This window comes from Orcinus orca, chromosome 6 (genome assembly GCF_937001465.1).
Source record: "Orcinus orca chromosome 6, mOrcOrc1.1, whole genome shotgun sequence".
Classification (NCBI taxonomy): Eukaryota; Metazoa; Chordata; class Mammalia; order Artiodactyla; family Delphinidae; genus Orcinus; species Orcinus orca.
The window spans coordinates 81,579,299-81,651,387 of NC_064564.1; the positions used below are offsets into that span (position 1 = coordinate 81,579,299).

Below are 72,089 nucleotides of genomic sequence, written 5' to 3' on the forward strand. Positions count from 1 at the left end.
AAGAGGAGTGAGTGTTATGGAAGAAACCCCAGTAAGACCATACTCAATTTCTTCAGTTTCCTACTTTAATAGTTCACCTTAGAAGACATAAATAACCTCATAATTATCTCATTTAATATCTATGACTTGGAAATAAGAACTATAATTCCTGGTTTACAGATTTAAAGATTAGACTGGAAGAGAGTATAAGAAGGTCAACTATCCAATAAGTGTCAGAGAGAAAGAGACTTGATTGTAAACACAGGGTTCCTTCTGTTGTTCCAAGGACTCTTTCTGATGCTCACACCTGTTGATCTAATTTTCTTTCCCACATGACTTTAACACTAAGAGTGTATCACTGGGACTTCCCTGGTGGCACACTGGTTAAAAAAATCCGCCTGCCAATGCAGGGGACACGGGTTCGAGCCCTGGTCTGGGAAGATCCCACATGCCGCAGAGCAACTAAGCCCGTGCACCACGACTACTGAGCCTGCGCTCTATAGTCCGCGAGCCACAACTACTGAGCCCATGCACCACAGCTACTTAAGTCCCATGTCTAGAACCCGTGCTCTGCGACAAGAGAAGCCACCGCAATGAGAAGCCCACGCACCACAACGCAGAGCAGCCCCCGCTCCCCGCAACTAGAGAAAGCCCGCGCGCAGCAACGAAGACCCAACGCAGCCAAAGATAAGTAAATAAATATATAAATAATGTTTTAAAAAAGAGAGAGATTATCAGTGGCATTCATTAGAGCTTTATAGACAAAGTAGAAATACATGGGTAAGGATACAGATAGTATAATTTACAGATGATTCTACAGCCCCCTTCAAAGATTACTGATTAAGAGGAATCAACTGCAATCAATCAATGACAAACAAGAGGGCCCCCTCTGCCAAAGTCCTGATTCATACTTACCAGCTGTTTGTGAGGAACACACAAAATGTATGCTCACTGAGTTTCTTGGTTAACAAAACAGTGCTGATGGTTGATAGATTAGTGGCACAACCAGAGCAGACATGGCATTCAAATTTCCTGCCCATCAGGACAGGAATAAGGACACAGAGGTAGAGAATGGACTTGAGGACACGGGGAGGGGGAAGGGGAAGCTGGGACGAAGTGAGAGAGTGGCATGGACATATATACACTACCGAATGTAAAATAGATAGCTAGTGGGAAGCAGCCACATAGCACAGGGAGATCAGCTCGGTGCTTTGTGACCACCTAGAGGGGTGGGATAGGGAGGGTGGGAGGGAAAAGCAAGAGGGAGGGGTTATGGGGATATATGTATATGTATAGCTGATTCACTTTGTTATAAAACAGAAACTAACATACCATTGTAAAGCAATTATACTCCAATAAAGATGTTAAAAAAAATAAAGTCTATACAAAAAAAAAAAATTTCCTGCCCATGTACTGTGCTCTTACCGACTGGGAACTGGCCCTAGGGCTATTCGAGTCCCTTTGCCCTACCCACTGCTGGTTGGAGCAAGGGGAGACAGCTGATTCAGGCCGGGTCAATCCACTTCTGTCCTCACAACTTGGAACTGGGATAGAGACCATAGTTAGTAGGCTGAGTATCTTGGTCTCGAAGTAACACAGACCCAGGGGCTGAAGGTAGAGTTTGAAGATGACCAGGATGGGTCTTACGACAGCAAAATGGAAGATATATTCTATAGAAAAAGGAAAATGTGAAGCAAACTTCAGGGAAGGGTAAGCAAGAGGTCATAGGATACCAGACCAAGGGAGATGGGAAGGCCTTGGTCACTGAAGGTTACACTTCTAGCTCCAGTCTCTCATCAGCCTTAGCTGTGATTTCTGCCCTTGAATTCTATGAAACATCCCTGTTCCCTGATCATATATCTTCCCTCACCTAAACTGAGTGGGGAAGTTCTGTTCCTTATGAACAACCAACCAAAGCTTTATTCAAATTCATGAATATTTTTAAATCCTGCTCCCTTTGTAGGAGGAAACAAGATGTAAGAGCTCAAGAGCCTATACTCTTCAGAACAGCATCCTGGGCACAGACTTCTCAACCTCTGTGTCCTGGCTGCTTCTCAGAGGAATTAGTCTTTATCTAGAAGATTAAATGATTCCTACCACTGGGATACTGTCCTTACCAAGTGACTCTTTCATACAAAGTGCTGTTGGAGCCCTTACAAGGACTGAGAGTCAAGAATGTATTAAGTTTGCTGTAGATTGTGTGATTGTTTTTGTGCATGCTTGGTTAAAAATGTGTTTATACTTCTGTCTGAGTGTCTCACTGTAATGAGTTTGGGGGGGGGGGATGAACTATAACAGACACTTACCTCTTATCACACAAGGTTGTATCAACCACAGGAAACACGGTAATTGTGAATAACTGAGTGGGCTTGGTTAAGTGTGAAACTCTGGAGGTATCAGAAAAATGAGAGGGGATCGGAAGGGTGAAGACTTCTTCTTTTGTGTTGCCTCAGGGGACAGACCTGTAACTACTTGATAGCAGCTAATTTTATCTCCAAATAGCAGAAATTCTTTGAAATGAACAGAGCAGTCTAGAAACAAAATGGCCTCCAAGTGAATTCTTCCCATCCCTGCAAACACAGAAGCTAAAAATCTTCTCATCAGACAGATGGCAAAGGAGATCCTTGCAAGAATAAGATCTGTAAATTGTCCCACTCTCGCAACTTAGGAAACACTAAATTATCTTAGAAATCCACCCCCACTCTTCTTACTTTTGACTGCCTTTCATTACGCACCATTAAGTAATACTTCATTTAACCAACACAACAATCTTCTGAGGTAGATATTATTATTACTCCCATCTTATGTGTAAGGAGTATAAGGCTTCCATATCTTAAGTAACTCTATCCAGGATCATCCAACTACCAAGTAGCAGAACCAAAACTTCAACCCAGATCCCTACCCACTGTTCATTCAACCACTTACTACCTTGCTGTATAATGGGTTACCTTACACCAGCAGCACTGTAGCTTATTAGAAATGCAGGTTCTCAGGTCTCACTCCAGACTTTCTAAATGAGAATCTGCAGTTTAACAAAATCCCTGGTGATCTGTATGCACAGGAAAATTTCAGAGACCCTATCTTATAAAAATCTATGTTTTAATTATCCCAAAAGCACTACTGCCCATTAAACCTGCTCCATGGTCCATTCTATCCCTGGGCTTAGTCTAAACCTTGGGCAATATACATGATTCATCTTCTCATGTATCAGTCATGGTTTTCATTTTCTGTATTTCCTGCTGCTTTGACATCTTGAGGTCTTGCTGACACAGGAAGGGACTACCCCTCCCAAGGTTGGCTAATTCCTAGAGCAGCGAACATGTGCCCAAGAGCATGCTCTTCAAAAGCAAACCAGCCAACCCAGAACCCCTACCTCCACTACCATCTCCTTTATCGGACCCTCACAGTGCTCTCATATGCCAAGCCACTCTCCACCTGTCCTAATCACCCCAGTGCCAGGTATCAGACAAGTAGGAGAAGCCCTTACACCCCAGGGCCTGTTGAGATTATTCAAACTAGCTAATCCTAAACCCGTCTTCTCTGCCTTGCCTTGCTTTTCCCACAGAAATCACCAAAAAGGCTCTTGCCCACGTTTTCCCCTCACTCTCTCTGCCTTCCGATTGACTCAGTTGCTTTCCCATGCCACCCTGTGAGGCATAACATGCCTTCTGTTTCCAGGGATCTGTGAGTACAAACATTTCTTCCTTCATGACAACATTTTCCATGTCTGCATGCCTTACCATGCCTGATTAAAACAAATCCTGAACACATTTTAAAGCAGTTAATATAGGCATACCTCAGAGATAATGCAGGTTTGGTTCCAAACCACCGCAATTAAGCAAATATCACAACAGAGTCGCACAAAGTTTTTGATTTCCCAATGCATACAAAAGCTATGTTTACACTATGCTGTAGTCTATTAAGTGTGCAATAGCATTTTGTCTTAAAAAGGGTACATACCTTAAATAAAAAATACTTTATCGGGCTTCCCTGGTGGCGCAGTGGTTGGGAGTCCGCCTGCTGATGCAGGGGACACGGGTTTGTGCCCCGGTCCGGGAAGATCCCACATGCCGCGGAGCGGCTGGGCCCGTGAGCCATGGCCGCTGATCCTGCGCGTCCGGAGCCTGTGCTCCACAACGGGAGAGGCCACAACAGTGAGAGGCCCGCGTACTGCAAAAAATAAAATAAAATAAAATAACTTTATTGCTAAAAAATCCTAACCATCATCTGAGCCTTCAGCGAGTCAATCTTGTTTGCAATAGCAACATCAAAAGTCACTGACTGATCACAGATCACCAAACAAGTACAGTAATAATGAAATCATCTGAAATATTGTGAGAATTACCAAAATGGGACACAAAGACACAGAGTGAGCAAATGCTGTTGGAAAAATGGGATTGGTGTCTATCACTCCCAAAAGTTTGCTCATCCCCCTTTGTAATCATTCCTTCTCCCGCCTGACCCCTTCAGAAACCACTGGTCTGCTTTCTGTCACTATAGATTAGGTGATTTTCTAGACTTTTGTATAAAAGAATCACAGAATATGTACCCTTTTTTTGTGGCAAAATAAGCATGACATAAAATTTACCATTTTAACCCTTTTTGAGTGTACATGCACATTGTTGTGCAAAGTGTGTACTCTTTTTTTGACTTCTTTCATTCAGCATAGTGTTTTGAGATTCATTCATGTGCAATAGTTCACTCCTTTAGTATCAACATACTTTCCATTGTATGGCTATCCCACGATTTGTTTATTCACCTACTGACGGACAGTTTGCTCCCAGTTTGAGGCCGTTTGTAAATAAAGCTGCTGTGAATATTCATGTACAAATCTTTGTAAAGACAACTTTCCATTTCTCCTGGGCAAGTGCCTAGGGGTGGAATGGCTGGGGTATGTTTAACTTTATAAGAAACTGCCTGTTTTTCAAAGTGGGTATAGCATCTTACATTCCCGCCTATGGTATATGAGCATTCCAGTTCCTACACATCCTTGCTAATACCTGGTATGGTCAGATATTTCTTCTAGCAACTCAAATAGTTGTATAGTGGCATCTCACTGTGGTTAAATCACTTAGAAATAGTTTGACGCTTTCAGGTCTTACTTTTAAGATTTGTTAGGTGGGAACTTACGGCTACCAAAGGGGAAAGGGAGGAAGGGATAAATTAGGAGTTTGGGATTAACATACACACACTACTATATATAAAATAGATAACCAACAAAGACCTACTGTATAGCACAAGGAGCTATACTCAATATTTTGTAATAACCTCTAAGGGAAAAGAATCTGAAAAAAATAGATATATATGTATGTATAACTGAATCACTTTGCTGTACACCTGAAACACAACATCATAAATCAACTATACTTCAATAGAAAAAAAATTTTTTTTAAGATTTGTTAGGTGGGACCAGGGTAGTAGTCAGTCTCGGGCTAATCATTCCCCAATACTGAGACTAAACCCTTCGGAAGGCTCTATTTAAAGTCTCGTATATCATGAAGTTTTTCAAGGTGGTTGGTGGGAACAGCACTGTTTCCAGCCTCCCACGAGGGAGAGTAAAACTAACACCTGTTATTCCATCTTGGCAGGAAGATGAAGACGCCAATCGGTTTTTTGACCTTCTTCTTTAGTGGTTCAGGTTAAATAGATTCAAACCTCACTTTGGAAAGTGAGAATTTGAGCCTTCAGTTTTCTTGAGTGTTTGACCAAAACAAAACAGATTATCTCATTTAACATGTTATTGCATACACAATGGATAGCTTCCGCTGTGTTTTGTTTGGCTGAGTTTCCATAAATAATTTCATAGGACCACAGCACAGGGTGATGGTTCTCTAGCTAATGATGATAAGTCATGTACATACAGTTTATTCTGGCCCATAACTTCCCAAGGTATGCTCTTTATGGTCTTACATATACAATGATTCCAATGTATTTGTATTTACAATTCAAACTTGGATAAAACTAGTGTGATAAAAAGTAAATTTTGAGTCAGGGTAAAAGCAAAGCACAGTGAAGGGCATATGCTTCTGGAGTCATTCAGGCCTGGATTTGAATCCTGGTTCTTCACTAACCAGTGTGTCAAGTTGAGCAACTTATTTAACCTCTCTGAGCTGCCAAGAAAGCAAGCTGCATTCAAACGAGGGAAACAGGTTCACAACTAGCTAACGAAGTGTGATGACAATGCAATGCATAGTTCCCATATAATGTATATAATGCATTTCCACACAGTGCATATAATATTGCAAGTAATTAAGATACAAAATATTACAATGTATTTTAATTATTATTTTTTAATTATTATATAGTAGAATGGCTTCTTATCATAGTCTACAATCTGCAAAAACACGGACGTACTAGAATTTCTAGCTTAGAAGTTCTAGATTTGTACGTTCAAATGTAAGGGTGAACCAAAGGCACTGCTGCAATTTCAATCCTCCTTTCTTTTAATTATGAACAAATAAAAGATTATTAGATAAAATGGTAAGATGAAATTATTTGTCATTACTACAAACTCTCTGTACTTGAATATCTGGAGCGTAAAATTCCTCAAGCCTTTTTGCCCCTAACGCGACTATCCTAACAGCTTCCTTTCTTGATTTTCGCATCTGTAGAACAGGAGCAATAGCAGTGCAGCATACCACCATTATATAGATCAAACAAGATACTTCTTATAAAGCACTTAGCATGGTACTCCAACATAGGCTCTAATTATTTTTTATACCCTGAACATTCAGGCAACAGCGCTTCGGATCAAGGCAAGTTAAGAGCTTAAAAGTTCTCTCAGTGGGATCATCTTAAGTTATAGACCAATTTAATTGCTTCAGATAAAATAGGAACCACGGATAGTATAGCACCTTAAAAGATGTATACCATGTTGTTAGCCTCTTAAAATTTCTGAGTGATATTTGCCTGTTTTAAGTGAAAATGTATTTGGGAGCCATTGTAAAAATAGTGGTTTAATTTTGCTTATTTTACTTCCTAACCAAAGTCTGAAAAAAAAAAGTATTAAAAGGATCAAAAATTGTCAAGAATTTTTATATTTTAAATTCTTCAGGTATAGTTGAAATCACTGTTCCCCAATCAGAATCTAAGTTTCCTGAAAGTAAGGACTATTTATTGTTAATTATTCTCCATTATTTCTAAGTAACAAATAATTAAATGTGTGGCGAATTGACCAGGTACCTTTTTTCCTCCATCTTAAAATATCAGATGTAAGCAGAAAAGAAAATCACTGATTACCTAAATAAACACACCTGTATTTAAAACTGGGTTTGAAGTCACAGAAATTATTATATTAGCAATTTGCTCTTTCTGCTTCAAACTAATTCCCATCCTTCTAAAAACATCTGAGTGAAATTAATATTAACCATTTTGATCCTATTCCACTTATCTACATCTTACTCATCCTTTGATGGACTGTCTATGTGGGAAGTTCCCTCTGTGTTCTCCGGTCCTTACTGCTATCTCCCTCACTTCCAGACTCCTAAAACACCTGTGGCCTGTTAGATAGTTTAAAAAAAAAAGTGTCTCCACTCTGGAGGTATTTCTGACACTTCAAAGTACCTACTGTGGGGACGGAAAAGCCCTAGAAGTAGAGTTTGAAACCCTGGGTTCAAACCCTGGTCTCCCTACCTAGAGGCTGTGGGCACTTGTTACTTACATCTCTTTAACATCTCTAAAACGTAATTTCCTCATAAGTAAAACAAGGACTGTATTTTAAAATTCTGTATCTTTGCACAGTGCTTGGAAAATGGTTTGTCAATTACTTCTTGATTTGACTGATTTATTGAGTGATTGATAAAATTCTCACCAATAGTAAAACTACTGCAGACCCCACAAAATTCCCCAGTACAAAGCAGATGGCCCATAAAGTTGTCTGTGTGGCTACTGTTCTAGCATATATCACCAAGATACAGAGTTTCCTGTCCTGATGCCTGTGGACTTCAAGAGCACTGTACATGCCCTGAGATGGTAGGGAAAATCACATGTGTGCACTCACATGTGCACTTGAGGGAGAGGAGAGAACACCAAGTGTTGAGAACCACCGTTCTTCTCAGACAATATGAAAGCAGAAGTGAGAGGGTGGAAAAGCAAATGGGAATAAGCAACTCAAGATGTTGGTGGAGTTGGTGAGGGTTGGAGGCAAGACCAATGGGCAAGGCAACTGCAGGTTGAGGGCCAGTCCAGCTCTGTCTGCACTAACTAATCCATGACTTCTCTTATTAGTCTAACTAGTCAACCTTGCCTTGTCCACAACATCCCCAGTTCCTACCACAGTGCCTGGAATACAATAGGCATGCAACAATTACCCATTAAAAAATTATTTTAGTTTTCTTACCTGGAACATGAAGGAGATTGAACAAAACTATCTTTAAGGTTCCTTCCAATTATAAGACTTAATTACATTTGAAGCTAATTATTTTATGGAAAAAAACCATTGGAAGTGCCTCCGCCAACTAGCGAGGGTCAAAATTCAGCACCCATTCAAGAGTGGCGTTTAATAAATCTGCTTCTCAGAAAGCTTTGTCCTCAGAAAGATGACTTTTATTATTTTTGTTTTTATTAAGTAAGCTACAAACATTTCCTTAAGATTCCTGCTTCCTTTTGGGACTTCCGGCAAAGGGCAGTTAACAGATACAGTACATTAATAAATCAGTATTATTTGAAGAGTTAGTCCTCTCACAGCCAGGCTTTTAACAGGTCCCAATTCAAATGGCATTTCTTTCGAGCACATTTCCTTTACCAGTAGTTGAAGTTTCAAAGAGCAACATCAAGGATCTAAATGCAGAAATACAGGAGACCTTCGGAAATATAATTATCATATTCTCCTATAGATAATTAACTGAAAAAAAAGTTACCTCTACTGAGATCTTCTGAGAAAATATCACTGAATCTTAAGTGCTTTGAAAGAATTAGGTGTTCAAGCTACCAAGTGGGCTGCCTGGACTTTGCGTAGCTATTCCAATAGTGGTGATGACATTGTACTGAATGAGCTTCCCAGGGCTGCCTCGTTATCCCTCTGCCCCATCCTCATACTCACATTAACTGCAAAATACTCTGTACAACACTGTTGCTCAGGACAACAGCCCACGGTCATGAAAGAGTTCTTTCTGGTGCATGCAAAGGGGAATTAAGCCTACAAACATTCCCTGGGTACTCCTCTGAAGAAATACAAGACAGTTGAGGCGACAAAAGCAAAACTAAACAAATGGGACTACATCCAACTAAGAAGCTTCTGCACAGCAAAGGAAACTATCAACAAAATGAAAAGGCAACCTATGGAATGGAAGAAAATATCTGCGAGTCATATATCTGGTTAATATGTAAAATAAATAAAGAAGACATACGACTCAACAGCAAAAAATGAACAAAAACAAATAAAAACAAATAATCCGACTGAAAAATGGGCAAAGAAACTGAATAGATATCTTTCGAAGGAAAACATACATATGGCCATGAAACGTGATCAAGGTATTACGTGAAAAGGTGCTCAACATCACTAATCATCAGGAAAATGCAAATCAAATTACAATGAGCTATCACCTTATACCTGTTAGAATGGCTATTATCAAAAGACAAGAAATAACAAGTGATGATGAGGGTATGGAGAAAAGAGAACACTTGTGCACTGTTGGTGGGAATGTAAATTGGTGCAGCCACTATGGAAAATCGTATGGAGGTTCTTCAAAAAATTAAAAATAGAACTACCATATGATCCAGAAATTCTATTTCTGGGTATTTATCAGAAGGAAAATGAAATCACTGTCTCAAAAAGATATCTGCACCCCCATGTTCATCACAGCATTAGTTACCATAGCCATATATGCAAACAACTTAAAGTGTCCATCAAGGGATAAACAAAGAAAACGTGATATATTATATTATATTAAAATATATATTATACACATATACATACATATAATGGAATATTATTCAGCCATAGAAAAGAATGAAATCCTGCCATTTGTGATATGGATGCCCTTTGAGGGCATTATGCTAAATGAGATAAGTCAGAGAAAGACAGATTCTGTATGATCTCACTTAATATGTGGAATCTAAAAAAAACGAACCCAATTACACAGAGGATTGGTGGTTGCCAGAGGTGAGGGGTGGAGGGGTGGGCAAAATGGGTGAAGGTGAGCAAAAGGTACAAACTTCCAGGTATAAGATAAATAAGTTCTGGGGATGTAATGTACAGCTTGGTGAATTTAGTTAATAATACTGTATTCTATATTTTTAAATTGCTGAGAGTAGATCTTAAAAGTTCTCATCACAAGGAAAAAAATTATAAGTCTGTGAGGTGACGAATGCTAACTAAACTGTGTTAATCATTTATATATATATTATATATATAATATTCACTATGTTGTACCCCTTAACTAATGCAATGTTATAAGCCAATCATATCTCAGTAAAACTTGGGGAGAAAAAGAAATAGAAGACAGTTGAAACTGACTCTAGTACTGAAATGCAGCACAAAGGGGTTGTGTGCAAACACTGTGCACATTTGCAGCACATTTGCAGCACATTGTGCAAACGTGCTACAAACATTGCAGCACAAAGGTGTTGGGTTTGACTAAATATAAAGGCATTTCTAATAGTTACAGCTGTTCAGAAATGAAATAGGATGCCTTAAGGGTCAGAAATGAAATAGGATGCCTTAAGGGTGGTCTACTCCTTGTAACCAAATTTGTTCAAGCAGGTCCACTGGGTCTGCTATAGATAGGATTCCTATGCAAAGTGGGGGCCTTTTTTCAGGTCTTCCGAAACTTTGGGTTTCTTCTTTCTCTGTCAGGCCTTTCTTTGAGCTGTTTGATTGTAATGACATGGAAATGTTAAACGCAAAGAGAGAATTTCACATAGTATTTATCCTCTAAAATTTAATGCCAATATATCTACATTTAGCCTGGCCTACTTTCATCCTCTATGAGACTCTTCCACAGTCTAAGCATCCCTGAGTGTCACAGCATGTGTTATTCCCTCCATGACTGGGCAGATGGAAGAGGCATCATAACATTAGTCCCATCAGTTCCCCCAAAAGAAAAATAAGTGTTACTTAGTCCTATTAAGGCATAACAAGCCCCGTTTGGGAATTTTTCCAAACTTTTCCCATACCTATTCTGTCTTCCTCTTAAGGAAAAAGGATAATGAGCAATATTTGTTGAGTACCAGGCAACAGGCTAACAACTTCACATACCTTTATTTCATTCATAATAATGACACCTTGAGGTAGCTTCAGTATGTCCATTTGACAAATAAAGTCTGAGACCCAAAGAGTGTAAGTCAAATGCATACGTCACAAGCAACGTCAGAATTCAGACCTAGATTTATATGGCCTGAAAAATGAGGCCTATTCCCCTATTCCATGATTTCTCTCCTCTGAAGATCTTCCCTCAACTCCAGACCAAAAGCTTATAACCCACTTCACACAAATGGTCACTCTACTATTAAAGCACTCTAAGCAATGGTGTTTTTAACCTTCCTTGAAAAAACATCCTTAAAAACCCTTAGTGCCAGCACTTAATGTTTTCACTGAACTTCCACATAAACTGCAGTATGTGGCCTGAAAGTACATAAAATGAAGGCTAAATCTTCTCAAAGACTACTCTTATTTTATCCCTTAAGATGCCAAATGCCTACGACTTGTCTTCAAAATGTCCCCCCAGACCTATCTAGAACTCTAGCAGGTAAAAGTGGGCTCATAAGCAGGAGAAAAAGACCTGTGTTTTAAATTAAAATGTGCATTTTATTCTAACCATGAAATTATTTTTTCAAATAGGCTTCACCAGAAATAAATCATTAGAGTGCAAGTAAGCTCAAGAAAAAGATCTTTTCCCCTGAAAACTCAAGTGAAAAGAATACGGTAGAGCTGGGCAGCAAATTGTTAGTGAGCATCTCAACTGCAGGAAACTTATCCACATCAATCAGCTCTTGGAGTCTGTGCCCTAAGAGAGAACTGACAGGAAATTACACAAGAAGTTATGAGGCTCAAGACACTGAAGTTCTTCTTGGGAAGAACATCATCTTTCATCTTCAGCTGACCCCATGAATAGAAGGGGTGGAATAAACCTGCGGAGGACAACCTGAGGAACTGAGGTAGGGTTTTGGTGCAGCAGGAGTGAGAGCAAGATATATTAAAAACACTGAACATCTGCATAGAATCTGCTGAAGTTAAAATGAATGCTTCTTGTTCAGCTAATATTTCAGGAGCGCCTACATGTCCCTCATGGGGGAAATGGTGCCCAGATCAATGATCTAGCATCAGAGCAGCTCGTGGTAGAACAGACTACAGAGCAAGATTCACCGTCAGACCAGACTCGCAGGTGATTTTGAACATCAGACCTCTGTTCTTATGTAGGCTGAAGCCTCACGAATTTAAAAGAACTAGTGCTGGGAATTGAGAACCAGAGAAAAAAAGGAATGGGGAATATGCAGTATTCAGTGATAATGTCTTGATGATAGTCAGAAGAGAGTTCTTGATATTCTCAAGGCACTGGAGGAAAAAAAATGAACCTCGGCCTCTAGCTCACACCATACCCAAAAGTTAATTTAAGAAACTACGATGTTTTTTAGAAGAAAACAGAATATTTTGTGAAAAATGAAAATTTTTCTTGGATAGGAGACCAACATACAAACCATGAAAGCACAGCCACAGACTCAAACTTAAGTGTATTCTCTCCAATGCAATGTCCAATTGAAGCTCTCCTCTTCTCCATGAAGTCTTTTTTTTGGGGGGGCGGGCAGGGACACACACACACACACACACACACACACACACACACACACACACACACACACACACACGGTGATACTTCCCTTCTCTCAACTCCTGTTGCAATTAAAGCCTGAATTAATTTAAAACTGTCACACAGTGCCATCATATGTATTGTATACAGCTATCTATTGGCTGCCAGCAGTGATGTACTGGTAAATATTTAGCAACCTGCACTCTAGAGGATAAAGCCCTGATATGTAACATTTGCCAATTTCTGTGGTGTAAATACTTCACCATGGCCTATTTCAAGCTATCAACATGAAATGACCAGATGTAGCACTGGGAAGAGGTCCATACAAGAGGAGTGCGTGTGAGCCAGAACAGGTTGGTTTTAGCACAGCCCTAGTTCCCTGTCTCCCTGTTGAGTCTATAAGCAATCCCTGGTGGTATAACTGCAGTTAACATGGTTCCTTACTTTCCTTATTGTGCAAAAGTGTGTTACACTCAAAAGAGTAACCTCCTTAGAGGAGAATTAATTCTAGAGCTCTATTTAAAGTTCAAGAAATTAAAATGGACATTTGTAGAATGTGTCTCCAACATCCATATCTTCTTCTAGAAAGAGCCTCTGTTTTATGTTTGGGCTCCATCCCGCTCTCATTTTCAGTCCACAGTCCTCAGATTAAGCTCCTTGCCCTGCTCCAGAGTAGATCATGTAACCAAGACCAGTCTGCACATCCTATCCTCTGGCCACAGTGATTGGTTCACAGGATTGTCATGTGATCCACTGGCAAAATAAGAAGCAGCCAGACCTTTGCTGAAAATACTGAGACATAATTGGGCATTTGTTCCCTGGGACTTGAGCCAAAGAGAATATAAGATCTGGAGCTGCTGTCATCTCCTTGCCACTGCATGGAGCCTGTAAATGATGCAAATCCAATAGAGAGAGAAAAACTAAATAATGATGACAATGTTTGCGTCCTGAATTCAGAAATGCCAAGAGCACAACTTCAGCCTTAGACCTTTCACTTATGTAAGCCAATAACTTTCCTTTTTCTGTAAGCCGATTTGTGTTAGGTTTTCTCTGACATACAGCAGAAAAATTCAAACAGACGCAGAAACATACCCTGATTAACAAGCTGACTATATTATTAACCCAACTGGAAATATTAGCAAAACTTTATAGCATGATAATACTTTTGAAAGCATCATTTTGGCAATTTCTTATAAAGTTAAATATACACTTGTTATATGTCCCAGTTTTGGTAGGCAGGATGATGCCCCACCCCTACCCCACTCCAAAGACATCCACATCCAAATCCCCAGAACCTGTGAGTACATTACCTTATCTGGTAAAAGAGGACTTGGAAGGAAACTTGAAGCTGTGATTAAGTTAAGGATCTTGAGATGGGGAGATTATCCACATGGGCCCACTGTAATTATAAGGGAGGCAAGGACAGAGTCACAGAAGGAGATGTGACCACAGAAGCAGAGGTCAGAATGATGCAGGACCACTGGCTAAGGAAGATGGTTGGCTTCTAGAAGCTGGAACAGGCAAGGAAGTGGATTCTTCCCTAGAGCCTCTGGAAGAAACACAGCCCTGCCAACCCAGTCTAGACTTCTGACCTCCAGAACCATAAGAGAATAAATCTATATCATTATGTTGTTTTAAGAGACTAAATTTGTAATAATTAGTTACAGCAAGAGGAATCTAATAACCTAGCAATCCCACTTCCAGATATTTTACTGAAGAAAAATGAAAACTGATACAGAAAAACCTGTATTCAAACGTTTATGGCAGGTTTAATCATGATTGCAAACACTGAAAACATCCTGAATGTTCTTCAACTGGCAAATGAATAAATTAACTGGATAGTGTGGAACTCAATGGAATACTACCCATCAAAAAATAATGAGAGGAATAAATTGGGAGATTGGGATTGACATATACACACTACCATATATAAAACAGATAACTAATAAGGACCTACTGTAGAGCACAGGTAATTCTGCTAAATACTCTGTAATGACCTATATGGGAAAAGAATCTAAAAATGAGTGGATATTTGTATATGTATAACTGATTCACTTTGCTGTACAGCAGAAACTAACACAACATTGTAAATCAACTATACTCCAATAAAAAAATTTTTAAAAATGAACTACTGATGTATGCAACAAATGGGTGAAGCATGAATGTATTATGTTAAGTGAAGGAAGCTAAAATCAAAATGGTACATACTTTACAATTATGTTTGTATGACATTTTGGAAAAGGCAATACTACAGGGAGAGAAAAGAGATCAGCGGTATGGGGGGAGAAAGGGTTAATTACCAAGAAAAGAGCACAAAAGAATTTTAGGGGTGAAGAAACAGTTCTGTATCTATTTCATGGTGATACTTTTACAACTCTGCATTCGTTAAAACTCATAGATCTATATCATCAAAAAAAGTGAACTTTATTGGACGCCAAGTTACAAAAATAAATAAATTGGTTGGCAGTTCAAACAGAAGCATCTGTATGAGAGCAAGTGTGAGATGCTGGCATGAAAACATCTGCTTAGAGGAGCTGCTTTTTCTGTGTCAGTCACATTCAGTCAGGTTTTCACATCTAACCTCCCTTCTTTCCCTTCAGCCATCATTTCTACAATAACTAAACAACAGTATAAAAAATGTGCTAAACTAAAAATTCAGAGTATCCAGAGGCAAGTCCCTGAAGGACCCAATGTCTCTAGAAACTCAGTCAACAACAGTTCACTATTCCTTTCAAAACACAATGCTTAACCAAACTCTGACCCTATGTTGTTGCCTGGGTTTCCGTTCCTATTATTCCCTTATTCATTTTTAAAAAGCAGGCATTTCCACAGTTACATTGGGTTTAAAACCAAAAATATATATATATGTATCTTTTTTGGTTTTAAAGTTTCACATCTTTCACCCTATATGCATCACCAGAGAAAAACACTGGCTCTATCTTTAAAAAGAGAAATAGGGAGAAAAGAAGAGCAGTCTGATAAAAATGAATACAGTAAGAAGTGGGGGGCAGCAGGTGGCATATTTCTAGGAAAAGTTGATAGATGCATGGAGAGCTATGGGTGACCTCTGGCAGGGGAGGGCATACTTCCTCCTTCATGGCCCAACTTCATCTCATCTTATTCTATAAGAGTACAGTGCCTCATTTCCTTCATGGTACTGGGTCATAAGTAGACAAAAACAGAGGAAGAAAGAAAAACAAGGGGGAGCAGAGCCATTTTTCCTGGATCTCAGAATTGGAGCTCAGCATGTCTATAACACCTTAGTGGGAATGGAAGGAGATGCAACAAGCCTGTTGTTTTTTCATGAGTTCCCACGTTCTAGTGCCTGGAAACGTTTCCATATTACTCCTGTCACAAGCCAAGGAAGTAAAGGCACTGCCTGTCTTTATTCTAATGCCACATGATAAAGAACCTGAAGTCCATCAGATCCTTAGGGAATCCCAAAATGCTCTAGGAGTGATCCAAATTTGGGCCATCTCAAGGTAAATGGGAGTTAAGGTTATGTCTCTACCATTTCAGTAATTCTTGTCTCAAAAATCCAAAACAGGGTTCGTTGCTCGAAATAGGTGATCTTGAAATCTCCAAACAGAACTCATTTCCCACTTACATATTTCTATAAACAAGATATTCCTTCTTCTTCCTCCCTATCATTCTCTGTCCTTTCTCTCTAGGAAAACAAACTCTCAAACAAAAAACTGATCTCCTCCCAGAATCTCTTTACTAATTAATACCTACCATAGCTACTTTACGCAACACCTACACAGTTTTATAGACAACTCATTTTTATGGTGACCTGGGAGATGGGAGGTCATAGAACTGAAATTTCTAAATTAATTTTTCATTAAACAATTAGAAAAATCATTTCTGCGCTATACTAAGGGAAAAAGGACCCCAAAGGAATACACAAATTATATCAAATCTTATTCTTTTAAGCAGAAATAAAATAATGTTATTTTAACTTCTTGAGAAGAAAACGCCAGGGAGGAAAAACTGTGGCACTACTCCCTTATGTTCACTGACTGGGGACCTGTGAATTAGACTAAGAAAGAGAGATTCAGCCATAAAAAGAAACAAAATTGAGTTATCTGTAGTGAGGTGGATGGACCTAGAGTCTGTCATACAGAGTGAAGTAAATCAGAAAGAGAAAAACAAATACCACATGTTAACACATATATATGGAATCTAAAAAACAAACCAAAAAAATGGGCATGAAGAACCTAGGGGCAAGACGGGAATAAAGACGCAGACCTACCAGAGAATGGACTTGAGGATACAGGGAGGGGGAAGGGTAAGCTGGGACAAAGCGAGAGAGTGGCATGGACATATATACACTACCAAATGTAAAACAGATAGCTAGTGGGAAGCAGTCACATAGCACAGGGAGATCAGCTCGGTGCTTTGTGACCAGCTAGAGGGGTGGGATAGGGAGGGTGGGAGGGAGGGAGACGCAAGAGGGAAGAGATATGGAGATACGTGTATATGTATAACTGGTTCACTTTGTTATAAAGCAGAAACTAACACACCACGGTAAAGCAATTATACTCCAATAAAGATGTTTAAAAAAAATGGAAAGTAAATACATTTTCAGACCAACAAAATGAGAGAGAGAAATTGGAAATATACAAACCACCTAATGGGAATATCAGTTACTATGGGAAAGTGCATATCAAATAGAAACTAAGCAGATTATAGGTGTCCTAATTTCACATCTGAAATGGAGGTATAAAAATTTAAACAAAGAGTCTTCGGATTGTGAATTAACTGGAGAAAAGTTACGTTCTATGAATACATCTGATTTGTCAAAAGCAGCCACTGACTTGCCTGTTACATATTCTGAAATTTTAAGTCATATAGAAATTCCAACTGACGGTTTTAAGAAACATGCAACACTGATGCTTTGTAATATAAAATCTGCATTGTGTTTGGATCTTCTAAAATTGATTCACAAAGTTTGCTTAGTGGAATCGTATCCAAATTTGGGAACAGCCTTGAAAAAAATTTTTAGCTATACTAGTTATGGTGGCATCCTGCAATAGAAGTCTCAGTAAGTTGCATTTAAAAATTACTTAAGAATGTCACTTGGTCAAGAGAAATTGTCAAACATTCAATCTATCAATAGAAAATGAACTAAGCAAAGAAGCACGTTTTGAAAATATTATTCATGAGTGTGCTTCCATTAAAGCCAGGGAAATAAAATTATAATTCTGGTTTGAGTATAAGTAAAACATGGAAACATTAAAAAAAAAAAAGAAAACAGAGATTAACAAGAGAAAAGGCACACAATTTTTATTAATGTACTATATGTACAGGAGTCCCCAGAAAAGAAGTGAAACTCAAAGTCGCTAAACTCATAAGCTTATATACCATTCTAACAAAGGAAAGGGGGTTTGGGCTTCAAAGGATGATATATCGTGGGAAAGTGGCTAGAAAATACATTGGGGAAACTAATGGAAGGTAGGGTTATTTTAGTGGTTTGTTTATGCATACTCATCTCAGTGCTGACTACCTGCCTCTGTGGTGAGAGTCACGCTTCTTTTCTCGGTACAGGGGAAGATCACTTTCGCAAAGGGAAATTTATGTCCTGCTTTTAGGCAGAAAAGGGGAGGGCAGAGAACTCTTCCTGCATCTGTTGATTCTCAATTGTCTTCAGCACAATCAGGCACAGCCTGATTCCCTTCAAAAATCTTTCTAAAGTATGCTTTACCCATAGAAAATATAATTTAATTTTTTCCTAAAAACAAGGTCATCACTAGGAACACCAATTAATATGACAATATAGATTAGCTCTGACTACTTCTTCATTTTCATAGAAACAGTGTTGGAAAACAAAGAATACAGGATTCAGAGCCGTACAGACCTGAGTGGCATTCTGGAACTCCTTGTGGCTTTGTGACCCTGAACATGTTTCTTAACTCCTCTGAGGCTATAGTGTGTTAATCTGAAAAGCAGAGCAATATGTTTTCTTCCCAGAAATGCTCATTAAGACTATAAAGACAGTGCTTATATCATTAAAAAAAAAAAAAAGATAACTAGAAGACATGATATAGTGATTGATTAGGTCTTGCTCACATGATCCATTCCTGTGTTGGGCCTATTAAAACATTTAAAAGACTATCAATAAAAACAGAAAGTATTGGGCTTCCCTGGTGGCGCAGTAGTTGAGAGTCCGCCTGCCGATGCAGGGGATATGGGTTCGTGCCCTGGTCTGGGAGGATCCCACATGCCGCGGAGCGGCTGGGCCCATGGGCCCGCTGAGCCTGCGTGTCCGGAGCCTGTGCTCCGCAACGGGAGAGGCCACAACAGTGAGAGGCCCGCGTACCGCAAAAAAAAAAAAAAAAAAAAAAAAAAAAACAAAGTATTACTGTAAGGTTTCAGACGCTCCTGAGGTATTCAGAACTATTTATGTTTATACCAAATAGCTCTAGAATTGTCTTCTTGGTTTGCTTTGGTGTCTGTTTTTTAATGATTTTCTATTTTCTCTTTCACTGCCCAAGTATCAGCTGCCTGTTTGTGTATTGCTGTGTAGGTGCTTAAGGTAGATTATATTCTTTGTCTGAAGTCTTCACTAGAGGATATGCACACATGTCCCTGCCATGGCCTCACGGTGGAGGAGGTACTTCCCACCCTGTGACTTTCAATGTCACCACATGATCTTCTTTGGCTAGTGGGATATTAGCAGAATTCTGCAAGCAGAGGTTTGAAATGGACTAGTGCAGCTCAACCTGTTCACTTGTACTCTGTGAAGAAAAAGATCCAGGTAGCCACTAGTCCAGTGAGGACGAGATGAACAAGGTGCAAACCTTTACCCAACCAGCACCTTGGAGCCAAACATGGCTTAGGTCAGCTGAACCCAAACCAACATGCAGAAGGGTAAGTTAAAAACAAATGATTACATTTAGAAGCCATTGGATTGGGGGTTGTTAACGCAACTGTATTGTAGCAGTAGCTAAATAACACAGTGCCCTCAAATCTTTAGGTTTCATGTCACTGACTGATTATAAACTTCTCAAGAACAATAAATTATCACTACTATCAACATGGAAGTCTCTACCAGACCCCCAACACTATACTTATCCCAATACCAACCTTCTTTTTTGGTGATTCTAATTGCTGGGCAATTTTTAAATATGTGTGAACATGTTAGATTTGTGTGAAGAATAAGGATAAAATAGGTCATAAGAGAGTCTGAAGCAGAACTATCCAGTAAAGATGCGATGTGAGTCAAATGTGGAATTTTAAATTTTCTACTAGCTACTTAAAAAAGTAAAAGGAAACAGTAGAAATTAATTTTAATAATTTAACCCAATATATCCAAAATGCTATCATTTCAACATATAATCATTATAAAACTTTTAATGAGATATTTTTCAGTCATTTTTCCATAGTCTTCAAAACAGCGTGTGTTTTACATGATGACTCACCCAGGCTAGTCACATTTCAAGTACTCAATAGTCACATGTGGCAAGCGGCTATCATATCATACAGAACATACGTGGAAGGTTTTCACAAGATGTGAAATGGAGAGACTTTAGTGTTGTGCTTTTCTGACAACTACTGCAACCACTCAAAGCCTCTTTTCTTTTTCTGGGTTTTTGGGGGTTTTGTTGGCTTATTTCTGGAGAGTTGGCTGATCTCCCTATGAACAGAGGTTGCCTTGCACTTGCCAGCTTTCTTGTTCTAACCTCAAACTTGCATTCATCTATTATTTTATCCACATTTTAATTTTCACTAATTCTTTGGTTTTTCCAAAAAACAACTACCATATCACAGTTGTTCCTAGGAGCACTGTTCAACGCAATGTGAAATACAGTGGGATACAAGTAATACATATTTACTTCCTATGCTTTACTAAGTACCAGATTTTTAACCCAAAATACTTTTTCTCCCCTTCTCCACCTGCCCCAATTGATTACTTCCTCCTGTTCTTTGGTTTAAATGTCACCTCATCTCTAGGGTCTTTTCGGCTTTTCCTTAACCCATCACCGTCCCCAGAGTTTTTCATTCGTTTCTAGGTCCTTAAGAAGACTGTAAACTCCTCAAGGAAGTAACTACTCCAATTCCTCCTGTACTCAAGCAGCCTGAAGTATCATATCAAGCATGGGGTTCTTCAGGCAAATGAAGGCTAAACAATACTTGTGAACTGTCTGACTGACAATGAATGGCCACTGCTATAAGGTTCCCAATGAGGAAGTCCATGGAAAGTATCTGTTGTTTTCCAGCCCTGGTAAATTCTGAATTCAGCATAAAACATTGTCAATAAAAGACCACATGCTCCCGTATCCATGGTCCCAGAATCCTCCTGTGGGTGACACCTTAATTCTCTCACTCCTAGCTATACACTCATGCTGTCAGGAGAGTATAAATGGAAGTCAGGCTCAAAAAGTTGCACAATATAAATGATTTTAACATTCTGTTTTAGTTTAATTTCAGAAGGTTCAAAATCTCATTTATTTCAGATTATTTTTAATATTTTGGCTCAGAGATTAATATTAAGTTTTTATCCCCTCTTTCTTTTCTTGATATTGCTTTCTCCAACCTGCCTGCATTGGTGGTTAAAACTCTAATTAGAGAATAAAAGCATGGGCACATTATTTTCAATATGGCTAAGACCAGACTACCTTCATAATAAAATTCCTTTTGTTAATGAATTTAAAGTAATCTCAATAATGATTTTTCTGTTGACACTGATAACACAACACCATTGGAATTATAATGATTTCATTTTTTTTCACACAAAGGAGAAAATTAATTTTTGATAATGATTTACACTTTCCCCAGATTTAGCATAGATCTACGAAAAATTTTTAACAATCAGATCCACTGTAGAACATAATCTTATCGCAGAAAATATCTGTGCCATGGTAAGGTTGTGGAATGAATATCTACAGTGCAAGAGCGCCATTCCATATGCTCATAAAATAAAAACTATTTGAGTCTGACCAAAAAAAAAATCAGGATGAATCTATCAGAAATCAACCAGCAGGTCCACAAAATATCAGAGTAGATAAGAAAGTAAATGATGATGCTAGGATTTTTTTTAACCCTTTATTCTTTGGCCTAATTTGCATAAATTTTTCACTGAAGTATTTTTTACTCTATTTCTTGGAAGATGATTTTCATATCTTGGAGTACCAGAAAGGAAGAAATTTAGAGGCAACAAGAAATAAAGTATACTGAAAAGCCAACAAATTTTCAGCCTATTTTCAAGACTCTGTTTTGCATTTATTAACACATGCCTGCATTTTTTCCAGTTTTCATACACACACACACACACACACACACAGAGATAAATTGTGGAAATGAGACAAAACAAAATGAAAAGGGTTTCAGGCTTCCAAGGGTGGCAAACTATGGGAAGGTAAGTATATGGGGGAAACTGATGGAAGATAAAGGTCATTTTGGTAAGGTTTGTTTGTGCATGTCTATCTTGGTGCCAACTTTCCATCTCCTTCATGGCTGTAAAACCTTCCCACAGATATAGGTTTTTACCTTCAAGTCATATATTACTGCAGTAAGGGAAATAAGAAGTGTTGATAATTGATTTTAACACAGATTTTTTAGAAGGTGGGATATAAATGAGATTTTTCCATGGCTCTGGGGTGTGGGGGGGGAATATTTCCTGAGAGCACAAGGGAAGGATGTAAAGGATTCTTGAAATCAATCAGAGTCAAGTTCAAGGAGGAGGTGGTATTCACTCTAGTGATAAGCATTTAGGGATCCAGAAACAGAGGTTATAGGAAGAGAAGGGAAAATACTCTTACCTTACAAAAATGTCTGCAACAGAGAAATAAGAGATACTTAATAAAGTTGTAGATTCATTTGTTATTCATACATCAACTCATTCTCTAAAATACTAGAGGTAATTCAAATAAATGCACATGAAATTAATAAAACAAGAATTAGAAGATTTATGCATTTAAAAATAAAGGTTTATTGAGTACCTCACATGTGCCAGGCTAGTAGGAAAAAAACAAATCTCTGCCTTCATGGAGTTTACAATCTAGTATGAGAGACTCAACAAAGAAAAATAAACATATTAAAAAATAAATCTGTAATGCTGTGAAAAAATAGAAAGCAGGAAGAAAGAAAGAAGACTACTAGTGAAGGGGATGAGAAGATGTTACCCCCAAATATGGCACCTTTACATATAGATTATTTTGAGTTGAAGGCAACTGAGAATAAAGAGATACAGAAAGGAGTCTTCCTGGAGTTTCCCATATCTGGCTAAAAGCAGAAACTTCTGAGAAAGAGGACTGCCATAAATCTCCTCTCCCAGGAAAGTTTTACGATCATGAAGAAGATGGGAAGTTGGCACCAAGATAGACAAGCACAAACAAATCATACTAAAATGACCCTTATCTTCCATCAGTTTCCCCCATATACTTACCTTCCCATAGTTTGCCACACTTGGAATCCTGAAACCCTTTTCCTTTGTCTTGTCACATTTCCACAATTTACTTCTCTTTCTTAAAAATGGTATTGTAGGGACTTCCCTGGTGGTCCAGTGGGTAAGACTCCACGCTCTCAATGCAGGGGGCGCAGCTTCGATCCCTGGTCAGGGAACTAGATCCTGCATACATGCTGCAACTAAGAAGCCCACGTGCTGCAACTAAGAATCCACGTGCCACAACTAAGAAGTTCACATGACACAACGAAGATCTCTGCGTGCTGCAACTAAGACCCAGCACAGACTAAATAAATAAAAATATATTTTTTGAAAAGTCTCAAAAAAACGGTATTGTATATAAGCCCTCAGGCCTAACTGCTTCTTTGGTCTTCATTTCATTTCTAGGTAGGCCAAGATGTCAAGTAAAAAATTAACATCAGATAAAGTCTGCATACCTTTTCTCCTGTTAATCTGCCTTTTGTCAGTCTAATTTGCATGGCCCCAGCTAGAGAACTGAGGAGAGTAGAGGAAAAGTTTTTTCCCCTTCCCTACCCTATTTCAGATACATTGGTCAAAGAACTCCTTTCTGAAAAGGGAATTTTTTAAAATTAATTAATTAATTTTATTTTTGGCTGCGTTGGGTCTTTGTTACTGCACGCAGGCTTTCACTAGTTGCAGCGAGCAGGGGCTACTCTACAGTGCACGGGCTTCTCATTGCAGTGGCTTCTCTTGTTGCAGAGTACGGGCTCTAGGCACATGGGCTTCAGTAGTTGTGGCACATGGGCTCAGTAGTTGTGGCTTGCAGGCTTTAGAGCACAGGCTCAGTAGTTGTGGCACACGGGCTTAGTTGCTCTGCGGCATGTGGGATCTTCCTGGACCAGGGCTCGAACCCACGCCTCCTGCATTGGCAGGTGGATTCTGCACCACCAGGGAAGTCCCTGAAAAGACAATTTTTGAGCAGAGATTTGAACAAGGCGAAGAAATGACTTTGAACGTACCATGGAATCACAATGGATGGGTTTCTTACATGGTAGCTTGGGGCTTACAGAATGTTCCCAGAAGCCCAGGTGGAAACTGCAAAGCTTCTTAAGAACTAACTTCAAAAGACACAAAATTTCACCTCCGCCTCCTTCTAATGGACAAGTAAGTATTTAAGCCCAGCCTAGATTCAAGAGGAGAAGAATTAGTCCCCATCTGTCAATGGCAGAAGCAGCAAAAATCTGTAGCCATCCTTAATCCTTCAGAGTTGTACAAAAGTTTCTAATTAGGTGACACATCTTTACCTAAAGCAATGGTCTACATCAGGGGTCAGCAAACTGTGCCTAAGCAAAATAAAACCAGCAGGCCTAATCCACCTTTGCTTTTGTAAATAGTTACACTGGAACACAGAAGTACCCATTCATCTACATACTGCCTGTCTATGGCTGCTTTTCTGCTTTAAGGGCAGAGTTAAATAATTGCAATAGACTTCATGGCCTTCGAAAATTAAAATGTTTACTACCTGACCCTTTACAGCAACAGTTTGCTGAGCTCTGGTCTACAGAAAGCCAACCACGCCACTTCTCAATCATTCCACAAAGATTTCTAGCAATTTTATTTTCAGTCTCGTCTACAGGTCCCTAGGAATAATTACTATGCTTTGAGCAAATCCAAGTTAAAGAAGATTTTCAAAATGAAAACTGATATCCAAGCGGAACGCATGTGCCTCAATAAAGATAAATATGTTGAAGCAAATCACACCGAACCTGAAGCTAACTGAGGCAAAACTGGGAAAACCAGGTCCTCTTCACACAACCCACGCTGGGCAGCCAATCCACTACCACCTGTTCAAAGCTTCTGGTTTGTTGCTTAAAATTAAGGAGACGAAAAATATTTCAAATATTAAAAAAATAAAATGCATTTCTTCTGCAGACTGGATATTAAACCCATCAGAAAAGCTTGGGCTTTTATACTCCCTCTAGCAACATCCCAGAGAGGAAACTTAGGTCCACTTCAAGGCATTTGCCAGCTCTAAAACAATGAAACATTGGCTAATCTAAAATCTTAACCAGGACTTCCCTGGCGGTCCAATGGTTAGGACTTTGCCTTCCAGCGCAGGGGGTGCGGGTTCGGTCCCTGGTTAGGGAGCTGAGATCCCACGTGCCTCGCGGCCAAAAAACGAGAAAACATAAAACAGAAGCAATATTGTAACAAATTCAGTAAAGGCTTTAGAAAGTGGTCCACATCAAAAAAGAAAATCTTTAAAAATAAATAAATTTAAAATATCTTAACCATTGGAGGTGTTTGGCATGATGTCTCTTTGGCATGTTTCCCCATATCTGGTGAATCGTCCTCACCCAGAGTCAAGAATATAGCACATATTATACCAGTCCTAAAAAGTGGAGGTGTCTTCTGACTTTGGGGTTCAAGTTAAACACACTAATTTAATCAGCCAAATGAGCAGTCTTAAGACTGTCTCTAAGAAAAGTGGAGTGATGTAAAGAGTACAAACCTAACAGGTATAGAATGGATTATATAACAAGCATATTAGGACTGGATAGTGCATGACGTCAAAAGAAATATTCTCATGGAACAACTATGCTTTTCTCCAGATAAAATCATTATTGATGTTGGAAGGCTTCTCATATATATCTTCTTACAATCTGAGATTAAATGTGTGTAGGGGGTGGTGAACAGAGTTTCCCCTGCTTATGATGAGCTTCCCCTCTGCTGCATCCATTCTTGCCAGCCATTATACAAAAATCAAGGACTAACCTAAAACAACTACAAAAATCTAATGAAAGTTGTTATTAAAAGTACATAATAGAGTCATGTACCACAATGTCCACTGTAGCTCTATTTACAACAGCCAGGACATGGAAGCAACCTAAGTGTCCATCGACAGATGAATGGATAAAGAAGATATGGCACATATATAAAATAGAATATTACTCAGCCATAAAAAGAAACAAAATTGAGTTATTTGTAGTGAGGTGGATGGACCTAGAGTCTGTCATACACAGTGAAGTAAGTCAGAAAGAGAAAAACAAATACCGTATGCTAACACATATATATGGAATCTAAAAAAAAAAAAAATGGTTCTGAAGGACAGGAAGAAAGATGCAGACATAGAGAATGGACTTGACACAGGGAGGGGGAAGGGTAAGCTGGGACGAAGTGAGAGTGGCATGGACATATATACCAAATGTAAAACACACAGCTACTGGGAAGCAGCCACATAGCACAGGGAGATCAGCTCGGTACTTGGTGACCACCTAGAGGGGTAGGATAGGGAGGGTGGGAGGGAGACGCAAGAGGGAGGAGATATGGGGATATATGTATATGTATAGCTGATTCACCTTGTTATAAAGCAGAAACTAACACACCATTGTAAAGTAATTACACTCCAATAAAGATGTTAAAAAAAAGGTACATAATAGGTATTTTTAAATTATGCATGGATAAAAATATGTAGTAAAAAAGGAAATATAAATTTTTATTAACATTAACAAAAAACAAGTAACAAAGCCTTTAAAAACAATAAATATTTTAAATATAAATATAAATGCCGATCAAGGAAGTCTTTAAAAACAATAATTTTAAACGTAAAGCATGAATATAAAAAATGACCTTAACAGAAATTAAATATGTTTAAGATAATACAGATAATAAAATTCAAAGTAAGTTCATAGTAAGGACAATATAAATTCATAAAAATGAACCTAGATTTCAAAGTAAGAAGTTAGGAAGAGAAGAGGTTTTGAATTATAAATAAAAAATGAGCAATTAATATAAATGATAAAAGGTAAAACTGGCAAAATAAAAAACAAAGAAGCTAATGAGAGTTAACAGGATAAAATATTAGGGACAAGAATTAGAAGATAACATAAATACAATTTTCAGGAAATACAGGAAGACATTAGATGCAGGAAACTTGAAAAGTTAGCAAAGTGCTGAAATGAGCTAAGAATAGCAGATAAAGAACAAACAAAAGAGCATGGATCAGTTTCTTAACAGTCCTCAAACCTACGACTGTGAAACAGAATTCTTTATTAAAAATAAAAATAAACACCCTAAAAAGAACAACCACCCGGAGACAGACGAGTCATGGGACTCAATAAACTAGAAACATCAGCTTGCCCTATGCAGAACTCTCCAGGACCTGAGAGGCTGGGAGGATGACCAAAGTGAGATGCCTTTTCCTCCTGCCTGTCTCATAGAGGGATGCCCTCTGCCCAAGTCCCAGCTCAGCCCCCAAGGGCTCTGTGTGGTGAACAGCTCGATTTGCTAGTAAGGAATGCATTAAAGGTAAACAGTGGGAAATCTGGCCGGACGCACAGGATAAGGAAGACTATAAAAACCTTTAAATGCTACACTAGTCAGCGTTTTCCAAATCTGGGCATTTGATAAAAATACAAGTTTCATCCTGGAGATTCTAATTTAATAAATCTGGGGAGGGGAAAGGGATGGGGAAGTAAATGCTCTAATGATTGTCACTTATGACCTTCTTCGAACAGGTTCCAACCGTTTAACAGGTCACACATAACACACACACCAAGGTAATTTTGATATTTACCCACGCTTAGAAAATAATGATTTACAATCTTAAAACAACTGGCACTTTTCAATATCCAGGTGTCAGATTCTAAAACACAGGTGATGAGAAAAATGCTTTGAATAATAGCAGCTCAGAGTTACATAAACCCAGTAAAAGTTGCAGCCAAGTAAGAGCAACGCTGGAAACCTGTTGCTTTCGTTTGAAACTCGACTGTTTTTAACACTTTTTGCTACTGCCAAGAACCACCGAAGTAAGAGGAAGCCATGAATATACGTGTCACTAGTGGCTTTTAAGTATCAGAATAACACCAAAACAAACAGCAAGGGTCCTTTGATATTCATATTTCTATGAGATCAAATGTATGCACTCCAAGTCATATCTACTTCTAGCAAGACACTGAAAGGATAAAAACTAAAATGATTCATGGTCTTTCCTTCTCAACTGCTGTAGCCCACAGTGCTATGTATGTATCACTGGCACACCTAGGAAATGATTATGTTTGTACAGCACACTGAATAAATGGCAGGGGAATTAGGACCCTCTGTATAGACATGGTGAAAAAAATTCATTACATTTTCTTCACATCAAATAATTTGAAAGTAAAAATAAAACAGAGTTTCAATGTAGTGTCTGTAGGGGCAGGGAATGCACATTCCAATCCCTCAGCCCTACAGGGATCATCTTACCTTGCCCAAGAACTCACCTGTTGTGGGACAGCCCGTATGGAGTAACCAATCAGGCAAGAGTCTAAGGACCCAACCATACTGGCCCGACAGGGAACAACTCTGTGGGGCCTTGAACACTCCAGAGCTGCCTGTGGGGGAAGAGGGACCTTGGCCCAGACTCTGAATTCATCATAATACAATCACCGCTGCCCAATCCCGCCTCCACCCACTTCTCTCCACAGGGGTGGATCCCTAATAAATACCCTGCCCCCAAACTCCATTTCTGCGACTGTTTCTGAGGAACCAAACCTGCAACAGTATTCAAAACTCACTTGCATGAAACTTCCAAACAATCTTTTCAAAATGTTTAATTAAGAAACTTGAGTTTGATTTCCTTATATCACCTTTTTGATTTCAACTCTTCCATCATGATTTTTCTTTGAGATGGCTACTTGTAATTTTTTATCAGACTTTAATAATTAGCCCTTCAAATACTTGTGGATCCCCATCTACAAGAAACTTTGTTCATATACGGGAATAAAATTTTTTAAACCAAATTTTACCACCATCCAAAAATGTGCAATGGTTGAAAAATCTGTTTTTTAAAAAAAAAGTATGGGACTTCCCTGGTGGCATAGTGGTTAAGAATCATGTGCCACTCTAGGGGACACAGGTTTGAGCCCTGGACCCAGAAGATCCCACGTGCCATGGGGTAACTAAGCCCGTGTGCCACAACTATTGAACCTACGCTCTAGAGCCCGCAAACCACAACTACTGAGCCGGCATGCCACAACTACTGAAGCCCGTGCGCCTAGAGCCCCTGCTCTGCGACAAGAGAAGCCACCACAATGAGAAGCCCACACACCGCCACGAAGACAAGCCCCCACTCGCCACAACTAGAGAAAGACTGTGTGCAGAAATGAAGGCACAAAGCAACCAAAAATTAATTAATTAATTTTAAAAAGAGTACCTTTTCTTTCATTTCTGTAAGTAATATTGAAATAGCTTATGAAATATTTTGTATCCAATCAAATAATTCTTTCTAAATAATTGAAAAATAATAATTACAATAATTTACAAATAACTGTAAATAATTATTTACAGACTGTACACATACTGTTGGAGCTGTCATCATTAGGTCAATTCAGCATCACTAAAAGTAAACAGCAGCTGCACAAAGGATAAAAGTCTTTGGTGTGAAATCAGAGGTTCAGGGCGGACCCTGATAGCTACACTGGTCAGAAGACCCCACCCCTGACCTGCTGCGCCCTCTTCAGGCTCATGGAACATGAACCCTTTCAGCAACTCAGACATGGCACGTGAGACAGCTGCTCAACGATAAGGCCCCTTCTTAGCAGTGGTCAGAGATTCCCAGTAGAATGGCAAATGCCCAGTTATGCCCACCACCTTTGCTACCTGTTTTGACTTCTGGATTAACGATCAGACCCCCTCGCCAGGCAGTCCCCTGCAAGCCCTAGATGAAATTGCTCGAGCTCACTTTGCCAGAAAAAATGCAGGACACCCAGTTAAATTTCAATTTCAGATAAAGAACAAATCACTTTTTAAGAAAAACCATGTCCCAAACATTGCAGGGAACTTACTTGTACTAAAAATATATATTTGTTTTTTATATGAAATTCAAATTTAATTGGGTGTCATGTATTATTATTTGCTAAACCTGGCAACCCCACTTGAAATCCTGAAGACTGTGGTCACCCCAGGCCCACCCTGGCCTGGGATAGGCTGAGGAGATCAATATCTCTTCAAATACCTATAACTCATTTTCTCGGCATATCTTTCGGGAAATGCTGTTACTGGATTTGATATTGTTGATTTCTTCAGTTTTCCCTCAGAAACTTGTCTTTGCCTTTCTTGACACCTCTTTTTTTTTTTTTTTAACTTCTAATATTTGACTAGTCTTTCTCTGGATTCTAATTCCTTCCTTTCCCCACTGTCTAAATCAGAGGTTAGTCAATGTTTCCTGTAAAGGGTAGATAGGAAATATTTTAGACATTGAGGGCCACTCAGTGTCTGCTTTCACAAATACTGGACTCTGTCCTTGTAGTGCAAATGCAGCACTGACAGTACGTAAATACAAGAGCATGGCTGTGTTCCAATAAAACTTTATTTACACAAAAAGGAGGTAAGCTACCTATGACCCACAGGCTGTAGTGTGTCAATCCCTGCTCTAAATGCCAGTGTACTTGGATCTGTCCTTGTCTCTCTTCTATGTTCCCTCCTTTGTCAATCTCATCCAATTATGTGACTCACCTACCACTTATATTTCAGAGACACCCAAATCTGCACCTCAACCCCTGACTTCCCTCCCAGTCTACAGTCCTATATCCCAAAGCAAGTAAGACAATTCTTCCTTAATGTCCTATAGACACTTTAATTCATCAAGCCCAGCTTCCCGCTGAAAGAATCTCCTGTTCTTCCTCCATGTTCTATATTTCTGTCAGTGTAACTTTTATCCCTATGGCTAACCCAGCTCAAAACTTCCACAGTAGTTTGGTTTCTCCCTTTCCCCCGCTGCTCAAATTCTTCCAGTTGACGAGTTCTGTAAATTCAGTACATTAATGCCATACTTGGGTCTCCTTTCCTTTCCTACCACCAAGGGGAAGCCTTCTGTACCTCTCACCCAGCCCTTTACAATATGATCCAAATGACTGTTGGATACCAGCATCTGCCTTTTCCAACCAAATTTCTCCAATACTATGAGACTTTCTTTAGAGTGGCTCTGATTTTCCTTTTTTCATCAAAACCTTTTGAAACCCTCCTAATGCTTTTGTATTAAAGTCCAGGTTCTTCTGCCTGACATCAAAGACCGTCTGGGAGCCAGCCTTGCACTAACAATCCAGCTGTTGAACTCTGTGCACCATTAACAGTAGTCAAATGGAACCATGTGCAATTCTTGAGCCATTCAAATACTTCCTAATCTGCTTAATTTTCCCATACTTTGGTTTTCCCCTGCCCTTCCCAACCCAGGGCCACCTAATTCCTATTCACAATAGAGGAGCTCAAATGGTGTCTTCTCCACAAAGTCATCCCTAACTTTCCAGCTAAAGAAATATTTCCATATTCAGCACTACTAACTACAGTTAGAGAGTGCCTCTCTCAGAGATATTATCATTTTTTAACCTTGTATCACACTTAATTCCTGCCCTGTCTTCCCTTACATACTGCTTAAAACCTGGAAACAGATTCTCTGAATCTTTCTTTTCCTCAAGGCATTCAGTTAAAAAACTTCCAACCTTCCTCATTTTAGAGATTAAAGACATACTTGGAAGATGAATAAGAAACAGAAGATTGGTGTTCTACACACAAAAGACGATATAAATGTAAATGTGTGTGTGTGAGTGTACAGAGAGAGAAACAGGCAGAGACTTTAGATAAGTGGTTATTTTTTTTTATTAGTGGTCAATTTAATTTTAACCCATTCTTCTTTTTGGCACCTTCCCTTCTTTACATTGGGGTGGAGGGGAGAGGGTCATGAGATAAACATTATTTTAAATTCTAATCAGTAATGTGAAAATCATTCATAAAAAATACAAACTTACATCCCACTAGTGCCAAGGATTGTGCTGTTTTGTTGTTTGTATTTTTGCTTAGGATTGTTTGCCTTGTTTTATTTAGTTTGAAGACTACAGTCTTTTTAATTTATAATTAAATATATTATATTAAATTACATAATTTAATCTATATAAATATTATATCGAAAAGGATAAAAAAAATTAAACCACTAATGATTTATTGTTTTCTTATGCCAGGCACTGTGTAAGTGACTGATGTGCTTTACCTCCCGAAATCCTTTCAACAGACCCCAGAGGTAGATGATGATCTCCCTTTACAGATAAGGAAACAGGCTCAGAAAGGTTCGAACAGCTATAAAGAGTAGAAATTCAACCTAGATCTGTCATATTCAATAGCAGGCTTATTCTATAGCCTGTATTCTTACCTACTAAGGCATAACTATGTCTTACTCACATTAAACATAACTATGAAGCTGAAAGTAAGGACTTGACACTATTAGTTAAGGTGTGCTTTTTATTACATGTATATTAAGAAATGGAAAGCTGAGGTATAAAGTAGCAGTCAGAGCCAGATCAGGAACTAGAAACCATTCTAGTTATTTTAGCAAAGAGAATTTAATATAAGGAATTTTGACTAGGAATAAAGTGGTAACTAGATAACTAAACAAAGATAAGAGAATCCCAGTGTATCAAAGAAGTGGTGATTGAAAGAAGCACCTCATCCCTAGGGCCTGTGAGAAACAAAAGGAAGTTGAAAGTGTTGAAACTTAGAAGTCTAAAAGAAGGACCTCGTGGAGCTGACAGATTCTGAAAAGGGGGTTCCTGTTGAGCTGGTATTGAAAAAACAATTCCAAATGGATTTGGCTGCATCTGTAAGAAGGAACTGCTGCTGCCAGGAAAAAGAGGCATTGCTGGGGAGATGCTCATCGGCATGGGAAACAGACAGGAAGGAGCATATGTCTTCCTCCTCGTCCAGGCCCTCTAGCGCCCCCTATTGACAGAGCCTACATTGTAGCAGCTGGCAAAACAGAAGCCTGGCTTGCAAGTTCCAGCCCCCGCAAAACAAAGAGATAGAGTATAGAAGGGTGGGCTTTCAAGTGAGAGGCAATAACTTAAGTGGCCTAGGAAGAATGCACAAGAAGAGGAATCTATTGAAATGTGGCACTTGTGAGCTTGAAAATGAAATCAAACAAGCCAAAGTAAGCAATACAGGACAGCTCTCTTGCCTATTAAAAATAAAATTGTAAAGACTTCTAGGTGGGGACCTGAAAGCGAGTGAGAGAAAAAAAGATGCAAATACATTTCTTGACTTCCAAAATCAAGTAACAGCTCAAGAAAGCACCACCAGGACAAATTATCCGTGATCTTGAGGGGGGGGAAAAACAAAGCAAAATTGGCATAATTGGCAAAGTGTTGTTAATTCAAACCCCAAAGAATTCTAAAATGCCATTGCTTCACACTAGAGGTCACCCCCGGTAAGAAAATATAATCGTACCATCCTTTACTGTCCCCCTGTAGCTGTTACAACATTGGAGAGCTGCTCCTTATTGCAAAGAGATTGGATTTTTATGAGACTGACATGCTAAGAAGCTTTCTAGTCAAGTAAAATACTGCATTAAACAGGATTCACTTTCTTACTTTAGTGAGAAACAGATATATTGACTGTATAATACAGGAGACAGTATTCATTACATGCAATCACTGATCTATTTCTAAGGCACCAACTTTAATCAGAGGAAGGTCAACACTGTATCAAGAAACAATACTTTGTATACAACATAGAGACTGACATTAGTTTTTTTTTTAATTGGGGAAAATACCGCCTCCTGTCAGCAGAAAACAGGGATATAATGTAAAACAATTAGAGCAAATATTTTAACAAACTTACTAATTTTGGAGTTTATCGCATTAAGGTATTTACAGCTTAGGAATTTGGAATGTCTTTATCATTTTATGGCTAATTATGATGATTCAAGTACATCTCCTAGAAATGACATCTGTTAGAATTCTTCATGATGGAGTATCCTCTTTAAGTGCAGAATTCTAATTTTTAAAATCATTTTGAAAACACTAAAAATAAACTGATCATTCTTTAACAAGCCTATACATTGATATAATGTGGGTTACTTTTATTATATCTCCATGTCAATGCTCCTTGGTGCTCCCAACCTTTAATATCGACTAACTCATTTTTCTGTTGTTATTGTTTGTTTGGCGTTCCCTATCAATATTCTGGTCTTCAACATCATTCCCTGAAAATGTCAACACCTGACTTTTTCCTTTATATGCAACTCCAGTTGTCATTCTTGGAGACATCAATACCAACCCTGTTCTTTAAACCATCCAAGAGCCCAACCTCTCAAGTCCTTGGATGCCTCACCCACTGTGGTCTTTTCTTATACCCCACACCTCAGCCACCACATCACACCCTTTTCCTTTTCATCAAACAATCACACCACCTTTGAAACTTCTGCTACCACTGCTTATCCTTCCAGTGTTCTTATGATTGACAGATACACATATATTTATTACATTGCATTATATTATTACATATACTCTCATTTTACTATCATCCAATCCAGTGACGCTTCACGTTTTTTGGACGCTTCACAAGCCATCACTTCTCATGTTGGTACCCTGTTGAGAGCTCATGATTTATCATTACAATCACTCACTTGCTACCTACTCAACTCTCTTGTCTACTTTCCCTCTATTATGTTCCTCTGGATAAATCCGAACCCTGCTTAAAACCAACTATCTCCCTAATCTATGCTTCTCTCTAAAGCTGAATGGTAACAGGGAAAAAACACAGAACCATACTGTCAGGTCTAAATTTGAAAATCATAACCAGAGTTAAATGGAAAATATAACCAGAGAGTCAAAAGGTGTCTAAACAATCCAAACATACTTCCAGGATATATTCACTCACCTACTTACCAAAATGGGGTTTTCATATCTTCTCTCTCCTCAGACCTCCAGCACTACTACTCCCCCAAGACACATATACACACATACTCTCAGCTAATGATGTTAACTCATATTTGACTGAGAAAATGAAACAGCTAAAGAGAACCACTTTATCTTACCTCACCAAGTCTGCCACCCTCCCTGGATCTCTTCCGCTCCACTTATGCCCCAGACCCCATCTTTTTTTCTACTTCTCATGTATTTGTTGATCTCCTGGTAATCAATTTCTCCCTCTCTACTGAATTGTTCCCATCAACATATACACCTTCTTAATTATGTCCCAATGACATCTATTCCTGTTGACCCCGCACAACCTCCATCGAGCCCATGGTCCACCTCTAGTTTCTGGAGTACTTTTCTGCTCATTTGCATGGCAAAAAATTATTGAATGACTTATTTACTGGCCATGCCATCTCTTCATTCCCTCCAAGCCATCTCTTTCCCACACAATTGATTCTTCTTAATGGGAGTCATCACAAAAGTCCACCATGCTTGCAAATTTACTAGGCATTTTTATATTTGTTCATCTTACTCAAATTCTTGGCAAGATTAGACACTGGTGGCCATCCAATCCTCCTTAAAACACACCCCTAGTTTTTGTGACTCCACATTTTTCTGTTTTTCTTCCTTACACACTAATCACTTCCTCTTGTCTCTTTTTCTGTCCCCTCCCTTCGGTTCAAACTTGAGAAGCTAAAGTGCTCCAGGGTTCCCCCAAGGCTCCACTGTTCTCCATCTCGTGTTTTCTTTGGCCAGTTTTGATATATTCCATGATTTTAAATACCCCGTGTGGGAGACTATCAAATTTGTATCCCCATCACACCTCTCCATTGAGCTCTGAAATCTAAACTGTAATTAACTGTAATTCTATGATTGGTATTTCCCCTTGAATAACTCATCTTATTAATCCTAAAATGGCCAAACAGAACCTTGATTTCATCCCCAGCATGCACCTTGGCACTCCCCCACCACCAATATCTCCACCAAGCACCCAGTGCTCAGATACAACATTTAGCATCACTTTGAGTCCTCTCTTCCCCTCATCCCTCCTCCCTCACATACAATCCTTTAAAAAGTTATGTCAGAATCATCTCCAAAATAGATTTTAAATCCATCCACTCCTTTTTATCTCTCCTGCACCAGCCACTTTCAGTCATGATCATCATCACCTGCATGACTGCTCTGGTCTCCTTCAAAAGAAACCATTTCTGTGACTGTGGAAGCTTTGCTTCCACAAAAAAAAAATCTGAACTATGTTTTAAAAACATGAATCCTCTCATGTAACACAACACACCCCCAACACACAGATACACACACACACACAAAAACACTTAAAGCCCATCACTTATTTCCCTTTGCACTGAGGACAAAATCTAAAGTCCTTACCACCACCTACAAAAACCAATACGACATGACCCAATTCCACCTTTCCAGCCTCACGACCTACCACTGTCTCCCTAGCTCATCATACTCCAACCCCAATAGCTTTGCTTTTACTCCTCAAACTCACAAAACTTTCTCTGCCTCGAGGCCTCTGCACTTGCTATTACCTCCGCAGGGGAGACTCTGCTCCCAGGTCTCTGTGTGACTGGCTCCTTCTCATCACAGCTCAAACTCCATCTTCACAGAGGCCCCATCTGTCTGTCCCGTATCACCCTGCTTTAATTTCTTCATAGCATTGATCACTCTCTGACACTCTCTCGCTCATTTTCTGGTGGTTTACTTGCTTTTTTTTTTTAATCTCTCGGCTCTCTCTAGGCCAGGGACCTTATGTATCTTTACATCACTTTATCTAGAGCCTAAACTGTCTAGAGCATAGCAGCCACTAAATAAAATATGTGCGGAAAGGAGGAAGATAGAAGGACGGAAGGAGGATGGAAGGAAGGAAAGATGGGCAGGGGGAATGGCAGAAGGAAGAAAGGGAGGAAATAAATAGGGTTTAGTGATTTTCTCATAAAGGTAATGATACAACTACTTGTACAGTTTCTCTAACATCTCTTTACAGCTTCCCCAGCTAAACTTCATCTCTGCAAGTTTATGCCTAAAAAGTACAGAGTACAGCTTAGCTCAGAGGCATAGCTCTGTTAAGTAAAACTATCCTGACAGGATCAGACCACTGGGGTTTGGTCATTCACATTCTGGACGGCTGGAAATGATAATGTGCCAAACCTCCTTGGGTACTCAGTGAACCACACTCTCCACCACCTCCCTACACACTCCAGGCAATTACCCATCTGGTCTGCCTGGCTCACCCAGTCGTATTTGAAAGAGGTTTTTCAGCTGAAAGTGAATGAAAGGCAGCCTCCAGCAGCTGTTGCGTCCCAAGCCTACTTTCATCTGCAGCCACTCTCTCCAGACAGGAGTCAGAAGCCTCCCCCAAAGCAGCAGGACAGTCGAAGACAGAGGAAGAAAAGGGGAGCCCAAGGCAGGAGTCAGGAGACCTGGGTTCTGTCTCATCTTCACTGTGTGACTTGATACAGTCCCTACACCGCTCCAGGTTTCTGTTTCTCCAGCTGCAAACTGTGGGGTTCATACTAGGTAATCTCTAGGCATTCCTTCCAGCTCTAAGATTCCAGACTTATAAACCTCCAAGTGGTAAGCATTTGCTGGGTTGCAAATTCTCCAACCCAAGAAGCCAATCTCCAACCTGGGATGAGTGGCGATATATTACTGCTCTTTAGGCTTTTTATATTTTCCCAGAACCTCATAATTACAAGGTTACCATCACCATACCCTTTTGACAGAGATGGGTGACAAACTCTAATTACCCTGCTTTGCTGGAGGTGGAAGGAAGGCACAGAATGATTAAGTGACTCACCCTCTGTCTACCAAAAGCAGTGGACTGGCAGAGACTAGAAATTCATGAACTTTCAAGTTGCAGACCTGAGCTCAGGACAGTAGGGCTCTGCTGGAGCATACAGATGCTTTGCTTTGTTTGTTTTTTTATTCTGGAATAGATGTAAAACACTCATCATTGCATTCTTTCTGAACGATTCACTGCTGTTAGTGCTAACGCAACTGGATAAAAGACAGAAAGTTCTATTTACTTCAACAAACCACCTAAGAAAATTCTGTGTGGGCAGGCAGTGAGGTACATGGGGAAAGCGCGGATTTTAAAGTAAGAGATACTCGTCTTTGTTTTGTGAGCAAACATTTTTCTAGGTATTAAGCAAGCACAGAAAAGATAAAGATGTATAAGAATCAGTTCCACTCATAGCTCCACAAGATACTTAATTCTCTAAGTCTCGGTCTTCTCCTGTGTACAATGGGATCTACAGACTTGTCCACAATGTTCTTGCAATGATGATGTGTGATGAGAAATGGCAGTTACTCCCATTATGGCTCCTCAATCAATTAGCACCTTCCCCTCTTTTTTTTTTTTTTTTTTTTTTTTGCAGTACGCGGGCCTCCCACTGCCGTGGCCTCTCCCGTTGCGGAGCACAGGCTCCGGACGCACAGGCCCAGCAGCCATGGCCCACGGGCCCAGCCGCTCCGCAGCATGTGGGATCCTCCCGGACCGGGGCACGAACCCGCGTCCCCTGCATCGGCAGGCAGACTCTCAATCACTGCGCCACCTGGGAAGCCCAGCAACTTCCCCTATTTTGCCTCCTCCCTCTAGATGAAGGAAAAAGGCATTCCCTACCCACACACTGTACCATCTACACCCAGAGCCCCCTGCTACTCACCGTCATTCAATGACCACAGGCTACTAAAGCAGGTGGTCCATTATCCATGGGGGTACAGGACCCCCGGGATCTCTAGTTCCAGCCTCACTAATGATATGTTGTATTGTAAGGAATGAACAACTGACGCTGTGTCTCCACCCATAATAGTAGGACTAATTAAATTGTCCCAGGGAATATTCTGGAATGAAGGATCATAAAATGTAGACTAAGTGCTATGATGTTTAGCGAGCTGTCTTCCAAGTCACACACAAATCTCTCTAGTCCTCTGAATAAACACTTCAGCCTCCCTGTCCATTAGCTGGTCCCTGTCATGCCACCAGCAGGGTCAACCATAGAAGCCAGAGGATAAGAACAAAGAGACCAAAAGAAGGGAAACAAGGCAGTTTACCAACAAGACAAACGTCTTATCTCAGCTTGTTTCCTTTTCTTACCCCTCAGAGACTTGGAGAATAATATTTTCCAACATCAGGCTTCTGTTTTTAACCAACATTTTTAAAAACCAGGGACTCAGAATGACAAACAAGACAAGTTTACACGGAGGTGGTCTGCTGGTGATGCAGAAAGAACTGCGGATGCCGAGATGGGAGATGTGCTTTCAGGTCTGCCTCCACTACCAGTGGGCTGTGTGATGATGGCAGGAGAGTACACTCCTTCAGTGACAAGACTCGGTTTCCCCACCTCTGTGTAAGTCGGCTCAGATAAATTGTCCCCAATATGTTTACAGCACTCAACTCCTATGAAGCCTGGAATAACGTACACAGAAGCCAACAAACAGTATCCACACACGCCTTATATTGACAGTGTTAGGGGCCCATAAGCCCAAGGATTTATTACTATCTTCAAGGTTTCTGACAGGGCATTGTTCACTTAGATGTAGGAATAAATTTTATCTCCCTAAGAGAAATATAAACTTATGCAAGAACAATGTATTCCAACACAACTGTACCGTTCACAACTTTCCCAGGTATTTCAGATTACAAAAAGACCCAAGGACCACGTTTTGAAAACCTCTGGTCTAGACGTGCATATCCTCTACTATTAACCAGGAAGAGACGAAAGGCAAGAAAAGACACTTCTAATATTTGAAAGAAACCAATAACAAAAATGCCACTTAAATGTGATTATTATCAAAGTGTAGAGGGAAATTTTTGAAAACACAGATTCCTGAGCTGTATTGCTTATCTATGAAATCAGATCTGTAGGAAGGGAGTATAAATGGCCCAGACACAGGTATATTTGCAAAAACCCCTAAGGCCATGCTGCTGATGGCCCAGGTTTTGGAAACCACTGTTCGAAAGAAAGCAAAGCCTCAGCCGCCAAGTTTGGCAAGTGTGTCAGTCCCCCGCCTCCGTGCCCAGCAGAAGTCATCTCTCCTCTTACTTGTGAACATCTGTGATAATCGTCGTGGAGAGTGGGCTTGTTTGTTAATGGGGGGAAGAAGAGCTATTTACCTAGTGTGCAAGCCAAGGGAGAGCTTAATTAATGTCAGAGCAGATACCATTTCCTCCTCTCTCCTTGCCCTAGGAACTCATAGGGATGACGAGAGGATTTTTAATTAATGTTTGAAAAGCATTCTGAGATCCCTGGATGAGAGGCTGCGGAGAAGGGCACAACATGATTATTGTTGTTATTAATAGTAGTTGTATTAATAGAAATAATGAAGTTCTCTAAAGTGATTTTTTAGAGAATCTATGACATCCATCGCCAGTGTATTTTTGTGGCAAGAGTTTTGGAGAATGAAAGAAAAAGGGAAAGAGATATAAGGAAAATTAAAAATGTTTTTTTCCCTTTTTTTTTTTTTTTTTTTTACCCATTAGAACTAGATAACATTTTGAGGTTCTAGTATAAGAACGCTATGAAAAGTTCTTATACATTTCCAAGGTAAATTAAAATACAACTATTAATTTCTATGATACAGTGAAAGATTCTGGAGAAATACAGTTATGATGCAAAGAACTCGGGGCTGGGAAATAGATGTTTTGAATTTGCGGCTTATCATTTGCAACTTACTGACTTATTACCATTTACTAATTATTTAACCTTGCACAAGTCACATTGTCTAAGTTTCTTTATTGGTAAAACTGGGAGATATTGAAATATGTTCTACTCAACTCACAGACTAATGAAGATGGATGGAAATGGAAATGATAAATGTGGGAAAATTTTATGCCTGTAAGTTATACAGATGTTACTGATGATGATGAAGATGATGATAATGATGACAATGATTCCACTAAGAATCAAACTGCAAGATGTAGAAAGGAATGTACATTTCTTATGGATTTTTTAAACATATTTTTTGTGTTAGGAAGTAAAATTATTCTACAAGGCTCACAATAAAAAGCAGCTTCCATTCCAGTCCTTATTTCAAGAGATGCTCCTTTTCAAGTCTTCAGCTGTTTCTTTTGATGTTTATCTTTAGATTGCTAATTAATATGGCTGAACTGTTATATCTTGTTTTGTACAAATAGTTGTTCATTTCCTATTATAATAGATATATTAACTTTCTTATACTACCACCCTCACTTACCTCCCTCCTTTCTATGGATATAGTCAGATTTACCTTTGTTGAAACTAATATTTACAACTTACATCATTACTACTGCAGAAATATTGTTTATTTCTAACCAACTAGTATACTATTATTACATTTCCTCTCATGCAGCTCCTTGTTTTTCTTAGGGTTATTAATTGCCTAACATTCTTTTTTTAACTTCCTTAGATTTCTATCTACTTCACACTCATTCTTTCCATATATTCTTGTAGAGCTTTTAACCTCTTCTTAATACTGCTGTGTTTTCTACATTGTCAAATGCATCAGATAATACAGTATTTTTTTTTTAAATACATAGACACTTCCCTCCTGGAGTCTCCAGTCTTCCTACTGTAACTGAACCATGTCAGAGGCCATGAAAACAGTAATAAATCCTTAGACCTATGATCCCTCAACATTGTGAATATAAGGCATGTGTGGATTCTAAGCATTAGCTCCTATGTATGTTGTTCCAGAATTCATAAGACTTTAGATTTAGTAAGCATATTGGGGACAATTTATTCCTGGCATACTCATAATATGGAGATGGGGAAACAGACACAGAGAGTACATTCTCTGGAAGTGGAAGCAGACCTGAAATCACATATCTCAGCTTTAGTTTTGCTAAAAGTGACTGATCACCAATACTTCTATCATTTGTATTATAAATGACAAGTATATTAAAAAGCTGCCACCAAGAATACTATACCCAGCAAAGCTGTCCTTCAGAAATGAAGGAGGAATAAAGATATTCCCAAACCAAAAAAAAACAAAAAAAGCTAAGTTCATTACCACTAGATCTGCCTTACAAGAAATGCTATCTAGAGATTATTACACTAAGTGAAGTCAGACAAAGACAAATATCATATAATATCACTTATATGTGGAATCTAAATTTTTTAAATGAAACAGACAAAACAGAAACAGACTCACAGACATCAAAAACAAACTTATGGTTTACAAAACAGACTCACAGATATCAAAAACAAACTTATGGTTATCAAAGGGGAAAGGTGGGGGGTGGGGGAGGGATAAATCAGGAGCTTGGGATTAACATACACACACTACTATATATAAAATAGATAACCAACAAGGACCTACTGTATAGCACAGGGAACTCTACTCAATATTCTGTAATAACCTACATGGGAAAAAAAAACTGAAAAAGAGTGAATGTATGTATATGTATAACTGAATCACTTTGCTGTACACCTGAAACTAACACAACATTGTAAATCAACTATACTCCAATAAAATTTTTAAAAAAAGAAATGCTAAAAGGAGTTCAAGTTGAAATGAAAGAACACTAATAACATGAAAATACATAAAAGTATAAAAACTCATTGATAAAGGTTAATATATAGTGAAATTCACTATACCCTATTACTGTAACAGTGGTGTGTAAAGTGCTTTTATATTAGTATAAAAGTTAAAGAACAATATTAAAAATACCTGTTGCTCCAATAATGTGTTAATGAGTACACAACATAAAAAGAGGTAAAGTATGACATTAACAGCATAAAATGTGGGTAAGGAGAAGTAAAAAGGTCGGGCTTTTGTATAAGATTGAAGGTCAGGGTTTTTTTTTTTCTTTTTGTGGTATGCGGGCCTCTCACCGTTGTGGCCTCTCCGGTTCCGGAGCACAGGCTCTGGACGCGCAGGCTCAGCAGCCATGGCTCACGGGCCCAGCCACTCCATGGCATGTGGGATCCTCCCAGACTGGGGCATGAACCCATGTCGCCTGCACTGGCAGGCGGACCCTCAACCACTGTGCCACCAGGGAAGCCCTGAAGGTCAGTTTTTATTAGCTTACCATAGACTCTTGTATCTATAAGCTGTTTTATGTAAGCCTCATGGTAACCAAAAAAAAAACCCAAAAAAACCCTAAAGTAGATACACAAAAGATAAAAAGAATGGAATTAAACCACACCACTAAAAAAATAAATAAATAAATCACAAGGGAAGACTGCAAAAGAGGAAGGAACAAAAAAAAACTAAACAGGAAACAAAATGGCAACAGTAATTTTTATCAAAAATTAGTAATATTTTTTAACTATCAAGATTACTTTAAATGTAAATGGAATAAATTCTCCAATCAAAAAACACAGGGTGGCTAGATGAATTTTTTAAAAAGATTCAACAATATGTTGCCTTGTAAGAGATTCACTTTAACCTTAGAGACACAATAGGCTGAAAGTAAAGTGATGGAACAAAATATTCCATGCAAATGGTAACCAAAAGAGAGTAAGAGTGTCCATACATATATCAGATAAAAGAAACTTCCCATCAAACATCAGTCACAAGAGACTAAGAAGATCATTATACTGTGATAAAGGGATCAATTCAAGAGGGCATAAAAATTATAAGTTTAAAGCAAATATTAGCCAAACAATAGACAGCATTACTATAATATTACAGAACTTCAGTACCCCACTTTCAACACTGGAAAGATCATCCAGATAGAAAACCATAAGTAAACATTGGACTTAAACTATACTTTATACCAAATGGACCAAACGGACTTATAAAGAACCTTTCATCTAACAGAACCAGAACACACATTCTTCTCAAACCCATATGGAACATTCTCCAGAATAGATATGTTGGGACACAAAGCAAGCCTGAATACATTTAAGAAGACTGAGATCATATCAAATATCTTTTCTGACCAAAGTGGTATGAAACTACAAATCAGTAAGAGGAAAAAACCTGGAAAATTCACAAATACAGAGAAATTAAACAACACACTCTTGAACAACCAATGGATCAAAGAAGAAATCAAAAAATATATCAGAAAGTATTTTGAAACAAATGAAAATGAAAACATTCCAAAACATATGGGATGCAGCAAAACAGTTCTAAAAGGGAAGTTTATAGAAATAAATGCTTCAATTTAGAAGAAAGAAAGATCTCAAATAAACTACTTTACACTTCAAGGAATTTTTTAAAAAGAAAAATTAAGTCCAAAGTTAGCAGAAGTAAGGAAATAATAAAGATTAGAGCAGAAAAACAAATGAAATAGAGTAGAAAAACAATAGAAAAAATTCAATGAAACTGAGCTGTTTTTTGAAATAAGAAAATTGACAAAACTTTAGCTAGACTTAATCAAGAAAAAATGAGAAAAGAATAAACAAAGCTATAAATGAAAGAGGAGACATTACAATTGACACCACAGAAATACAAAGGATTAAAAGAGGTTACTATGAACAATTATATTCCAACAAGTTGGATAACCTAGAAGAAAATTAATAAGTGTCTAGAAACATACAACCTATTAAGACAATGAGGAAGAAATGGAAAATCTGAACATACCAATAATGACTAAGGAGATTGAATCAGTAATCAAAAACTTCCAACAAAGAAAAACCCAGGACTAGGTGGCTTCACTGGTGAATTCTACCAAACATTTAAAGCAGAATTAATGCCAACCCTTCTCAAACTCTTCCAAAAACTGAAAAGGAGTGAACACTTCCAAACTCATTTTACAAGGCCATCATTATATCATTACTATCATCGTTACCTTACCAAAGCCAGGTAAAGACACAGAGAAGGAAACTATAGTCAATATCCCCAATGAATATAGATGGAAAAATTCTCAGCAAAATACTAGCAAATCAAATTCAATATCATATTAAAAGGATCATACACCATGAACAAGTGGGGTTCAACACATGCAAATATATAACATACACCACATTAATAGGATGAAGGATAAAATTCATATGATCCTCTCAATAGATGCAGAAAACATCAAATCTTTTCATGATTAAAGCTGTCAACAAATTGAATATAGAAGAAACATACTTCAACATAATAAAGGCTATATATGACAAACCCATAGGTAACATCATATTCAATGGTGAAGAGTTGAAAGCTTTTCCTCTGAGACCAGGAACAAGACAAGGTATCCACTCTCACCACTCTATTCAACATAGTAATGGAAATGTTAGCCAGAGTAATTAGGCAAGGGAAAAAAAGGTATACAAATTGGAGAGGAAGAAGTAAAACTGCATCTGTTTGCTAATAACATAATCTTATATATAGAAAACCCTAAAGATTCTACCAAAAACTGTTAGCACTAATAAATTCAGTGAAGTTGCAGGATACAAAATCAACATACAAAAATCAGCTGAGAAAGAAATAATATCTGCAAGAGAAATAAAGAAAATGACCCCATTTATAATAGTTTCAAAAACAATAAAATATTAAGGAATATATTTAACCAAGGAGATGAAAGATATATCCACTGAAAACTATAAGACTCTGATGAAAGAAACTGAAGGCACAAACAGAATGATATCCCTTGTTCATGGATCAGAAGAATTAATATTGTTAAAATGTGCATATTACACAAAGCCATCCATAGATTCAATGCAATCCCTATCAAAATTCCAATGGTATTTTTCACAGAAATAGAAAAGACAATCCTAAAATTTGTACAGAACAATAAATGACCTCAAATAGACAAAGCAATCTTGAGAAGGAAGAACAAAGCTGAGAACATCACATTTCCTGCTTTCAAACTATACACCAAAACTATCATAATGAAACAGTATGATAATGGCATGAAAACAGACACATAGACCAATGTAACAAAACTGAAAGCCCAGAAACAGGGACTTCCCTGGTGGTCCAGTGGTTAAGACTCCACACTCCCAATGCTGCAGGCCCGGATTTGATTCCTGGTCAGGGAACTAGATCCTGCATGCCACAACAAAGATCCCACATGCCACAACAAAGATCCCGCATGCCGCAACAAAGATCCCGCATGCTGCAAACAAAGATCCCACATGCTGCAATGAAGAGCCAGTGCAGCCAAATAAATATTTTTTTAAAATAAAATAGGGGCTTCCCTGGTGGCGCAGTGGTTCAGAGTCTGCCTGCCGATGCAGGGGACACGGGTTCGTGCCTTGGCCCGGGAAGATCCCACATGCTGCGGAGCGGCTGGGCTCGTGAGCCATGGCCACTGAGCCTGCGCGTCCGGAGGCTGTGCTCCGCAATGGGAGAGGGCACAACAGTCAGAGGCCCGTGTACCGCAAAAAATAAATAAATAAATAAAATAAAATAAAATAAGCTGTGTTGGGAAAACCAAATATCCGTATGCAAAAGAATAAAACTGGACCTTTGTCTTGCATGACTCACAAAAATTAACTCAAAATTAATTAAACACTTAAGACCTGATGTAAAACTCCTAGAAGGAAACACAGAGAAAAAAGTTCTTTGACATTGGTCTTGGTAACAATTTTTTGTATCTGACAACAATTTTTTGTGTATGATACCAAAAGCACAAGCAACAAAAGCAAAAACAAACGGACGAGGCTATATCAAACAAAGCAGCTTCTGCACAGCAGCAGAAACCAACAAACTGAAGAGGCAACCTATACAATGGGAGAAAATAGAAACAAGCCATATATCTGATAAGGGGTTAATATTCAAAATGCATAAGAAACTCATAAAACTCAATAGCACACACACACACAAAAAATACAATCCAAATTAAAAGTGGGCAGAGGACCTGAAGACATACAAATGGCCAATAAGTATATGAAAAGATGCTCTAAATCGTTAATTACATGGAAATGCATATCAAAGTCACAATGATATATCACCTCACACCTGTTAGAATGGCTATTATCAAAATGACAAGCAATAACAAATGATGGCAAGGATGTGGAGAAAAGGGAACTCTGGGGTACTGTAGGAGGGAATGTTAATGGTGCAGCCATTATGGAAAACAAAACAGTATGGCGGTTCCTCAAAAGATTAAAAATAGAACTGCCATATGATCCAAAGTCTTATTTTGGGGTATATTTCTGAAAGAAATGGAATTACAATCTCAAAGAGTTATCTTCACTCCCATGTTCACTGCAGCATTATTCACAATAGCCAAGACATGGAAACAACCTAAAAGTCCATCAACAGATGAATGGATAAAGAAAGTGTGGTATACATACATATACATATAAAGGAATATTATTCGGCCATAAGAAGGAAGGAAATCCTGCCATTTTTGGCAACATGGATGGACCGTGAGTGCATAATGCTACGTGACATAAGTCAGACAGAGAAAGAACAAATACTATATAAATCTTTAAAAGCCGAACAAATAGAAACATAGAATAGTGGTTGCCAGGGGCTTGGAGTTGGGGAAAATAGGGAGATGTTGGTCAAAAGGTATAAACTTCCAGTTATAGGATAAATAAGTTCTGGGGGCTCAAATGTAAAGCATGGTGACTATAATTAACAATACTGTATTATAATCTTGAAAACTGCTGAGAGAGTAAATCTTAAATGTTCTCACAACAAAAGAAAATGATAATTATGTTAGGTGATGGATGTGTTGACTAACCTTATTGTGTTAATTATTTTACAACAGATACATGTATCATGTTATTAGGCTGTACACCTCAAACTCACAATGTTATATGTGTATTATATCTCAATAAAGCTGGGAAATTTTATTACAAAGCTACAGTAATCAAGACAATGTAGTGCTTACATAAGAATAAACATATATGTCAATAGAACTGAGAGTACAAAAATAACTTCTTACATTTTTGCAAGGGTCAATTCAATGCATGGGAAGGGGTGGGAAAGGTGCTGAAATAACTGAGTATCTACATGCAAAAGAGTAAAGTTGTACCCTGACCTCACAAAAGATATAAATATTAACTTAAATTGAATCATAGACTTAAATGGAATCTCTAAGGCTATAAAAACTCTTAGTCAAAATCTTCAGGGAAAATCTCTTCAATCTTTGATTTGGCAATGGTTTCTTGGAAATGACCCCAAAAGCACAAACAAAAAAAGAAAAATCGGACATTACCAAAATTAAAAGGTTTTGTGCATCAAAAGCACACTATCAATTATTGTGGTGATTTCTCAGTATACATAAATATTAAATCATTATGTTGGACACCTGAACCCAATATAATGTTATATCAGTTATACCTCAATTTTTTTTTAAAAAAAAGCACACTGTCAAGGGAGTGAAACGACAATCCACAGAAAATGAGAAAATATTTACAAATCTTATATCTGATAAATGTCTTGAATGCAGAATATATAAAAGACTTGGAAATCCACCATTAAAAGACACATAACCCAAGCAAAGGATCTGAATAACCATTTCTCCAAGAAGATATTCTCCCAAGGAATGTTCAACATCCGTAGGTGAAATACAAATCAAAACCAAAGACCAAAGATACTACTTCATATCCACCGGGATTGCTTAAAAAAAAACACAACCAATAACAAGTGCTGGCAAGGATGTAGAGAAATTGGAAGCTTCACGAATTGTTCATGGAATTGTAAAATGATGCAACCACTTTAGAAAACAGTTTGGCAGTTTCACAAAAAGTTAAACATAGTGTTTCCATATGACCCAGAATTCTATTCCTAGATACATGCCCAAGAGAATTGAAAACACATGTCCACACAAAAACCTCTACACAAATGCTCATAGGAACATTATTCATAATAGCCAAAAAAGTGAAAACCTTAATGCCGTCAACTGATGAATGCAAAAATAAATTATATCCGTACAACGGAATATTATTCAGCCATACAAAGGAATAAAACATTGATGTTATTATTCAGCCATTAAAAAAGAATAAAATGATGATATAAGCTATCAGTATTTCAATGATGAACACGAAATATACTATGCTAAGTGCAAGAACTTAGTCACAAAAGGCCATGTATTGTATGATTTCATTTTTATTAAGTGGCCAGAATGGTAACGCCATAGGGAGAGAAAGCAGGTTAGTAGTTGTCAGGAGCTGGGGGAATGAGAGAATGGGGAGTTAGTACTAACGGAGCTTGATTTTGAGGTGATGTAAATGTTCTAGAATGAGGCAGTGGTTACTCATAACCTGTGAGCACAGTAATAGACCATTAAATTGTACACTTAAAAAAAAGACTCACACAGCATATGCTATGACATATGTCAAAATCTCAGAAATTATGAAAAGATAGCAATATTCTGTGTTAGTAAAGATACAGAATAATTGTGTAATAAAATTAGTTTCTTAATAACAGGTAAATGTGCTTTATTAAAATTACTATAGTAAACATCTTTTTAACCTAAAACACTATTAGTGCTGAATAAATTTGCCTTATTGAATGATATTCTGTTTCATTTTTACTACCTAGACCCCTTCAGAAAACATCTTTAGAAAAAAGAATTTTCACCCTTAGCTTATCCTTCTCAATTGTCTAAAAAGTACTTGTATGTCTGTAAGTATGTATACTGGAAAAGAACAAAAAAGGAGACAGAAATTCACTTTATTGGGGTCATCATTTTTACCGTTTTTCAGGTGTTTACTGAACTAACTGCTTTGCTTGGGAGCTGTATGGATGTACCACTGAGTTGTAAAACAAAATGCAACTCTCAGACATAGGACTCCAGGACTTCCTTTCTCTCAAACAGTTCTACATCACAGAAGAACAATGCTGAGGGCACAGTCTACATCTGGAGTTTCCTGCAGATATAATATATTCTAACTAACACTTTCATCAATAACTTTTTTACTCTCGATTATTGTCTAAATTCCAAAAGCAAAACTAGGCATATCAGCTTTCACTCAAAGCCTTTGGGAATAAGTTTAGAATCATACCGCCAGAAAGAAGAAAAGGGAAAGAATCGAAATTTGAGGCACAGTCACCACTGTAATCAGCATTCTTAAAACTAAATTATAGGGCTTCCCTGGTGGCGCAGTGGTTGAGAGTCCGCCTGCCGATGCAGGGCACAGGGGTTCGTGCCGCGGTCCGGGAGGATCCCACATGCCGCGGAGCGGCTGGGCCCGTGAGCCATGGCCGCTGAGCCTGCGCATCCGGAGCCTGTGCTCCACAGTGGGAGAGGCCGCAACAGTGAGAGGCCCCCGTACCGCAAAAAAAAAAAAAAAAACAAACAAACTAAATTATAAAGAGGAAACAAACTTCACCAATGAAAGTAATAAGGAGAAAGATATTACTTATGGTCATCGAGTGGTTATCATTCTCAAATGTTGGCCCACTGAAATGGTGTCCAATATACACTGAGAATCTGGAGGGCTTTGGCTCCTCTAGCTTTTTAAAATGATGACATCATCTCACAAGGGACAAAAAGGAAATGCCACCCATGGAATTACAGCCTTTATTTAATATCCTAAAGCTAACTCAATATTACTGTGATCATTTTGTTGTAGCTACTAGAAATAACTTGCATTTTTACCATACTGTGTTCAAAGCACTTATACATTTATTTAATTTTATTATCATAGTCATCATCTAAAGTCAGAAGACATTAAATATTATTAGTATCATTTTCCAGATAAATCAATTGAAATACAGGTTTAACTTCTTGGCTTGACAACCTAGTTTTCACAGGCCCTTATACCTTTCCCTTCTCGAGACATTTCTTTGTAAAATACCACAAAAATATTTGGAACAGAAACGAGTGACTAATCTATTCCCTAATAAGCATTTCACATATTTTTCAAACTACCTCCTTAGAACAATTTATATCTTTATAATTAATATTTTTTATAAATAACAAAACAGAACGCAACAAACTTTTAAGTCCAATTATATGCTACAACATACGGTCGCCTAAAGACTAAATACCTGACCTCCAAAGGAAGTTTAAAAGAGCCAGTCACCAACTACTGAAAGCATCTTCAATTTGTGTTTAAGCTTGTCTCTTAGATAACACTGTCTTTGTGAGGCATTCTACACCAGAGATTGTTTGCACATTTCCCCATGAAAAATGGGCCTAGGATATGACAAAATGGGACTGATGTCACATTTAATAAATTTATTAAGCAATTATTCTAAAAACTTCAGAGAATGAGAAGGTACTTCAAGACTCCTTTTAGGATAATTTTACTAAAGGAATAGATTCAACAGTATTCATGCACAGCGTGTTTTTGCATTTATTATTATTCAGTAAATATTTATCATTAATTTCTAACTATGGGTCAAGTTTATTCTTGACACTAACAATATAGTACTAAACAATAAGTAGAAGGTCTTTGCTCTCAAGACACTAACAATATAGTACTAAACAATAAGTAGAAGGTCTTTGCCCTCAATATTCAGTAAATATTTATCATTAATTTCTAAGTATGGGTCAGGTTTATTCTTGGCACTAACAATATAGTGCTAAACAATAAGAAGGTCTTTGCCCTCAAGGAGCTTACATTACAGTAGATGGAAATGGAAAATAAACAAATTTAAAAGAATATTGGAGACTGGAAGCTTATACAGAGAGAACTAAAATCGGGCAATGTAAGAGAATAATTGAGTAGATATTTTTGAACGGATAGTTAACTCTGCTGAAGGTGATATTTAAACTGATATTTAAATGACCAGGAGAAACAAACTGAGCACAGATATAAAGATCACCACAGGGTTCTAAAATGGAATGAGCTTGTAACTTTTCTAGAAATAGTCTTTGGGGTTTTTTTTTTTTAAATCTCTGCCCCCCACCATCTTTTTATGTGTAAACTAATCCTTGTTGAAAGCAATCTATGGCAAAGTTGTACTATTTTCTTTGGAAAATAAAAGATGGGTATATATATGAGTTAAATAGAAAAAAAAAAAGGAAAGAGCTTAACTTGGCCAAAAAAAAAAAAAGAGAGAGAGAGAATCCTACTGTGACTAACCTATAGTGATTACCAGATGATGTCAGAGGGCTAGGCCACAGCCAGATTACATGGGATATTTTGGTAAACCAGAACAAGGGTTTGTTTGTATACTAATAGGAAAGATCAAGCAGGTTGGGAATGGTGGGAGAAATGGATGACAGTAGACAGAGGAGTATCATAACTCAACAATATGATACTAGCTTTCCCTTGCCACGCCTCTTTTATCCACTGTTTTGGGGGTGACTGAATTGAAGTAGAAGTATACTGACCACCCTATAAATATAACAGGGGTGAAGATTTCCAGTAAAGATAACTCCATTAGTTCTGACTCCGATGCAAAGGTTCCAAACCTCTGTTTGGAACCTCTCTGTTCCAAACAATGAGCAATAATACATAAAGGTAAAAATAGAAATAAGAAAATGTTATAAATATCTCAAAATCAAGATAAACATCTCTTGAATGAAAAGTGGTCAGCCAGGCTGAAGCCATGAGCTGTAGACCTCTAAGTCTGAAAAAGAGAGTGACAGCACGCAGGGAAACAGACAGAAACCAGGCTATTACTTGAAGCAAAAGACTTTGGTGGCGCTATTTCCCTCTTGGGATAAAAGACTGAAATATATTCCCACCATTTGCCTAGCACAGTGGTTCTCCACTGGAGGTGCTTTTGTCTCCCAGGAAACATTTGGCAATGTCAGGAAGTATTTTGGTTGTCAGAACTGGGAATGTAAAGATGCTACTCACATCTAGTGCATAGAGGCTAGAGATTCTGTAAAACGTTCTACAACACATAGACACAAAAAGCCCCACACAAAACAGAATTATCTGGTACAAATTGTCAATAATGCTAGCATGTAAATAGTGCAGTATTGAGTGCCAAGTCTCAATAGTGAGAAACCACAGTCACTTAAAGCCTAGAGACATCAAAAACACAGGCGAAGTCTCTCAACCAAAAACTAAACCAAGCGCTCCACTGGCTCAGTGATTACACCTGTGAATTCACCAATACTGCTTAGAAGCAGGAGCCACAAAATGAATAATGAGATCTGCTTATGGACTGCAGTCCTAAAAGACAATCATTAAAACCCTAGGCAGGGAAGAGTGGGAACAGAAAAGGAGTGTGAAGAAACATCAATTCAAAATTAAACTTTCAATCAAAACTCCAAAACGTGAAGAAATGCTAAGAAAACCAGACAAAACAACTAACAATTAGAACATGAATGCACTTCAAATGTAATTATACATACAATCAACAGGAAAACATGATCTACTAAAATTGCTGAATTTCAAATTTCTTAATACAAGGAGACTACAAAGCAATGCCTACAAAGTTTGAAGAAAGAAAGTGTGACATAAGACATAACCAAACTCTGGTCCAAATAAAGGCAAGAGAAAAATAATTTTTTAAATAAAAAATTAAAATATAGTTCTCAAGAGTTTTCTACAGAAATTACCAGAGAATGAACAAAAAACCTGTGGCACAAGAATGAATGTATAATGAATCCATTTTATCATAAAATTAAAATAACGTGGAGGCTATATAAAAGACTATAAATGGACAAAAAATAGGTAAATAAAGCTGACAGGGGAAGGGAAAATGAGAGACAGTGAATATGCATGGGTTTCTTCGTCTCTTATCACCAAGTATCAAAACATATTCTTCAGGTATAATAAATCAAGTAATCATGGCATAGATATATTTAAAGACATAAAGGTAACATTAATAAAAAAATAACATAGTCAACAAAAAATATCGCATGGCAAAACAGAAAGATGAAAACGAAGTTAACATTGGACTAATTCCATCATTGCTTGTACAAAGGAATCAACAGTACAGTTGTTTGCTCACAAACTGGCCCCCATACACAGAGAAAGGCAAGGAGAAACCAAAGAAACAGGCCACGCCAGATTAGTAGGTGGCAGGTTAACTAAGCAAGGGAACTCACCAGGCTTGTCTGGGGCAGCTGCACGACGAGTATGAGACAGGCTGGGACCTGGGACCCTGTGCTGCAGTGCTTGCACCTGAACAGACATCTCCTCCAGCAACAGAATTCTAAGAAATTATAAGGGAGCAAACATAACTGCACACATACGCAGTCGGGGAAAGGTATAAACAATAACATACAAAAACGCCGAAAGGCAACTGCTACTTCGGAGGCGTCCGGAGCAAAAGCAGGGTACTGCGCATGATCCCTGCGCTCAGCACTGCCAATGGGGTGGGCAGACCACGTAAGCCACGCCTCCAGGCCGACCCACCCATCGGCCCCACCCTCACCCCATTTAATGAACCAGCTCGCCCACGCTACTCAAAGAGTGAGCAAGGGCACCTGTTAGTTGTTTTGCCCTCGTGCTGCACCAAGGGTCCCAATAGAGCCTTGCCTGAATTCCTCTCTGGCCTGTTATCAATTTCTATTGATTAAAGAGTCCAAGAACCCGGGTCGGTAACAAGTAGATACTCTACACCTGCCTACTAGAAACTTAGAAGTTTATACAGAGGGCTTAAAATGAGGTTTAACTCACCTGCAGAGTCCAGATCATCTAAACACATTGCCCTCTCAAGCCTGCGTCTTTGAAAACAGCTCCCACTGTGGGAACAGAGAGCAAGGTGTGCACTGCAAGGACAGGGGAGGGGGTGAGGAATCTTCCATTGCCCTGGTCCAGCTCTAGGGTCAACTAGCAGTCACATCCTCTTGACGACCTCTTACAACCACAGTTAATAAAAATAAAAAAGGAACTGCTAGGACTTCCCTGGGTGGCGCAGTGGTTAAGAATTCGCCTGCCAATGCAGGGCACATGGGTTTGAGCCCTGGTCCGGGAAGATCCCACATGCCACGGAGCAACTAAGCCCGTGCACCACAACTACTGAGTCTGCACTGTAGAGCCCATGAGCCACAACTACTGAAGGCCATGTGCCTAGAGGCCGTGCTCCGCAACAAGAGAAGCCACCACAATGAGAGGCCCTCGCACCGCAACGAAGAGTAGCCCCCGCTCGCCACAACTAGAGAAAGCCCGCACGCAGCAACGAAGACCCAATGCAGCCTTAAATAAATAAATAAATATTTTTTTTAAAAAAGGAACTGCTAAAACAAAAATATGGTAAGGGGCAGCGCAGAGCGTGGGGACCTGGGTCTGCAGCCTGCACTCTGCCGAGTGGGTGCCTGCCTTGTCCTGCCCACCAGGGCCCTGGGGGCTGTGGGTGGCTGATGTCTAAACACTGTGCACTGCCACGCTCTGCTCTCCCTGCGTAAATTCACAGACAGACGTGAGTGGGTACCAACAAAAAATGGTGTTGGTACAGTGGGAATGAGCAATTTTGCACAGGAAGCTTTGGGAGGTGTTCACCGTAGTCTGCCTGAAGTTGGGACAAAATTGAACAAACGAGAGGAGGTTGGTGCTTTGGAAAGTGTGAAAGCTGCTGGTGAACTCTATTCTCTATCAGGAGAAGTAACTGAAATGAATTAAGCCCTAGCAGAAAACCCAGGACTTGTCAACAAATCTTGTTAAGAAGATGGTTGGCTGATCAAGATGACACTAAGGAATCCTTCAGAACTAGATGAACTAATGAGTGAAGAAGCATATGAGAAATACATAAAATCTATTGAGGAGTGAAAATGGAACCCTTAAATAAACTAGTTTGGAACCAAAAAGAAAAATCTCTGAAAATATTTATACATAGAAATATACAAATCATTATTGTGAAAAAGGGAATATACAAGTGTTGACTTGAAACAGACTGCCAGATACTTCCCCAGCAACAATGGATTTATTCAGGATAGCAGAGAATTGCAATTCAGGGTCTGCAACCATGAGCAAATTCCCCACAGGACAAGGGAAGAAAAACACTTTTATAGAGGGGAAAAGGAAGTTGGGAGCATTATTCTTAACAGAGTCCATGGCTTTTCACTGGCTGAGTCCTTGCCAGGAAAGAAGAGGAGTCTGTCTTCTTCCTGTTGGGCTCTGCTATCTGTTCAGGCCATGAGAGCTCCCCCTGATAGTCTCCCAACTCTATTTAATTCAGATTTCTGCTTATTAACTTTTACAGAAGGAATTAAACATAAGAGAATTAAGAACAAATGTATGTCATATAAATAAACATATTATGTGTTTTGTACATATAGTATAAGAGTATGTTAAAAGAGGAAAGCAAGGCAAGATTCAGTTCACTGCAAAACTCAAAAGACACTGTCCTAATCTAGGCTTCCCTGAAGCAGCAGCCTGATCCAGGTGGTAAATTTGGGGAAGTAATCACAAGGATCAGAAGTGGAGGACTTAGAAAGATGAAATAGGAAAACAGTGTGTCAGGAAGCTGATTATCCCTGGGGCACCTAGGTATGATCCCCCTGGGAGCTCTGTGCAGCCATGTGAATATACTTCAAAACTGTCCACCCAAGAGATGGAAAAGGAGAATATTGTACATTGTCCCCTGTCCCCCATTAGTCATTAATTTTTGCCCTTAATAACAGCTGAGCAGGTATATACAGATACATAGCTTCGTGTTACAGACGAGGTGAGTGCTCAGATTACACATACAGATTACACATACAGATTACACATACAGAGAGCCAGTTGCTGCAACTACAGCTGAAAAGTGAAACAACAGTGAAAAGTGGACCAAGAGAATGTGAGGCAGGGCAAACAACTGAGCAAACGCTTATTGGGTAAATGCACATAGAGGGAAATTTCAGACAAGGTTGGATTTAGAGCAAATATTATTTAAAGGGTACACTTCACAGGGAAGATCTAAAAATTACAAATATCTTTGTAATAAATAATACACAGCCATTTTCATAAAGCAACAGAAAACACAAGGAGAAAGACACAGAAGACAAGATTATAACAAAATTTTCAGGAACTACTCTGGAGTCCAAAAAGAAATCAAAGTGAAATAGGCAGAATATATTTTGAACATAATTAAATAGAAAAGAAGAGAGAAAGTGTAAGAGTTACTCTTCAAAACAGTTACTGGCCCTGATGCCTTTATCAAGAAATTCTAGCACAGGGAGATCACCTCGGTGCTTTGTGACCCCCTAGAGGGGTGGGATAGGGAGGGTGGGAGGGAGGCGCAAGAGGGAGGGGATATGGGGATATACGTACACATATAGCTGATTCACTTTGTTATACAGCATAAGCTAACACAACATTGTAAAGCAATTACACTCCAATAAAGATGTAAAAAAAAGAAATTAACACAACGTTGTGAATCAACTATACTTCAATAAAATTTACAAAAAAATTCTACCAAACCTTTTTTCAATTGACATATAATTGACCTATAACATTATATTAGTTTCAAGTGTAAAACATAATTCAATATTTGTATATATTGCAAAATGATCACCATAAGAAATCTAGTTAACACCCATCACCACATAAAGTTACAATTTTTTTCTTGTGAAGAGAACTTTTAAGATCTACTCTCTCAGCAATTTTTAAATACAATACAATATTATTAACTATAGTCACTATGCTGTACATTACCTCCCCATGACTTATTTATCAAGAAACAGATAGCTCCAGTACTATTTCAACTCTTCCAGAAAATAAATTGTAAAAGGAAGTCACCCAGATAAGTTTTATGAAGCAAGTATAACAATGGTACCAAACCTGACAAAGATAGCACCCACAAAAAAGGAAACTATAAACCAATTTCATTTACAAATATTGATGGAAATATCAAAAAAATATTAGCAAGCAGAATGCATCAGGATTTTTAAAAATAATAAACCATGCAGGGAGAGATAAAAAATACGAGTACAGGATTAACAGATACACACTACTATATATAAAATAAACAGCAAAGACCTACTGTATAGCACAGGAAACTATATTCAGTATCTTGTAATAACCTATAATGGAAAAGAATCTGAAAAAAAAATGTGTGTGTGTGTGTGTGTGTGTAATCGAATCACTTGGCTATATACCTGAAACTAACACAATATTGTAAATCAATTACACGAAAACTTAAAAAATAAATAAATAAACCATGATAATATGTTTTATTCAAAGAATGTAAGAATAGTTTAATACTAGGAAATCTGCATATAATTCACCATATTAACAGCTCATAAATAGAAAAATCATACAACTAGATAGTTGCTGAAAAGGCATTACAAAATTTAACAACTATTCTTCATAAGAATTTTTTTTAAAAAATAGGTTCTTCTGTGTACAATAGGGAAACACAGCTGGAAAATTTCTCATTAAAGTCCAAGAGCAAGACAAGATGTCTCTTTTCTCCATTAATATTTAGTATTATTCTATAAGAAATAGCCAAAGAAAGAAATGAGGTATAAGAACAAGAAAAACAAAGGTAAGATTTACCATTATTTGAATGAATTATTTACAATAGTAATAATAATTATTATTATTTAGGAACCCCCAAAAGAATCAAGTGAAAAGCCATTTCAAATAGTAACATGAATTACTAATTTCATTAAGTAAAAAATAATATACAGAAATCATAAGTTTTCATGTATAAAAACAAGTTAGTAGACATAATGGAAGAACAATAAGTAGCATTCAAAAAGATAAAATACGTAGAAAATGAATTTATAAGAAATGAATACAGTTCATAGGGAGAAATCTTTCAAATGGTACTAAGCAATCCCAAAAAGACAAATACCATATAGAATCATGTTCTTGAATATGTATTAAGAGGATATCAATTTTACCTATATTGATCTATATTTAATGAAATTCCCCCCTAACAATACTCACAGTTTATTTTTAACATGTTGATTCTGATACTCATACTGAAAACATTAACAAGCAAGGAAACCTAGGAAAAGTCTGAAAGAGTAATGAAAGAGAAATTGCACTACCATATGCTAAAATTTATAAAATTACAGAACTTAGCATGAGTAGACAGATCATTCAAACAGAATTGAAAGTTCAGAATTGGACCTAAATATAATCTAGTATATGATAAATGTAGCATTTCATTTCAGTGGGAAAAAGGCAGATTATTCAATACCTTGTTTTGAGATACCTGGGCTGCCTACCTGGATTCCTACCTTTCACTTATACAAAAAATATATAGATAGATAGATAGATAGAGCTATATATATACACACATATGTATATCAGATCAAATATTCAAATTATCAACTTTGTATAGAGGTACTACATGAAATTATCAGAGAATTTTTTCTATATAATTTTGGAAGAAGGTCTTTCTAGGCAGGACACAAAGCTCAGAGCTCTAAATGTAAAAATCAATAAATTTGATTAATAATTCAATTTAACTGTCTACTTGGCAAAAAGAAATCATGAATTATATCCAAAAAGGGAGTACATATTGAAAGAAATATTTGATATTCATTATATAAAGCCCTAATTTCTAATTACTTGACATACTTTGAATGCCTAAAATTCCATAAGAAAATGATTTAAAAAAATACAAAGAATTTAAACAGATAAGACATAAAAATAACTCTTAAATATGTGAAAATTTTTTAACCCCACTGAAGGAGATCAGAATGTGCCACTTTGGCATGTTGATTATTTGAGCTGAAGGCAATTGAGATATAGCAGACACAGGAAGAGCTTTCTGCCCTCTCCCTATCTGCCTAAGGTACATTTCCTGTAAGAAAGGTATCCTCCCTGTACCAGGAAGAGGTGAGCCCTCTTATCACCAGAGAAAAGGAGTCAATACTGAGATGAGTCTACACAAATAAATCTTACCAAAATAACCCTTATCTTCAATATATTTTCCTCATATTTCCTCTCATATTCCTTATTTACTCTTCTACAATTTATTGGCCCTAGAAACCCAAACCCCCTTTCTTTTGTCAAGTTACTTCTCCACAATTCATTATTCTTTCTTATAATGGTATATAAGCTCCCAAATCTAACTGCTTCCTTGGGTTTTCACTTCTTTTCTATGAAGTCTCCATGCACATAAAAATATTAAAGTCAATAAAAATTGTATGCCTTTTCTCCTGTTATTCTGGTTTTTGTCAATTTAATTTTCAGGCCCCAGTTACTCAACATAAGAGACTAGAGAAATAGTTTCTCCTCTTTACACCACTCACAAGAAAAAAAAAAAAAAAATGCAAAAATACCATTTTTACTTATATTGACCAAGATAAAAATAACTTTGATAATACACTGAATTAGTGAAAAAGTACAAAGCAGGTAGATCCAGGTGGAAATAACTTCAATAAAAACACAGGACCGGGCTTCCCTGGTGGCGCAGTGGTTGAGAGTCCGCCTGCCGATGCAGGGCACACGGGTTCGTGCCCCGGTCCGGGAAGATCCCACATGCCACGGAGCGGCTGGGCCCGTGAGCCATGGCCGCTGAGTCTGCGCGTCCGGAGCCTGTGCTGCGCAACGGGAGAGGCCACAACAGTGAGAGGCCTGTGTCCCGCAAAAAAAAAAAACCAAAAACACAGGACCATCTCTCTTGAAATTAAAAATGAACATGATACAAATGACATTATGTACAAAACAGAAACAGACTCACAGATATTGAAAACAAACTTATGGTTACCAAAGGGGAAACGGTGGGGGGGAGGGATAAATTTGGAATAAGGGATTAACAGATACACACTACTGTATATAAAATAGATAAACAGGGCTTCCCTGGTGGCACAGTGGTTGAGTGTCCACCTGCCGATGCAGGGGACACGGGTTTGTGCCCCAGTCCGGGAAGATCCCACATGCTGCGGAGCGGCTGGGCCTGTGAGCCATGGCCGCTGAGCCTGCGCGTCCGGAGCCTGTGCTCCGCAACGGGAGAGGCCACAACAGTGAGGGGTCCGCGTACCGTAAAAAAAAAAAAAAAAAAGATAAACAACAAGGACCTACTGCATAGCACAAGGAACTGTATTCCATATCTTATAATAACCTATAATGGAAAAGAATCTGTAAAAGATTGGTAGATATGTATAACTGAATCACTTTGCTGCACACCTGAAACATTTTATATCAACTATACTTCAATAAAAAAAAATTTTAAATAAACACACTCATTTTCCCAGCAATGCTACTCCTAGAAACTGCTCCTACAAATAAACATGTACATATTTAAATTAATCATTTACCAGAATATTCACTGAAGTACTGTTTGTAACACAAAAATGTTTAGTAGGGAGAAAGCTAAATAAATAATGGAAAAACTCTTCATACAATGGGATTAGATGCAGTCATTTTAAAAAGTTATTAAGCTCAAAACTGACTGATAAGGTGTGATTCTTAGGATACATTTTAAGTGAAAAAAAATCAAGTTTGTGTGTAAAGAAAAAATGGAATATATACATGTGTGCTCATATATGCATAGGCACAGTATCACTATATCCCTGGAAGGGTCCCCTAGAACTAGCAAAAGCGGCTGCTGCCATTGAGGAAACCGAGTAGCTGGGGGATATAGGGAAGATATTTTCAATTTTTAATTATGTATTTCCTATTTAGAAAATAAAATTTAGAATATACCACATATGCTAATGTGTATTGTAAATCTTTAGGTGGGGTTTCTGAAATGTATTGAACCACAGAGCTATTTTTTAGTCAATATATAGTGGAAACTGTCACCTCTTTTCAAAGTCTTCTTCAGTAAGAAATTATCTTCCTTTTTGCAGTTGTATGGTACACGCTGTGTAAACACTTAGAAAGTAAGACTTGGATTATACTCACCTACACTCATGTTTGCTCCACCCCCTTTAGATCCTTATTCATCTTATTCATTACCAGCATTCATCATAGTGCCAACATACAGGAATTTGTTGAAGTGACACATCCCTTACCCTTATGTTTTGCATTGGAAGGAACACTCCTGGGAGAGGGCACAGGGGTGGCAGAAACAGGGACATATGGCATGGCTCAGTTAGGCATGGGTTGCCCATTCATCCAGAAGAAATCTGACTGCCCAGTCCCCTTGGTTACCCTGACTGGTCACTTGACTATTCAGCAGCCCTTGTTATTGTAATCCCTCAGATGGCCATCTGCTCTGCTCAGCGGGAGAGCCGGCCCCAGGGAGAAGTGCTCAGCTGCCCTGCATCCTCAAATCAGGTCAATTACACCACTGCTCCTTAATTGCTCATGACGGCTTGGCTATTGTGTATGAAGCATCAGTAATTTCCAGTTCATTGTGGCTAAAGATTCCGGGCTAAAGAAGGTTTCAACCTGTCCCCCAGGGTCCCTGGCACCACTCAGCTTGTACATGTTGCACAGTATGTTGGGTTCCATTTCACACCCTATCAGCCACTGAATTTCAAGCTAAAGTCTAGGGTAAAATAAAACCACACCACAAAGGACAAGGCAGGAAGAATGTCTTGTAAAGACAGTGATTCATTTTCAGTGAAAACGATCACGGAGAGCACAACCCTAACAGCCCTAATTAGTCCTTTGAGCAGCAAGCAGCCTGCAGCACTGAGCACAGGTGGCGGTGGTGATGGTGGTTACTATTGTTTCATCTGAGGAATGACTGGTCCCACAGGTGATTGAGGTGAATGACTTACTGGGCCAACTTTAGGGTTTTCATAAAATTTCAGATAAGTGAAATTATCCTTCCAAAACTTCTCATTTGAGAAACTCTTGTGCTCATTTATCATCTTGCCCTGGTTATAAATGAATAATCTTGCAAACGCACTACACTGTGAACAGTTGGGTTCCTTTCATCTGATGGTGAACAAAGAAAAAGTTGATGGAAATTTCCCAACTAGCACATTTGAAAAGACTGGATGTGTAACAAAAAAACAAACTCTTCTAGCTCTTAGTGATACTAAGAAATTCAAAAGTTAAGTTTCTTATTTCTCTCCTGTGCTCCTCTCTCTCTCTCTCTCCACGTGATTATATATAATATTCAGAAATAACTGCATACTAGAATATATCTCCAAGGTCACAGATTCATTGATACCGTATTTGATAAAGATACTAACAAAGAGTGGATGTCCTGTCAACTTTACTTTCTCAGTTTTCAGACAACTGTACTTGGAGTTCAGATTTATATAGATGCTGCTTCCAACATGGTATCACACTAAGCCAAAATGCCAGCCTTTTGCTGTCAACTCACAATATTGTAGCTAACTATTTTAAATCCAACATTCTTTCTTGGAATTATTTCAAGGAGTTATCCAACTAAAAGTAAACTTCAAGAATATCTTGCCAAAAAAACCTTCCCTTTCAAACTAAGGAATCCAAATAGGTTAGATGTATTTCCAAGTCACATGGCTAAACAGTGGTGATCACAGATCCAGCACCCAGGTCTCCTGCATCCTAGGGAGGCACCTGTGGGCCTCAGGGAGCTTCCACTTGCCTAAGAGATCCTCCCTCCTTCTCTCTCTCTACACAAGCACACACGCAGGATATTTTAGTATTTTCCTTACCGAATGAAACTGTGCCACTTGAATTAAAATAATCAAAATCAGTTCCTTCTTTTCTTTTCTCCTGAATGTCACTTGGAGACTATAATAGAATGTGATAACTTTGAAAAGTATTTCATTCAAAGGAATTGTGAAAACCCACTTCCCAGTTCTTAACATATGAAATGCTGTCTAGGGTTAAAACATGTTTTGCAGAAAATTCAGATGATAACTGTAGAATCATTGGCTTAGAAAGGCTAAATGCCCCCCACTAAGGGTGAGATTACATCTAAATTATCCTCTGCAGAAAGAAAGTTAGCATATCCTGATGGATATTCAGAAAGAAGAGCCCACAACACCTCCTGGTGACCCATCTCTCCAATAATGTTGCAGAGAGAATTCTGGGCTAGAAGTCAGAAGATTGAGTGGTAGTCAGTCTTGCTCCTCACATGCTCCTCAGTTGAAGAGTGGCCCTGAACAAAGAACCTTTCCAGCCCTCATTTGTCAAGGAGGGCAGGTCCTTCCAAACTCTGCCTCTCTGATTCCTTTGGTTGCATGGCCATTACTCCTTCATCTAATTTTTTTATGATGCTTTTAGCACTCTTACACAGAGAGTAGGTACATGTCCAAATAAATAAATAAAGCCTATAGGCTGTGACACTAAAGTAATGAATGGATCATGTACTGTTTGTTTTTTTAAAAAAATCATTCCAGGGACTTCCCTGGCGCTCCAGTGGTTGAGACTCCTCACTCCCAATGCAGGGGGCACGGGTTCAATCCCTGGTCAGGGAACTAAGATACCACAGGCCACACAGCATGGCCAAAAAAATAAATTTTTAAAAATAAAAATTAAAAAAATCATTCCAGCAGTTATCTTCAAGATAAGCATTCTCCCTTTTTAAACGATTATCTTAAGAAGATATTTGGCCTCAAGTCAGTTTATATGGTACACACAAAATTTCACACCATTACCTTAGAACCTCCTTTCATTTTTTTAAGAGGAATGGTTTTGTCTGTATCACTCAATTTATTTGCCAGATTGACCACAGATAACTTGTGATCATTCCTCCAAATCAGAATACCATGAAGGATGAAGGTGTACCATCACTGGAGGTACAACAAATAATGGCCTCAGTCTTCAAATATAGTTATAAAAGGACAGAAGAAATTCTTTAAGTAATAGTAGCAAGAGCTGAAGAGGAATATAGCCTCCCAGGGAAAGGATGCTGAAGGGAACCTCACTAACTTGAATGTCTGAATATTAATATGCTTTAAAAATCAGTAACATGGCACAGAATAGAAAGCTCAGGAATAAACCCTCACATATGAAGGGCTTCAGAACATGCCACCCCAAAATATGCCACTTTGGCATACTGATTACTTTGAGTGAAAGGTGCTTGAGAAACAGCAGAGGCAAGAAGGGCTCTCTGACCTCCCCCTTTCTACCTAAAAGCAGATCATAAAATTTCCCATGAGAAAGGTACTGTCTCTGTACCAGGAAGAGAAGGATGTGCTTATTACCAGAGACTGAAAGCCAATGCTGAAATGGACCTGGATGAAAAACTAATCTTCCACTAGTTTCCTCATATATTTTCTAGTCACTGTCCCACAATTTACTGCCCATAACTCAAATCCCTTTGTCTTGTCACATCCCCACAATTTATTGTTCTTTATTTTTAAAAGTATATATAAGCTTTAGACCTAACAGCTTCTTTGGGTCTTCCTTTTCCTTTTAAAGACACCCATTACACATAAAAACATTCAATAAAATTTGTATGCTTTTCTCCTATGAATCTGTCTTATGTCAGTTTAATTCTTAGGCACAGCCACAGAACCTAATAGGGTAGAATAAAATTCTTCCTCCCCTACACATATTTGGCCAAGTGATTTTCAACAAGGATACCAACACAAATGGGAAATGGATGGTTTTTTTCAACAAACAGTGCTAGGAAAAATGGATATACACGTGCAAGAGAATGAAATTAGACCTTTTCTTTACCATATGCAAAATTTAACTCAAAATGGATCAAAGACCTAAATGTAAGAGAAAAAAACTCATACAACTCCCAAAAGAAACCATAAGGAAAAAGCACGACATTGGATTTGGCAATGGTTTCTTAGATATGACACCAAAATCACAGGCAACACAAGAAAAAATAGAAAACTTGAACTTAACCAAAATTAAAAACATCTGTGCATCAAAGGACACTATCGAGAGTGAATAGGCAACCCACAGAATGGGATAAAATATTTGCCAATCATATATTTGATAAGGAGTTACTATCCAGATTATATAAAGAACTCGTACAACTTAACAAGAAAACAAAACAACCTGATTTTTAAAATTGGCAATAGACTTGAATAGACATTTCTCCAAAGAAGATATACAAGTAGCCAATAAACACATGAAAAGATGCTCAACATTACTAATCATTAGGGAAATGAAAATCAAAACCACAATGAGATACCACATCACACCCATTAAAATGGCTATTATCCAAAAAACAGAAAATAACAAGTGTTAGTGAGGATGTAGAGGAATCAGAATGCTTGGGTATTGCTGGTGGGAATGTAAAATGGTGCAGCTATCTTGGCAAACAGTATGATGGTTTCTCAAAAAGTTAAACACAGAATTACCATGTAAACCAACAATTTCACTTCTGGGTATACACTCAAGACAACTGACAGCAGAGACTCAGACATTTATACATCAATATTCACAGCAGCATTATTCACAATAACCAAAAAGTAGAAATAATACAAATGTCCATCAACAGGTGGATAAACAAAATGTGGTATACACATGCAGTGGGATATCCTTCAGCCTTGAAAAGGAATGAAAGTCCAATACATGCTGCAATATGGATGCACCTAAAAAAGAGTATGCTAAGTGAAATAAGCCAGACATAAAAGGACAGATGTTGTATGATTTCACTTATATGAGGTACACAGAGTAGTCATATTCATAGAGATACAAAGTAGAATAGTGGTTACCAGGGGTTGAGAGAAGGAAAGAATGGGAAGTTATTGTTTAATGAGTAGAGAGTTTCAGCTTCAGAATGATGAAAAAGTTCTAGAGATGGATACTGATAATGACTACACAACAATGTCAATGTACTTAATGCTACTAACTTGCATACTTAAAATGGTTAAAGTAGTAAATCTTATGTCTATTTCACCACTAAAATCAGTAGCGTGCTTTGAGGTACATGTCTACTGTAGAGGTGGCCCAAATCACCCATCAAGAAAGAACTTGCTATTCAGCTGCAAGGAGTGCAGGTGATTGAGAGCCTCCAGCTGTTACCACCTTCAGGAGGCATCTCAGCTTTCAAACTGAGACCACACTCTCCCCAGACAACCTCCAGCCAATGACTAAGCAAGCAGGGCTGCAGGACCTGGCGATTTCTGCCCAACACAGGAGTCCTTATGGGTAATCTTAGTTCTAGAGCTCCTGTCGGGCTGGCTATTTTTTTTTTTAACCTCTTTATTCGAGTATAATTGCTTTACAATGTTGTGTTAGTTGCTGCTATATAACGAAGAGAATCAGCTATACGTATACATATATCCCCATATCCCCTCCCTCTTGCGTCTCCCTCCCACCCTCCCTATCCCATCCCTCTAGGTTTGTCAGACCTGCAACATGGTCTGTAGGTTTTCCCTGCCCAATCCTGCTTTGTCCCCTTTTTTCTATTTCATAGTCACTAATCCCCAATAAACCTCCTATCCTCCTAACTCTGTCTCAGTGTCTGATTCCTGGAGCATCTGAATGTCAGAGCTGTTACCAGGAGTGACCCCAGAAAGCTGGCAGTAACCTGGGATTTGGGGAACAGATCACTCACTGCCCAGCTGACAATGGGGACTTCATCCCAGGTGGCATGTGGGACAGAAATAGTTCACAGCATTATGTGGAGGTCCAGTTGCTAAAACTTTCACTGGTGGTAACTTGAGAGAATGTTCTGGTGGAGTAAAATACTCTGATGAAATGAAGCATAAATAATGATGTAGGAAGTTGTTCGTTATCTCCTATTCAATAAAAATTTCAGGTTATAGATTGGATTATCCCATAATTATTTTTAAAAGTATATACATGCATATTCATAAATGCCATAAAAAATATACCAAAAGAGTAATAATTGTTATATCTTAGTGTGATTATGAGTTTATTTTTTTCTTCTACTATAAATTGTGTTATTAGTAAAATGATAAAAATGTCTTCAGGTTTTTAAAAAGAAACTTCATGATCCAAACCAGTTGTTTACAGCACTTTAGAGAATAGAAAATGTGTCTATTGCCCCCATTCTCTACTCTCAAAGAAATATTTAAATGTAGTATCTCATATCAGCAAAGTGAAAATTTAATATTAAAAAAAGTAAGACAGTGAATTATCGAATTTGAAAATTGGGTATTGAGTGTTCAGAAGTGCTGTTTAGGAGTAAAGACTCAGATGTAGGGAATGGACTTGAGGACACGGGGAGGGGGAAGGGTAAGCTGGGAGGAAGTGAGAGAGTGGCATGGACATATATACACTACCAAATGTAAAATAGATAGCTAGTGGGAAGCAGCCGCATAGCACAGGGAGATCAGCTCGGTGCTTTGTGACCACCAAAGGGGTGGGATAGGGAGGGTGGGAGGGAGACGCAAGAGAGAGGGGATATGGGGATATATGTATACATATAGCTGATTCACTTTGTTATACAGCAGAAAGTAACACAACAATGTAAAGAAATTATACTCCAATAAAGATGTTAAAAAAAAAAAAGTGCTGTTTAGAACAAAGAACCAGCCTCCTTCATCCAGTAATTATATTATTTGTTCTCATAGTGGTAACTCTCAATATTTTTCTCAATATTACTCCTATATGAAACAGAAAAAATGTCCCTAGTAGGTGACCAAAAATTTGTGGTTGTTTTTCCATTTAAAAATGGCACCTAGCAGATCTTGACATAGCTTCCTCTGAGTTAGACGCTAAGATATCTATGTAGAAAAAGGGACTACTTAAAACAAAATAAAATGTTAATTGTATCTTCATGGTGTTGTTTAACATGTTCCCATATCCCCTGTGTTTCTAGAAAGCTAGTACTTGGATCTCGAGGCTTGAGCAGATTCAAGTTGGATATTTTTAGTAAGAATACTTCAAAGTTGCGTTGTAGATTTGATTTGCATTTCTCTAATAACTAGCAATGTTGAGCATCTTTTCATGTGCCTGTTAGCTGCCTATATGTCTTCTTCGGAAAAATGTATATTCAGGTCTATAATGAGGTACCACCTCACACCTGTCAGAGTGGCCATCATCAAAAAATCTACAAATAACAAATGTTGGCAAGGATGTGGAGAAAAGGGAACCTCTGTACACTGTTGGTGGGATTGTAAATTGGTGTAGCTACTATGGAAAACAGTATGGAGGTGCCTCAAAAAACTAAAAATAGAACTACCATATGAAGCAATTCCACTCCTGGGTTTCCAAAAAAACACCCTGAAACACTAGCTCAAAAAAATACATGCACCCTGATATTCATAGCAGCATTGTTTACAATAGCCAAGATGTGGAAGCAACCCAAGTGTCCATCAACAGATGAATGGATAAAGATGTGACATTGACAGATATATAATGGCAGCCATAAAAAAAAGAAAGTAATTCTGCCCTTTGCAACTATGTGAATGGACCTACAGCGTATTATGTTTAGTGAAGTAAGTCAGAGAAAGACAAATACTATATGTTATCACTTATATGTGGAATCTAAAAAGTAAAACAAACAAATGTATATAACAAAACAGAAACAGACCTACAGATATAGAAAACAAACTAGTAGATACCAGTGGGGAGAGGGAACAGGGAGGGGCAAGAAAGGTGTATGGGATTAAGAGATACAAACTACTATGTATACAATAGATAAGCAACAAGGATATATTACACAGCACAGGGAAATATAGCCATTATTTTCTACTTACTTTAAATGGAATATAATCTATAAAAATATTGAATCATTATGCTCTACACTAATATAATATTGTAAATCAACTATATTTCAATTAAAAAAAAAGTTGTGTAGCAGAATCCCATCATGAGGTATGTAATGTTTGGTTGTCTCTTTCCTTCATGTTAAGATTGATCGGGGGTTTATATACATTACAGCCATAGCCTCCCTTAAAAAGTTCTCAATCAGCTCTTTACCTAGTAGTCTTAGCAGCCATTGAAAATATTACCATTACTCACTATGTTAGGGGCTACAAGATGGCATATTTTAATTCTGTCATTCTTTCTTCTTTGATTAGCTCTAATGCATACATAAAGACTTTATCTCATCAACTGTTTGGTTCCACTTAAGTGAAGTAACAGGAAGTCCAGGACAAATACTTGATTTTGAGGCAAGAGCACTGTCCCCGAAATCTTTAGTCAGACTTGTCCAAGAGTACAAACAAGCCAGCTCCTAAGAATTCCCAGAATACTTGAAAGGGAATGGGTCCTGGGATAAAGAGTTGCGGGGGAAGGGGGCAGGAGGGGTGTAAGATGAACAACTGGAGTTCCTGCTCTAACAGGGAACACATCCTAGCGAAACTGAAATAACTATTGTTAAAATGATCCAATTAGTATCCACAGGCTCATGATGCATGGGAAAATTCGAGTTACATTAGATATTAGTACAATATCAAATTAATGAGGAAGAGAAAAATTATGTGTTAAATTATCTGGGACACTTAAAATTCTGTATTAAAATAGAGTGAAACAATCGCAAAAATATTTCGAGTTTAAAAAGTTATATTATCCCCTGGACCTAGAGACTGTCATACAGAGTGAAGTAAGTCAGAAAGAGAAAAAAAAATATCATATATTAACGCATATATGTGGAATGTGAAAAAACTGGTATAGACGATCTTATTTACAAAGCAGAAATAGAGACAAAGATGTAGAGAACAAACATATGGATACCAAGGAGGGTGGGATGAATTGGGAGATTGTGATTGACATATATACACTACTGATACTATGTATAAAATAGATAACTGATGAGAACCTGCTGTATAGGTTTTCACCTCAATGCTCCATGGTGACCTAAATGGGAAGGAAATCCAAAAAAGAGGGGATATATATATATACACATATAGCTGATTCACTTCACTGTACAGCAGAAACTAACACAACATTGTAAAGCAACTATACCCCAATTGAAAAAAAAAGTTATATCATCCTTAACTCATATGTTACACCTAAGAACGCCAGTCAAATTAAAGAGTTAAATATAAGAAATAAAACCAAAGAAGCATGGAATTCTTGATGAATGTTTATCTGACTTTGTAGTAAAATTTCTAAGCATAATTGCAAAGGAAAAATCTACACTGGGGAAAAATTGACATATTTGATTTCACATAACTTTTAATACGTTTGTCAACTCTAACGTAAAAGATAAATGACAACCTGGAAAAAAATTAATAAAAAATATCCCCAATCTATAAGAAGCTCTTATTGCCAAGTCAATAAGAAAATCATGAACATTAGTAGTAAAACAGAAGAAACGCATAAGTCATTCAAAATGGAGAAACACATGCAAATTAAAACAATATAATTTTACTTTTTTCCTTTAAGACTGACACCAGTTTTTTCCTCTAATGTTAAAACCTACCATTAAAACTGATACAGGACAAAGAAAGCTCACGCTCTGCAGAGGGAATCATAAATCAGTATAATTTTTAAGAAGAGCAATGTGGTATCATGGATAAAAGTCTTGAAAATATTCTTACCCTTTGAGCCAAAATGTCCCTTACAATAAATTTAGAATTTCTTGTAAAGACATAAACGGAGATTACGCAATAAGATTTGTGTACAGTGTTGCTCCTGTAGGAGACTCAGAAACAATTTAAGTAAATAATGTACAGCTTTGAGATGAAACATGATACAGTTAATAAAAATATTTCCAAAAATATCTTAAAACATGTGAAAATCCTTCACTATATAATAATGATAAAAAAAGTTCAAAATTATTTCTTTAATCAAAATCTAATTTCACTGATATACATATATGAGACTTAAATATATATACATATTTACACACAAATATGTATAAATGTATTTTACATTTGTATATACATGTCTACATACTTATATATTTATATGTTGTGTGTATGTGTGTGTATGAAAGTGAGTGACTGGAACGCTTACTAACAGTGTTAAGTTTAAGGATTTTTTTTCCCTTCTTTATAAAGTTTTTTAAGTGAAGTATAGTTGATTTACAATGTTGTGTTAATTTCAGGTGTATAAAGTTGTTTTTAGTTATGTTTTTCCCAATGAAACATTTTATAATTCAAAATAAGAAAAAATTAATATAATTTTAAAAGAAATGTCTTGTTTGATTCACTCAGCTGCTCCATCTATGCATACTCACTTCATCACCATCACATTTACAAACATTTTCTGTTATATGTGCCAGACACTCTCAGTACTGGGATACATGGGAAAGGGCCTGGCAATCATTATAATACTGAATAAGAGGCTGACCTTCCCCTTAGGGAAGCATACTAGAGTGGAAAAAAAAAAAAAAAAAAACCCAGATCTTTACAGAACTAAGTATGATGCCCTATCCTCAAAGCTCTAAAAGAAGTATAAACTAAGATCAGACAGCTATTACACAACCCAAATTTTTTTTTTTTTTGCCTCAGGTGATTGGAGCAAATACATGATTTGCAAGGCCACTGATCTGTGTAGTATAGAAAGGTCTCCTAGCAAAAAGGGAAATGTAGACAGAATGCAAAAGACTCAACGTTGTATTTAACGTGAACAGTGTCACTCACTGTTAAGATGCAGAACCATCAATATCATTTTGTTGCTGTATGGTCCTGGTTTTCTCTTAAGTCATCCCTACCTTCTTAGTGCTGAGGGTTGCAATAGTTCAAGATTTTCCCATTAAACATAAGAAACAGTCACCAGCCATGCTTGTCTTGCTCAGCCTCTCTGCCCTGTTCCACATCAGGTAGCACCAGGTCCCAATCCAAACCAACCTTGGAGGTTTTGCTCCACGAGTTATGTGGGCAGAGTTAATGGAGCTATCGCTTGCTCTTGTCTGCAAACAGGGAATGATGGATGGCTATCTGCTAAATGTATTCAGTTTCAGAGCAAGAGAGTTGCTCCTTAGCATGCAAGA

General features: G+C 38.0%; 1 pseudogene; it reads left to right on the plus strand.

The window, feature by feature from the left end:
• The first annotated feature begins 39,756 nt into the window (after positions 1-39,756).
• On the plus strand, positions 39,757-55,299 carry LOC101282009 (glycine cleavage system H protein, mitochondrial-like; annotated as a pseudogene).
• Positions 55,300-72,089: the final 16,790 nt, after the last annotated feature.